Here is a 72,089-nt window from a genome sequence, read left to right as displayed (position 1 = left end):
CTACTAGTAAGTAGATTTCACTCATATTAATGAGCACGACAATATAATTTTCTAATTTGATTGCAATTTTGGCACTCTCCACTTTGGGGCTATACCATAATCAGCACAATGTATCCGGGAAGGCAAAACCAAAGAAGAAAAAAAACTCTATGTTCACTAGGCCCACAGACTGTTATAGAGGCAATAGCACTAGATTACTTACATAAATGTTCTAGAAATACTACAATGTGGCAATGCATGTGTGCACCTATGGCGTATGGATATGTGAATCAGTAATGTCAGTTTGATGTCTGATCCGTGAATTACATCTGGAATACCAGTATCAGTATTGGTGTATCCCTGGTTGGTACAAATTGATGAGTCAAGAAAGAAGCCCTTGCTCTTTGACCCTTAGGGACCTACACCACATTTTAATTCAATTGTATATATGCTGGAAATATCTTAGCATGATGTCACATTATCTACTTTGGTCAGGTATTCACAGTAACAAGAAACATACACCAACAAACAACTAAATAGGGTCAGAAATGCAATGTACATCGCCAGTAGCTGTTTTTATTAATGGTGTTTAAGTTATTTTGAATAGATTTTTCCTAAATGTTGGTGGTGTTTTTTTTTTTCCAACAGCTACAGATGGTTGCATGAAGACATTAAAAACACAATTCATCACTCCCTCAACAGGTCCCATCTAGCTCTACTTGGTGCACCAGTTCCCTGTTTAAGCCGCTGCTGCAGCCTCACAGAGGGAGACCCTTGTGTTGGCAGTGTTAAATACCTGTCCAACCTCTCTTCACTTCTTCATCTTCCACCACGCTAGGCTACACCTAGTTAATCTGGGCCCTGTGCTCTATCTGTTCCTGTCCCCATCTCGCAGCACTCCAGTTAATTCCCAAAAGACCAGCAGCCCACCCTTGCACTACTGTTCACCCCTCCCGACTTCTCAGATAGGGCGAAGCCAGTCCAAGCGGCCTCTGGTCTACCCCCTAATCCACCTATATAATTACAAATACCTCTCCCTTCAGACGCCTAAGCAATCTCCTAGCAATGCAGGAAAGGCTGGGGGTTGGAGGTGGTGGGGGCTGAAATCAGATTAGAAGGCCTCTCAGCTTCATCAAGTGTTTCCCTATCAGTGAGTAAAGACAGTTAAACAGTGCGTGGGCACATACACTTGCCCAGAAGCATTCACACACATACACATCTACCCTGCACTCACTGTGTTCTTTGACATACAGAGCACCACCAGTGGCTGGACAAAAGATAACAGGAAGGAGTTAAAATAAATGAATAACACTGTTCAGCGGCGCCCCAATGGTTTGATGATGATTGCTTGCAGTGCTGATTGACCGATAAATGGATGCAAATCAAAACCTTTTCCTGACTACCATTTAGATTACTGTTTATCTCTCCCACTGGGATGGAGAGATGGAAGGAGGTTTAGAGGGAGGAAAGGAGGGTTCCCAATCACCCACCCATCCATGCTTGAAGCCTCTGGAGGAAAGAGAAAAAAGAGGGGGAGGCTTAAGTAAACAGAAGAGAACAAATGAGCTCTGTGACGGCTCAGCAAGCACTGCCTCCCTCCTTGCCTGTCTGAATGCCCGTCTTTTGTTGATGCTTGAATAGGAGGCTAAATATCCCTTGAAATCAGAGCCAGAGCCACCTCTCTGGATGCTATATTCTGAGGCTAAAGCCTTTCATATGCAAATAGTAACTGGGTTAGGATTGGTTCTACCTCAGTGGTTGGTGTGCTATAATGGACATCACATTTGGGGTCAGGGGATGAGTAATGGGGGGATATTTGGGCTTCTCATCTTTGGTTAGCTTTTGGAGTCTTTGATTGTCCTTGGGGTTTTCAACATTGTGAGTTTTATTCACGCTGGTTTGACCAGATCTCATTTTTGAGGGTGGGAGACCAGATGGTATCCCGTGAACTGGTGTTTAGCATGGCAGGAAGAAGGGTGAGAGTAATGCTTAGTTACAATTCACTGAAGGATGTGTGTGTGTGTGTGTGTGTGTGTGTGTGTGTGTGTGTGTGTGTGTTGCTTGCCAACCCATTCTTCAGAACCTAAACCGCCAATTAATACCCTCTGTACTCCCTAAATGAGGTGGCTCCTAAAAACACAAGCACGCAATCTGTGGTGACTTTGCTCTGATTCTGTCAAAAGCCAGCATTTATACACATACACACACACACACAGACACGCACACATGCCTGCACGCACGCATGCGCGTGCACACACACACACACACACACACAATGAAACATGTGACACACAATGAAGCACAAAAATACAAAGACTTGGAATGACACATACTGTACCACCCTCTACTAAATCTACACTCCAAATATACAAAATACACACCTCCACTGTCACCCGGAAGACACAACAATTCCCCTGCTTTCTACAGAAGCAGAGGAGAGACAGACTGCCACAGAAACTCCTTGTGAACTTTTACCGGTGCACAGAGGAGAGTATTCTGATATACTGCATCACAGCTTTCTGTGCCAGCTGCACATAACTGAACTCTCTACCATGCAGCGTGCCCTTCTGCCATATTTGTGTAGTTGTTTATACTCTATTGTATTGCTGCTGAATGTATGATACTAATTGTTTATTGTTAATATATTTTTATTATTTGAACACTTGACTACACTTTGAGTATTGCTCTTCATTTTCATTTTCTCAATTGTTGTAACTGTTTTAATATTGTTTTAAAATCAGGTAGTGTTTGCAGACAACAGTTATTGCTGGCAATGTGAATATACACCAACTGAGCTACCGTAATAATGCTTAAAAAAAAAAAAAAAACATCAGTCACATAGACAAATGGGAACAGACTGGACAAACTTGCAACAAAAGTAATAAATACAGCCAGATTGACCATCTGGAAGTTCTGTGAAAATCCAGAATGGCCGCTCATTCAGAACGGATAGCGACTGCTGACTTTAACATCCAGTCACCAAGCAGTTATCATCATTAGAAATCCCAAAGGACAGAGTCAGATTTCTTAGAGGAAAAAAAAACATAGAAGGAAGACAAAAAAAAAAAAAAAAAAAAAAAAAAAAAAAAAAACAGAAGAATACGAGACCAGCACAGCTTTCTGAGCCAGAGTAATAAGTAGGTAGTCTGCATCCTACGGAAATCTATAGTTTGGTAGTCGCCTTGTCTGTCTCGGCTCACTGAGCTACTGAGGAAGGACACTAAGCCTAAAGAGTGGATTTGGTGTGTGTGAGCTGATTTCTACTTTAAACAACCAGCATGAGTGGAGGGAGAAAAAACAAAAGACCTGTAGCGACGGGAACGAGGAGAAAACAGCAGGTGCAAGATGGCATTGGAAGCTGCGGCCTGGATCCTGCATGCAGGTGGCTCAGGAACAGGGGTTGTTTGATTATTGACCCGAGGCAACTACACCACTCGGCAGAGCCCTGAGCGTCCAAGCAGCCCGGTACAGGGATTGCTTTGCTTGTTCCACATGGAGGAGGGCCCAGAAAAGGTGGCTTAAACCCAACTTGTCTCACCCAAACCCGCTCAGCTAGCTGCTGGCAACGGGCATCAAAATACGGTCTGAAAAGCTGCTGAGGACAAGAGAAAAAGATGGAAGGAGCGTGCTGCCCTTCAGACATCACCAGCCCAGGGCTACCCTTATCCCAAGTGTGGAAAGGTTTGTGACGCACGGATTGGGCTCTACAGCCACCTTCAAACCTTCAGAGGGTAGACAGACTATCCTCTCCTGATCCTCACAAACAAGGAACAAGCCAACAATATACATGAAAAACCCCCAAAACTCAAAATTGTGGGACCGAAAAGGTAAGACATAAGACATGCGAATCACGGAGGAGTGATTCCTCAAAATCTGAAACAGCAGTGGCTCCAGTAGCATTAGCAGCATGATTTATACATTGCATTGTGTGTTTCAGGCTCCTGTATTCTGTTTTCCAGCCAAAAAGACCTCTAGGGTGTGTCCTCAGGGGCCACATTACCCCTTAGTGATTAAGGGCCACACATAAAGCTTAAGAGCAAATCAGTTTAGTTTTGAAAAAGAAAAGCACAGTAATCTACAATGCTTTAACATTTTTATGTAGCTTTTAAACATTTTTCAATTTTATTTATTTATTTATTAAATTGTATTCTTACTTTCAGGGCATTGTGATAACACTAGGAGTTGTGATATGCCGGCTCATACAGCATTGCAAGTTAAGATCAATGTTTCGTGACGCCCCTGCCAGGGGATGTGGAGTGTCTGTGCACCTCTTGTCGTGGGCTACTCTGGGTCAGAGTCCAGGGCTAGACTCTGGAAGACAAAGGAAGACAAAGAAAAAAAATGAAAGAACCACACCATTTCTTTCAGGCTGTATTCTATTAAACTTGCTGCAGTCTACCGATACAAGGATTTTTAAATGGAGAAACTCATAATATCCTCAGATTGGTAGTTGTCACAGAAAAAAGGTTCTATACAATTCACAGCAGCCATAAGACTCCTTGACTGCCACTCAACAGTTTCCTTAAGAGCAGCCAGAACATTGGATTTTTTCTGTGGCAGACATGAGGGCAATTACCTCTGCCTCCTGTAATGCTCGTTCGCTTCTGTAATCTTGCCTATGGTGGGGCTGAGAGGAAAATATAGACGGTTATACTAAAGCACAACCTCGCTCACTGAAAATGTGAATAATGGAGTTTTTTGTTTGTTTGGCCAAGGCAAAGTATTAAGGTCATGGTTTGAAGGTGAACTTTCCCTAAGGGTTTACACAAAAACACTGTCATCTCTCTATAATGTAATTTCTAAGGATTTGTGTGGAGGCTTTTCTGTTGCTGTCAAAATCTTGACCTGCAAAACCCTTTGTTATAGAAATTGCTAGAGGACCTTGGTGATTCACTAGGAGTACAGTGCATCAGAAAAGTCAATCCAGGAGTTGTTTCCTACTGTTGAGAGTGAGCAAGACTTTCAGCGTCTATTGGAACTGCAATTGCTGCAATCTGTGAGTTCAGAGAAGCGAATGAAATGTCACTCACTCACCGCTGTTGTCAGGTGCGTGCTGCAATACTGAAAAGAAGCATCTCGACCTTGATGCTCTTCAACGTCTGTAAGCAAAAGCTCAGTATTCAGTGTAGTAAGTCGGACAATGGCATTAGATTTATATGCTCTGATGGTTTGCTAAATAACAGAAAACCATGTTCCTCAAAAACATTTTAGCACTGCAAAGTGACAAAAGTTCATTCAAAATGTCAAAGTATTAATGTCCATATGAGAATCATTCATAACAACCATTGTAATACCAGAAACATAAAACCATTAAAATATTTCATTTTGCTGCCATTTTTGATGATCAGAACTGAGTGGCAGATTTTAACTCATTTGCATTTTGAGTCTGCGGAAGAGACTGGGAGATAAGTACACACTGTCAATAGATGGCATTCAGCAGATAGTCTCCAAACAACCACACACAATTCATTATCAAATGTAAAATTCAAATCGCATTCAGATTTTTCACATGAATGCCTGTATACATGTGCCACATATGCATTTGTAGAGAAACACAGAAACACCTTGACATATCAGTCAGCTGAGTGAAATAGTCACAGAGGAAGATACAACTGCATTCTTGGTATAAAAATATTATTCCTTTGTCTGGGATAGATATGAGTCACTATTCACCACAGAAAAAGTAAAATTCAACTGAGTTGTACTATACATATCTTATACCATGGCAGGTTGAATACTTTTTTTTTTTTTTTTTTTTGGAATTTATGCAGTTTAGCTGATTTGTCCATGAAACTGGACTACTAAGACCTGGCATACACCATACGGTATCACAGCTGATTTCGGCATCCTAGACAGTCACAGATAAATTGTCTAGGCTGCAGTGCCAACGCCATGTCGTTGCACACACAGTGTGAGAAGGTCAGCATTTCATGTCCCCATCCCCTGATGCTGTCTGGGACCACCTGGGATGTCCATATCATTTTCAAACATGTTTGATGTTTTTTGTTGTTGCTGTTGTAGCCCAAGAGGGTACAACGAACAGATTTGTCACATCGGCCAATTAAATTGCAGCAGGATATGTCATCACTGTTTACTGCAAAGCAGAGGAGCAGACAAATAGAGTGGGCATGACTGCGACTTGTGTTATGGAAACTTTCTCACCTCGACCTCTCTTTGTAAGTCCAATCAGCACAAACATGTACGTGCCCAAACCCCAGGTGTTGTCTTCTTTTTTCCTGTTACCACTGATAAGAGGACACATTTGTGGAAAAAAAAACAAAAAAACAATATCACATTGGCTCAATGGAGTAACGAGTCAGAGTGTTCACACACCAGTCCCAATTGCATGATCATCTACATTTGGTCTAAGACAGGGGTGTCCAGTCATGTGCCATGGAGGGCCGAGAGGCTGCAGGTTTTCATTCCAACCAAAAACTCCACCAGGTGATTTCACTGATTGGTTCCTCCTCTCTGCTTGAAGATGAGGTGATCAGTGAAATCACCTGGTGGAGTTTCTGGTTGGGATGAAAACCTGCAGCCTCTCAGGCCTCCATGGCACATGTTTGGATGCCCCTGGTCTAATATATCATGACCGGTTGTGTTGCCTTTCTTCAAACTTTCTCCTCTCCCTTTCTTGTTCATTGCCTCTGTTTGCATCTCAGTGCCTACGATCTTCTGACCAAATTTTTTGAAACTGAAACTTGGCTTGTTATGACCAATCAAACAGCCACTCAGTCCTCATATTTCCTTCATTGCTCTGTTTTGTCACCACTATTTCTGGTTCCCACTGGTGTGAAGTGCAAATAAATGAGCAGTAAGACGGAGCAGCGAGTTAATATACATTTGGGTGCAGTACCTCGTCACTGTTTTTCGACTTCATTCTAATTGTTCCAACTGCTTTACTCAATAACAGTGGCTCTGTAAGGCTATGTAAGTGCTTTTGTGTAGGGCATGGTCAATACCAAACACTGTTAACACAATCATTCAGAGCGATCACACAGAATGAGCACTTTATCTTTGCAGCAGCTTTTAGAATAGCAGAAAAATGCCCTGACTGAAGCCACTGCACCATCTGCCAAAAATGTTGAACTAGCATCTGAACAGCATTTGATTATTGATATTAATATGATTGTGAAGTGCTGCCATGACGTGTTTGGTTTCCTACAGGCGTGGTTTAGGTGATGCACAGAGCACTGAACAGTAAAACACTCAACACAGGACATCAATGCAGATTTTCCTTACAAAAACAGGTTAAGAATTGTGTACTTATAAGCTGGCTGTACGCTTACCAAAATGCTTTCTCGCTTTCACTTTTAGGGCCCTATCTTGCGCCAGACTCCCTAAACCCGTTATTTGTGGATTTAGGATTTAGGAAGAGGCGTTCCCCCGTAAAAGTTGCTATCTTGTGCACCTCCTGCTATCCGCAAAACACCTGCGCTACCCGCTATATTATGCATAGGCGTGTTTTGGGCGTTACGCCAGTTAAACCAATCAGTGTGCCAGGTGCCATTGCCTTTAAGGGCAGGCTGCGCTATCCTAAATCCTAAATCCTAAACCCGCGATGGAGAGAGGGAGGTAGATTTTCTCAGGGCTTCTACTGAGGCTAAAGCAAGTTGGCTTAATATACATATTATATATTATATTATAGGCGAGTTAATTCGGGAGGTGGAGCCACATGTGTCCAAGTGGACGTGTCACAAGGTTGTACTGATTGAGTAAAATCCCCGGGTCACACCACACACACACAAGAGGCAGAGGTGGAACTATGTGTAAACTAATTTATTGACAAGGTAGATTGGGCAAATAAAATATTAAAAATAAAAATATAGCACAGCTGCTGGCTTATGATAAAACAATAAAACGTGCTGGCGTAAGTGTCCAATTAAAACAGTCTTAAAACAGTCTATATGAGTAATATACTCAGTCCATTCCAGCGGCGTCCCGGTATCAGTCCGACCGTGTGCGTGGTGAGGCTCCGTCGGGGCGCGCATTGAAGCCGCCTGGACGCGCTCTCGTAACAGCCCAAACTTTAGGGATAGCGGATAGCGGGTAGTCAGGACCACCCGCTATCCGCTTTCCCTAAAGTGTGTGCGCAAGATAGCAAATTTAGGGATAGCGCATGAAACACGCCCACGGACACACCTCCAGGCGCAAATGATGGAGTCGGCATAACGGATAGCGGGTAGCGGGTGGCGCAAAATACCGTTTAAGGATAGCGGAAGTTCCTAAATCCGCAATTTGCGGGTAGCGGGTAGTGGCAGGGGATAGCGGGTGGCACAAGATAGGGCCCTAAATGTTGCTGCCCTTTGTTTAGCTCCCGTGTTCTGCCATATGAGGTTTGTTTCATTGGAATTGATTGACAGATGATTCATCCAATCGCCTGCTATGTTTTTTTCTTTTTTTTTTTTTTTTGTCGAAGCCCATTTGCTACCACTCCTTTTCCAAATGGTTTAAATCCGACAGCACCCACACTGCAGTGAACTGTAGTGATTCATGTCAGGCTGGCATTTCTCACCACTGGGTGCACCACTCACTCTGTTTTTGACCAGTCAAACCTAAAGGACAAAGTGCTGGCCTGAGGAGAGAACTGTGTCATCGGATAAAAGCAGGTCATCAAAATTCTTATGACTGGGATGATTAAGCTACTTCTTGGCATCCCAGGAACAACTGGACCTCAGGCTTTGTTCCTCCTCAGGCTGCGAACACCGACAAACTTTCACGCCAAGTCTAGCCACATTTTGGCCATCGAAAACTGATTTTCAAGAATGGACATTTGGTACACATGATCTTATGGTGTGTAAAGGTCAACAAATTTGTTCTCTTGACTACTGAACCAGTCAGTAACATCACAATTATTCAAAAAATCTTAAAATTTTACAGCCTGAGTCTGGACTTGTCTTGGCATTCTCCACTAGTGTGGGCCAGCCTGTCACTGAAATGTGAACACATACTCCACCTCCAAGTTTAGTTTTGTTTTTCATAATTTGTTCTGTGTTATAGTGGTGGAAGAGCTCATGTGTTTGTGAGGGTTATGTGCCAGAAGTTGTGAGGTGTGATCCTTGTCTTTCCCTCTTCACCAAGTGTGTGAAGCTCTATGATGCAAGATGAAGAAAATCTGTGTGGAAGAGTTATGGAGGATGTGATTTCCCCAGTCTCACCTGCTGTATTTACACCACCGCTTAATTTTTTTTTATGTGAGTTTTACTATAAAATCCACAGTACGTATATGATTATTGTAGCATGGGCTCAGCTTCGTCTCACTGTGTGTTGATTGTACATTTATTTTAACGTCTCTTTGTAGTCTTTTTTTAATGACATACATGCTTAAAGAGTAGGTTGTAAATGTTGAGCACTTACACTACTCACAAAAAGTTAGGGATATTTGGCTTTTGGGTGAAATTTATGGAAAATATAAAAAGTTCACGCTACAGTGATATTATATCATGAAAGTAGGGCATTTAAGTAGAAGCATACACTGGTGATTTCCTCATCTCAAACAATTTCTTGAAACAAAAGCCAACAACAGTGGTGGGTATACCACAACAAAAAATGTCAGTGTCAATAACTTGTCATGTGCCCTTGAGCATCAATTACAGCTTGACAACGACGTCTCATGCTGTTCACCAGTCGAGTTATTGTCTGCTGAGGCATGGCATCCCACTCTTCTTGAAGGGCGGCCCTCAGGACATTGAGGTTCTGGGGTACAGAGCTCCGAGCCTCTACACGGCGACTCAGCTGATCCCATAGGTTTTCTATGGGATGCAGGTCTGGAGAAAGTGCAGGCCACTCCATTTGAGGTACCCCAGTCTCCAGCAGCCATTCCCTAATGATACGACCTCGATGAGCTGGAGCATCAAACACCTGATGTGAATTTTGCCGTTAAACTCCTTGTTAGAGAACAGCAACTTGTGCAAAAGGTACTGAAACACTGAACAGCTGGACATGTGCATTCAAAAGTTTACAGAAGGTCACATTAAGTTCACCTGTAAAGGTTATAATGCATTTTAGGTTCATCCTGAAATTTCTCCCGAAAGCCGAATATCCCTAACTTTTTGTGAGTAGTGTATATGTGTGCCATGAAACATGTTATATTATAAACTCCCTAAACACTGGCGGTGTTAGTGCCTCACAAAAGCCACTGCCAAACAAATTATAACTACAACTGGTGGAGATATAGTTAAAGGACCATACCAGTGATTTTGAATGTTCAGCATGTGCTACCATGTTTTCTTACCTTTTATCCAGCCACTGGATTCCATTCATAGCACCACATTATGAAATGTAACTTTCCAAGCCTTCAAACTTTCCTCACACCAGAATTCCATCACTGTAATAACAACATTATCATTCATTTCCCTAAAAACAGTAGCACTGTTGTGTTTTGATGACTTGGATTGCTTGAAATTGGGCGGAGTGAAACGGTCTTACCACCTGAAAAGATCCCTGGGGAAACATTTGCTTTACACAGAGGATTATTTGTTCCGTGGTTTATGAGTGTTGGTGGTATTGTTTGCCACAGAAGCAGAGCAGTATAAAGATAGGTGTGTCAACCACCAACTCAAATTTTAAAATGGAGGGATTTTAATTATATTTTGTGAAATCTTTTGCACCCTTGCATGATTTGTGGATAATTTGTAGTAAATGGGCCAAATATTCAAAATCCCTGGTATGGTTTCCCTTTTAAATTATAGATGAAACAATACTATATTCATGTTTAATAACTTCAGTATGTTACACTGTAAAGCTGAATGTGTAATATTTAATCATTATTCTTACTGAATTCTTACCTCAGAGCTTTTGGAGAAGTTTGGTCTCTCTGTAATATAGCCTGTTGTCATCACCCAGTCAGTAATTAAATTGTGCTGGTTGTAGCGTCCAGGGTTACAGACACTCCTATGAGCAGATCTAATCCCTCATCCTGTCTCATCCTCGCTCTTCCACTCTAAAATTAAGCTGTTCTCCATTTTCTCTGATCCTCAATCAGCCTTAGATCAGCAGCATGGTAATCCAGCACTGTTTGCCCTTACTGACACTGTGTTAGCTAGAATGGCTCTGTATGCACACACACACACACACACACACACACACACAGAGAGAGAGAGAGAGAGAGAGAGAGAGAGCAACTGGGCTTTGTGTATTGTCAACACATGTGCATGTCATAGCACAGTCATGTAGCACATTAGCTTTTCAGGCATGATGATTTGGCCTCCATGGGGTGAATATTACATGTTTAAATGGGGAATTACTGGGGGGGAAAAAAGCACTTTACCTGGTAGTGATGTGTGAAATGTCTCATGTTGTTATGGCTGCACTGGGAAGCGGTTGGACATAAGAAAAGCTTTGAAAATGGTCTGAGATCGCCTAATTACAAGCCCATCATTAGATTCATCGTTGTGGAGTTCAGCGGGGAACGGAGAGGTGTGGATCGGTGTTGCGAGGGTGATCAAGTGGCAGTGCACTCGCACACACGCACACACACACACACATACACGACCACTCTGTTCTTTCTCTTCCCTGACACACACACACACACACACACACACACACACACAAATACACAACCCTTTTGCACTCTTCCCGAGGACAATAGCTGGGCAGTGAGGTGAGACCGCGAGAGGAAAAGCATTTATCCTGGTGGACTGCTGCTGATGACCCTCTCTGCTGACAATTTCTCTCTCTCTCCCTCTCTCTCTCGCTCTCTATCTTTCTCTCACTCGCTCCCTCTCCCTCTCCCTCAGGGTTAACAGTGGAAGCTTTTGTGGCTGGCTGGGCGGGGGAAGTGGCGGTGGTGGTGGTGGTTGGGGGTGGGGGGGTACGGCAGTGGCAGGCGGACCGCTGTCACACCACACACAGCTTTTTCAGGACACAGGCTGTACTTTTGACATGTGTCTACTGACATTACCCATGATGCTGCCCCTCCTCCCCCTCCCTTGGCTAGGGTTGTCTCCTCGCCTCACAGGGGTAATGGTGTGTGAGACAGGTCGAGAGAGGGAGAGGGAATATGCTGTGTGTGCTCGTGTGTGTGTTTGCGAGAGTGGGAGAGAAAGACACAGACTGAGAAGGAAGGTAGATGCCAGGCAGGAAAGAGCAAGTCCGTTTTAGAAATAGCCAATCATGTTTGGGGCTTTTTGTTTGTTTGTTTGTTTGTTTGTTTGTTTGTTTGTTTGTTTGTTTGTTTTTGGATGTAATGTGTGCTGCTGTGGCTTTGTCCTCGTGCCTCTTAAGCAGAGTTAACTACAGTGTGTGAGAGTGTTTGCTGTGTGTTTACACTCAGCAATGCTTTTTTATGCACAGCAATATGTCTCTATCTGTTTTTTTTTTTTTTTCATATTGTCCTAAAGGTTTTGTCTTTGTATGCAACAGATACAAGCCTTGATTTTTTTTTACTGTGGCTTCAGAGAAGACACCAACTCAACTCAATATTTGGCTTCTTAACTTCATAACACAACTCTTTTAAACTCTTAAATTCACAAATACTAGTTAATAAACTCTAGAGTTTACAGAAAAACAAAGCTATAAATTTCAGCATTAAATATTTTCGAAATGTCTTCCATTCGTGGATTGTAGCATCGGGTCAAAGGTGCCACAAGCAGGACCTGTCGTGACTGTTGATTGATATTATTCGTTTGTTCTTGAGCTAGAAAGGCAAATATCAAAACAATATTATTATTGCAGTACTTTGAATTGTGATACCGCTACACAGACATTTCTGCTGGATCTCTGCTTTATTTACTGAGCTTAGTCATCTCCTTTGTGAAAATTTGACTTGTCAACTTGTCAATCACAGGCCACCGTACACCATCAGACACCTGTCCATGTTTCTGCACTCCCTTTGTTGCCAATAGAGGGTGATGAAAGTCATCGATGACTAAATGCCCCCTTCGTTTCCTGAAAAACGAAAGACGGGTCGTTGATAATGATGCCATTCAGAAGAAGTGGGATGTGTTATACAAAAATATTTCCGGTGATGACTGGTCTGAAGTGTAGGCCATAACTGAGAAATCAACCAAACCTGCTCCCTCCGTCTGTTCACAGAATTCACTCTGAAAACAACTGAACACACAGAAGATTGGAAATGGCATCGTTTAAAAACAGTCATGTTTTGGCTCAAGCGTGCGTGTCTGGGCTCATACGTGTTAGTGAGGATGTGTGTGTGTGTGTGTGTGTGATCACAACTTCCAGTCTGGAGAAAGAAAACACTACCTCCACTTGTGTCACTCTTGACTAATGGAAAACAGGCCTGTGAGTAATACAGTAGCTGCAGTGTGTGTGTGTGTGTGTGTGTGTGTGTGTGTGTGTGTGTGTGTGTGTGTGTGCAGACGCATGCACATGGGGCACATATATTTACTCATGGTTGAACTCAAATTGGTATGTGCATGTGTGTGTGTGTGTAAGTGCCATTGGTGTAAACATGTCAAAGCATATATGAACAGTTGAATCATATAGCTGCTGGCACATATGACTGATGAATTTTCTCTAAATAAATAACCTAGTAAACAAACACGCACCGGGGCACTGACACAAAGATATTTGCCGTTACACATGCTGTGCACTCTCAGACAGTTCTCATGCACAGCTGTTTGCAGCGCTGACAGGGAAAAGGTATATTTCTTGGCTAAATGAATACACATACATGTACATATGCACACCAGGCCATGCATTCCTCCATCCGTCCATCATGTTGAATGAATGAAAAAAGCATAAAGTAGTCAGGTTAATGTATTTGTTTTTTCTCTTCACGACTAAATCTAAAACAGTTTTTTTTTTGTTTGTTTTTTTTTTTTTTTTTTTGCAGTCCACTGTGCTGACCGCTGCTTTGAATTGCTGCTGGCGTCAGGAGGTCTCCCCCTACCCCCCCCCACAGTGACAGCTACACTGAATGGGCAGTGTCCCCCTTTGCCTCTTTCTTTGCATACGGCCCATAGAAATCCCAGGAACAGGCTCACACTCATTTGCCTGTCACATTAACTTGGCACCTCGCTTTTCCCGGGCCCTTTTACCACCGTGACCCACCCAAACAAATGACCTGTTCATACACACAAAGGCCCCTCTTCCTCTTTAAGCCTTCCAGCCTCCGTTTCACCTCTCCCTCTCTCCGGTCACCTCTCCCAACCTCACTCTCTCTCTCTCTCTCTCTCTTTCTCTCCTCACCCCTCCTCTCCTGTTTCTGCATCCTCGGGGACTTTTCTTGCTTTGTTTTTCTCCATTTCCCGGAGACTGGCTGATCATGTGAGCTAATTATAAATCTCACACCACCAGAGATGAAAAACGTTACTAAAGTCAGTAAATTGGTTACTTCACAGTAACGCCAGAGCTTTTTAGTCTCATTCTCAACCGCACTACACTTTTGCTCCCACAAAAATTATGTTGATGGTGAATTTGCACCTCTTTGTACTCCCACCTTACCTCATTGCATTAGTATATATTCTGTTATCCAATGTGATACTGTAAATTTACTATATTTATTATATTCAGTGTGTATGCTAGTATTTTATTATCAAAGAAAGACAAGACAGCATATTTGTATGAGTCTTTATAGGGTTTTTTGGCATGAAATTGGTCAAATCTAAAGATGCTGAATGTTGGAACAAAATATTGGCTAATGGCAGCTTTAATCCAAAAGCAGAGGTATCAGTCATCAAAAAACACATCAGCTGAGCCCTATTTGTAGTGGATGAAGTGTCTCGTATCAAGTGAATGTTGTTGCTCAGTTATAGTTGAGCTGGAAACTGTCAAGACTCTGCCACAGCATCCTATGCAATAAAAAAATGATTATGCAGTTTTTCAGATAAAGTCATCATACTGTGATTTACTGTGCTGAATAGCCCCCCTTTGAGTTTCTCTTAAGTAGCGCTTTTGCCCAGTGATCCTAATTATCACTGAGGACTTCTCGTTACAGCTCCAATTGATAGAGGGGAAAGGAAAGAAGTTTATAATCATGTTCAATTAGCGCTCCTTCACATTTTATCTGAGCCCTTCCACTCTCTTAATGACTTATTTGTACCAATTATTTGCTTTGCTGAGCTTGTTAACCCCCCGTTCACCTTGGCAGTTAAAGTGATTGCTGTGCAGAGCGCCTCGCACTTTCCCTTTCAGAGAGGGAAGTTGGATTTTGTGCACGAAATGGACAAGTTAGAGAATATTGTGCTGGCTCCTTTTGGGCTGCATGTGTTTGTTTCAAGGCAAAGAAGTTTCAATACAATTATGGATATCATAAATTTTGAATATCTATGATGTTGTGTGGTCTTTCAAAAAGAATCAGAAAGTTTTAGAGAATATGCCTTCATGAAGTAAATAACATAGATGGTAACTGTTGCTAACTGCAAGGTTCATATAGTCATAAAACAGGTGGAAAACTTGAAATTTGAATTTGCAATTTCCAGGCCTTGGAAAAATTATGGAAAGTTATAATTTAATAAATGTTTTGGAAAAGTCACTGAAACCTGACTAAAGCAGCATCAGCTATGTCAAATATTTATTTACCATTTCAGGATAAGTTTAGAGTGGAACCATTGTGATGGACATTTAGGATTTCTGCCATATGTGTTTATGCATCAGTTTGTCTCATGGTGGAAAAAAGCTTAAAACAGCTTATTTTACCTCTGTGAGAGAATACTGTCCACATTTGTCATCAAAACCATCTGCAAATTGTTTTTTTTTTTTTTTTTTTTTTTTTTTCTGCCAGGAGATGAATTTAAAAAATGAAAACACTTACCTAGCTGTGTCTGTCACTCATTTGTTCTAAAGAGGCTCATATACAGTACTTGAAATATAGACTGATGTACACGTCATCAAGTGTTAAAACACCTTTTCAGTGGCAAATCTAAACTGGAAAGCACTCAGCACAGCACATACCTCCACCAGCACTATGCAATTATCAAAATATGGCAATTCTACATGTTGGACACTCAGCAAAAGGTAATCATGCTCACCCCTCTCTGGCCAATCAGTGTGAAAAGGTGATCATTTCTTCCTTCTTCTATAACCAACCTATTAGTTGCAACATCAGTTCAAAAAGTTACGTTAAGTTAAAGTTACGTGCCTTTTAATGTGAAAACCACGACCACGTCCCTTTGGCCAACTGGTGTGAAAAGGTCATCTTTCCTTCATTTCTCCATGGCCTGTCTTTCCACCAGGTTTCATGCAAATCAATCCATAATGTTATGAGATATAGTGCTAAAAACAAACACACATAACAGGACAAAAACATAACCCCCATCCAGCTGTGTTGGTGGAGGTAAAAATAGTTTCTTTTGGTTATGGAAATTAAGCAGCAACCTATGGAGAAGTGGTGGAAAAGTCACTGAAAACCATGATAAAAAAAAAAACAAAAAACAAAAAAAAAAACATATGAGCCCTTAAAATGTTTGAGCCAATACATTACTCCATGTTAAATGAACTGAACTATAAATACAAATCGCTATAACCTGAACCACCCACACTGTCAGTTTTTAATGAGCTGTGATGTATTGGGTTAAAACACCAATTCATATATTTATTTTAGGTATGCTTAATTAAGATTATTCACTCCCAGTCTAGAAAAAAATCTAGCTTAGTATACTGACATATAGAGTACATGTGTTGTGTAGTATACTGTACACTATATACAGTATTCAGTATATAGTGGCAGTCATACAATCAGCCTACAGCAGTATAATCCACAAAAATTGAAATCCTTTCAAATTCATCCCAGACAAATAATTTTGAAAATCCACATAAAGTGTTGTCACCAGCCATGTGTCTATCCGTGTGTGTGTATGTGTGTGTGTGTGTGTGTGTGACAGAGAGAAGGAAATCAAAGATGAAGGGAAAGAAATCAACAGTAAAAGGACTGAATGATACATAATACATATCCCCAGCCCCCCTCCTCAACTCACACTCACTCTCTCTCTCTCTCTCTCTCTCACACACACACACACACACACACACGTACACAAACCCCTCCTCTAATTTGAGCCCCTGATCTTAAGTGGGCTCTTGTGTCCAGCAGAGACTGATGAAAGCCTCTCATCTTAAGGACAGGTCAGAAGATGTAGTGCGGCCTGGATGCTATCAAAGGGACCTAAATGACCTCTGGGAGCTGAAGCACCGGTGCCACACTCTCTCTCCACAAGCTCCCTTTAATCTCCCACTGCACTTCACCAGCACTTGCTTATCCAGTGAGGGAGGGAGAGAGTGGAGAGGTTCCCATATTGTATGTGCTCATCTGAAAAAAAAAAAAAAAAGGCAATAACAAAAAAAGGAAAAAAAAAAAAAAAAACCTTGAACCCACACACGTACACGCACATTTCCCTCGTCTCCATCTTCCTCCCAGCTACTTGGTTCTCCCCAATCGGTGTGCTTACAAGCTGCCACTTCAGAGGAACAGAAATTAAGAGGGGACACAGAGAAAAGAAAGATTGGGAGTGGGGATGTGGGGGGCAGAACAGGGTGGAGGGAAAGAGTGTTATTGCTGAAAAGATGGGATGATGAGAATGGGAGGCGGTGGAGGGGGGAGACGATAACACAAAAGGCCCATTTTTTGCTGAGGAAAAAGAGATGGAAGATGGAGAGAGAAAGAAAAAAGGCTCACGTTTTGCTTTCTGTCTTGTCGCACGGTGCTATAAAGACAAATGAAACTGGAAGGCTGTCAGGAGAGAGAGAGAGAAAAAAAAAAGTAAAACCTATGCCTCTCTGCAGAAAAAAGGACCAAAGAGAGAAATGGAGAGAGAGAGAGAGAGAGAGAGAGCAACAAGAGGAGAGAGGCAGCGCGCCCTTCCTCCCTTCTCTTCTTTCACACAAGAGCACAACAAAAACGCTTGACAGTCGAGAGGAGAGCGAAAACATCTTGCCTCAATATTTTAGGGAGCGAGGTTTTTCAAAGTGGATGCGAGCCTTTTGCTGGAGCACAAAGACAGCTTTTAGCAGAAAAATACAGGAGATATCTATAGCGCGCCAGCAGGATCCCTCACATCCAATTTGCTTGGCAAACAGCAGATGTTTGTTTTCAATCAAGAGCTAATTGTAATCAAATGGCAGCCGATGATTAGTATTTGCTTTGTATTTATAGGAAGTGCATGTTGCGTCATTAGTGTGCTATTGTATGGATTCTGGCAAGGAAATATGGCATATACAGACATGCACATATGTATACATGTACACCAGTGATCTCTATGTATGTAATTATGCATTGCAGTATTATTTATTATTGGAAGATGGCACTCATTTCTTGGCCCATTTCTTGCTTCTCACTGATTTTTGCCTAATTTTAGTCAGGCATGCTCAAACCATGTAGCGTTCACTAGTCACTTGTTCAACCCTGGGCTCAATCCTGTGTGGTGTGTCCAGTCATATTAAGGGTTTGTTTATTTCCCCTTAATTCAGTGAGTCAGAGCACTGTAACTGTGGCATAGATCAGGCTCTGGTAAACCGACCTTCCTTTCCCATGGCATTGGCTTCTTCCATCAGTTAACTGGCACTCCCCAGGTACAGTCTTTGTCTGGAAAAGCTTTATACTTGCCCTAACTGCACATCAGGTCTGACTGAAATTGTCACAGTGTACCTTTTCATCTCCGCAATGGAGGAACGTATTTGTTGCCTCTGGCATTCACTTTCTGTGGACTGCCTGCACTTTGCAAAGTTGAAAGGATTCTCCAGCCAGATGGCAGCATGCTGAAGTAATTCAAATAAACAGATTTGTGTCACCTTTAAGAAAAAAATGTTACATACTTTGCCAGGGCGCCGGCCATTAGCTACTTAGCGTATAAGTTTGCTGGCTGGCATCCACCTGGCCAGTTGTCCAGCGTACTAGCCAGCAGTGCTAAGGGGACCCGGTTGGACCATGTTGTTAGCAAACAATGATGAATGATGGAGGAAATATGCCCCGGCCTTTTTGCCAGTCAGGAGGTTGGCAGAGTAGATGGGTAGGCTATGGATCAGGTGAGAGTGACAGTTTTTCAGTCCTTATGAAAATAGATTTGATAGACTGAAAGAGTTTTACCCTCTTAGTAACCATTTCACATCAGTCCCTTGATGTGATTATGATCTTACGGCTATCATCAATTACAGCCATCAATCACCTAATGATGAGCTTCTGATCAGCATGAGGCAGTGAGGGAGTTTTATGGCTACATCTACAAGCTAGTTGCATGGGCGCTACAGATGATTGATCTCTCAAGGAGCAGCGAGCAATGACAAAGTGCTTTTGAAACAAGTCAACGCAGCTCTGAGGCTTTGTGTCGACACTGCTTTCTACGTTTGTTACATTTGAAGACGCAGCCATTGCCGAGCTGACAGGTCCCTTTCAACTGTGGTTTTATTATCCATTGTGTGTTCACTATTGATTTGAATCCCAAACATGATTGTGAGAGTTAGTCTGCCTCATAAATTTGTTTTAGAGGAGCACTTGATGCTGTCTCCAAGAGCATATCCTCAGGCATATCTACTGCCCTTTTTTTTAAAGGCTTCAGTCTCAGTGAAAATGTGGCTAAAAGGAGAACTGTAGCTGCTAAAGCTCGTACACATATAAGCATGAAGGCATTTTAACAAAATAAGTTCTGTATGTATGCATAATTCAGCCATATGCATGAAGGCACGAACCCAGACAGTTGGGTGGAATGCATGTCGAAGAATAGTCACCCCATATTGCATCCTCACTCCCATGTCTCTCTCTCTCTCTCTCTCTCTCTCTCTCTCTCTCTCTCTCTGTCTCTCTCTCTCATACACTCACACACATACACTCAGAAATCACAGCTTTACAGCCAGCACCCCCACAAAAGTGAAAATGAATGCACTTGCCACCTGTGGTGGGAGCAGAACAAGAGAGTGGGAAAGGACGTGGGAGAGGAAAAAAAAAAAAAAAGAGAGAGAAGGAAACGCAAAGGGGAGAGATGGCAAATGTTCCAGAGTGGTGAATCACTCGAACAGAAAAATAGGATTTACTGACAGTGACAGTAACAGTATATATTGGGATTCATCGTATGGGGCTCTATCTTTGACAAACTATAGAACACCAAATGCCCAATATAATTAATTTTGTAAGTTTATGATGTCCATTGGCCCAACTTATTGACCTGGAATAATTTGTGAAACATCTAATCCTCAAATCCTATTTCACAGTCACCTTGCAGATCATGACTATATATACCATCAACACAAAGTCACAAATTCCCTGAAGCATTCCTTTTGTGTATATGGGAGTGTGTGAAATGTGTGTATAACTGAATGTGTCTCTGCTGCCTCTGAAATCAAAGTGTTAAGCTGAGGCAACAGAGTAGTCACATGGTATCTGTGTGTGTGTGTGTGTGTGTGTGTGTGTGTGTCTGTAGAGTGGTTTGGCAAGCCACACTGATCCTCAGCTATGTGTCTCATCCCTCCCACCATTAATCTTTTCAGCAGGCCTGAAACCACAAACCATCCCGTCTGGAAACAAACTCATTAACTCACACCAGCAGTCTGTCTCTCTCGGTCTCTTACACCTTTTGCCTCAATTTAGGCCTGCTTACTCTCCCTCTCTCTCTCTCTCTCTCTCTCTCACTCTCTCTCCCACACACACACACACACACGCAGACACATTTCTCCTGTATCATGTCAGCATGTGGTGACAATACTAGCCGGGATTTCAAAGTCATGACAAGTAATTGTTTCCATTACTAAGAGTGACATCTGCTGTGACTGATTAATCTCTGTACGAACAGTGGAGTAGGTGAATTCGGTTCCTGGTTTCATGACGTTATTTTTTTCATAAGTGGCCTTTGGTGCATTTAGTTCCTGGCATTGGGTGTGTTTTTGATGTTTGCTCGCTGAATACTAGAGCTCCCTGTGGCACCAGGCTGGACTGTTTTTGAGGGGAAAAAAAAAAACAAAACAAAAAACAAAAACAGAACATTTCCAGAACTCAGATCGGGATTTTGACTGGCAGTCGAATAATTATATTGGTTACACAAATAGTATCAAACTAACTGGCTGAGTTGGATGCCATTGCATTGAGAAATAACTTCCTCTCTGCACATGAGAATTATAAAATAAAAACTCGATTGTCAGTTTGCCATACCTGCCATCTTAACCCAATCACAAACCGCAATCTCTCTAGCTGTGTGCTTTTCTCTTTAAAGAGATAAACATGGGATTTAGGAACACACCCAAGAAGATTTGACCTCAAATGCTGCATTGTGCACATGGCACTGTGAGACAAGCCAGGACTGAGTCCACAGTCACATTGAAGGCAGGCATAATGAGGTGAGCCAATGCTCATGATTCATCTCGATGCAAGCCAAAGGCTTTGAGCTTTCAGTCCTCACACATCAGCCTTCCTTTCATTCCCCTGCTTTTGTGGTAAAGGAGATCGGTGACATTTTACTGAGGATTATGTGGACTATTTTACATAAAATTAACTGTTCAGCTTTGGATAAACACTCAATTCATAGCACTATTTTTTTTTTCCTTTTCTGTTGTTTACTCTGTTTGTGAACTGTTTTGCCATTGTAAACCGATAATGGATGCAAGGCCTGTCGCTCCTTGGAGGCCCTTGAAACGCTACAGTGTGCAATCAGCAAGCAGCGAATAGTTCCCCTGCACATGATCCATTCTGTCATTGACCAAAATATTTGGGTAAAACATGACCTGACTTAGTGTCTATAGCTCAATCACAAGGAAATGGGCCATTCTACAAAAACAGTTTTATTGATTTATTAACAACTGTACATTTCTATTCAGTGCTGACAGTATTTGCTACATACTTTGGTGTGAGTCAGAGAAAGTAGCGCATTTTGCCCTCTTGTTTTCAGCGGGAAATGCTGACAGGATAAGGATCAATGTAGAATCTGATCATTCGTTGAAGCCTTGTACTCAGCATGGGCGGTAATTCACACTGGTAATTCTTCCTCTGTTTAATAATTTTTGCATTTCCATATTTCTGTTTTGTTTACATTTAATAAGTACCATTCCCTCCTGCCTCGATAGCAATTAGAGGCAGTGAACATCATTAAAGAGACAGACTGGGCAACTGACATCCCATCCCAGCCACCCAAATCCTTTCCAGAAATATTGACATACAAAGGGCACAAGAATTTCAATAGAGCAGACTGGCACCACTGTGGCAATAGCCCAAATGATCATGAGGTTAATCTCTAGCCATGAATCAATGGTACATTTCAAAAGTCATAGCTGGCAAGAACACTTTGTCATTCAGTTTGTGCCTGCTGCAGTGCTACCGCTGCCAACCGAGGTCCATGGGTTCATCAAACTTCCCTATCTCCCACAGTCTAAAAAGGTACAAGAAACAGGGAGAAAGAGAGCACAGACAAAGAGGTACACTTAGTACACTTTAAAAATGTTTTTTTTTTTTTAATAGTTAAATTTACATCCACCTCCTTTCTTGGATCACAGCGTCCAGAGAGGTCCCACAGGCGTCCTGTGGCGATTCCAAACCAGCCGCGGCTCTGCCTGAGCCGGTGGGCTCCACAAAACGGATCACACCAGATATTCATAGTTCCATAAGAGCACTGTCACAAAAGGCCATTTTTTTTTTAAATCTCCACAAAATGTCCAGCTCACAGGTTTTGTGCTCTTCTCTTCGTTTTGAGACACTGAATTGATTTCTGAAAAGGTCAGCCCAGAGAATGTGCTTCGAGAAAATCAAGCAGGAATAAAATTGTTAAAAAGTTCTAATCTACTTTCTGCTCTCTCGCTGAAATATCTGGCATGAGTGGGAGAGGCAAAACAAAATCATCACAAGTACACCCAGGACATGAAAATATAGATATATATATATTTATAATATATATATAAAATGTCTTTTATTTCATCTGATATGTACACTTTTCACAAGAAGTCTGGGGAAAGAGGCTCTCAGAAATGAAGCGCCGCTTCATTGGATTACAACACCGAAATATTCTCATCATATATATAAAAAAGGGAAAAACAAAAATCAAAAGCCACAAAAAAAGCGCAACCCAAAAATAGACCCTCCAAGACAAAAAGGACAAAATTTTAAAATCAGCTTCCATCCAGTACAAGCGTACACAGGACAGTGGCTCCACTGATTTCCATTGGCTAGTTTGTCCCAGCCCATTGTAATCCAATCCATGGACGGTCTGAGGGTGGGGTGGAGGGGTGAACGGGACAGGAAATCAGAGGGCATCCCAGCAGAAGTGCTGAAGCCAGGGAGGAGCCTCCTGCGCTCTCTAGTAGATGACCTCGTAGACGGTGGCCTTCTTGTCACCAGAACCTGTCACAATGTATTTGTCATCCGCTGAAATGTCACAACTCAGGACAGAGGACGACTCCTTGGACTGTGGAATGAGAAAAAAGGAAAAAGTCATCATTAACTTTTCTCCATCAAAGACTCTGAGGAGCTTCTTCCTGTATTTTTTATTTTTTTTTTAATTAATTTTCTCACTTATGTTACCTATATTTTTAGACAAGTAGCCCATGGGTTATGATGAGCAGAATGTTTTTTTTTCTTTTTCAGCTATTACACAGCTTAAGTGGTTTGTATTTTCTTTCATTCTGAGAACTTTTTCACAATTAGTCAGCGATCTTAAATCACCTCATGAACTTCCAGGAGTTACTCTCAGTGTGAATAGTGGTATTTACACCAGCAACTTTCTAGATACACACAAAGACTTACTAGGTCTTGATTCTGTTTAAAGACTTGTGGAAGTGATGGAAGTGACTACCTATATGATTAGTGTGAAAGTATGACTACTCGTATGGTGGTATTTCTGAACCACATTTGCAGAGAAGGTGCACTCGATATTTCCATTTATTTCACAATCTGACTATAAATTAAGCTGATGCAACACATTGGTTCTATCAAATATCAAGTCCTGGTCTTCACATGAACTAGGCTTCTGGGAAAAGACAGTGATTGAGCACAGGTCGCTATGCAAGCCATGCTCTTGCTGTATATCTTTGCTTGTTGAGTGGTGTGTTGGTGTGGACGCTGAATGAATTTACCTGGAATATGCTTGCACCGTAAGGAGTCCTCCATGCATTCAGCAGATTGTCCTTCCCTGTGCTCACAAACCATTTACCTGGGAAGACAAATGGATGTTTTGAGTTTATATATATATATACACACACACACACATACACATGGTCAAGATTGTCTCCACACACCACCATACCAAAGTCTTGCAGCCATACAATAGGGTGTGATACAGCGACCACATTGCTGTTATAATCTTATCCATCAATAACCATAAAAAAAAACAAAGAGGGACAAATACCATTACATAAACAAGCATAAAAATACCACATAATGACAGAGAGCCCAAACCATTTCCACCCTGGTAATTATTCAAATCATCCTCTGATTAATTAGCCAACTGACTAGTTGGCTAATGATTTAATTAGTGACGGCAAGGGCTCTGAAGCAGTGAGAATTATTTGAATTAACCAACTCTGTAGTCTCTGAGATATGGGACTGTGCTGTGGGGGGTCCTGGAGAGAGGAAATGAATACTGATATTTCTGGCAAGAAAATGTTAGGCTGTACTAAAACCTCATTTGTTTGAGTCTCAGACTTAATGCCAGCTGGTCTGCCCGACAGGCAGAATCAGCTAAAGAGAAATATAGCAGTGACAAAAATTACTTTAATGTGCATAATTGTCAGAGCTTCCTTGTTAATACATACAGCTGGAAGCCTTTTGTCTGTGCAGTTTAGACTATAAAGAGTGATGTGTGAATAGATAGTTCATATATTGAGCTTTGGTCTTGCTACCAGAGTGAAAAGATAGCACTTTCATTGTTGTGTGCCTGCAAGGCAATCAGAGGAGGATGTCTGACTTTGCCAAGGGGCGAAAAAAAAAAAAAAGAAAAGAAAATCGGTGAGATGCACATTCTTCAGTTTCTACAGTCATTCAGCCACTTTCATGAATGTATAAGTTATGAACTAAAATGGCACTTTTGGCTGAATCCAAGCCCAGTCTCATCTCCGAAGATTCACAGGGACAGAAGCAACAACGGGTGCACGAAAACAAAGCAAAGTCATTTCCTTATCCAACTGTAGGAGGATTTGTGAAAAATTAGAGCATTTATGACTGAATTTCTACAAGCAATGATAAACGGTTCGATTGTTTTAAATTAAAGGCATTGTTCACTCAAACTGCGCCCACAAATTAATGGTTCAAAGTCTGTCACACATCTCTTCATTGTGTCTGGTACAAATATACAGACTTGTCAGCTATTTGCTAGTGTCTGATTTTGAGAAGTCTTACGATACAAAATATTTAAAACTGCAGTACAGGCCTGTGGTATTTTAGTCAAATTAAAACACAGAACAAGGCAAAAAAAAAAAAAAAAAAAAAAAAGCATGTCATATATTGGCACACTCGGCAAATGGGCCGATAAGTTGTTTGTTTTCTTTTTATTTATTTTTTTCTTTTTTTTTATTTCCACCTACCAATACATTTTTTCCGTATTTTTTGGAGATTTCTGGGATTCATTGGACAGGAAAGACAGGGGACAAATAATAACATGCAGCAAAGGGCCCAGGCTACAAATGAGCCGGGGCTGCTGCGATAACAACAGGCCATGTGGCACGCCCTCTACAGATAAACCATCCCTAAAATGTTTTTAATCAAGAGTGTGGAGCTGTGATTTTGTGATACACAGGCTAGTGTGATGTAGCCCCTCCTGCTTTCGCGCTGCCCAACTAAACACACAAAATGAGCTACATGCGAGACACTGTTGGCATCCACTGGTGCTTCAGATGGTCCAAAATAGATGGCGAGCGACGGTACCTGTCTGATCTACTAATCACTTCCCATCTAACGTAGCGAGCCTATCCTGGTTTATATCTGCAAATCACTGAGGCAGGGGGCGACACTCTGCCAGGAGTCACCTCCAGCAAAACCTAATAAGAGACATACTCTATATTCTCAGATTCGTTTTAAAGATGGGTGCTGACTCCTTTCCAGCTGGAGCCTTTTGAGTGGTATTTTTGCTTTTAACGAGGAGCCTTGTAGTTACCATCACTCACACTTCTCTCCACATTTGGTTTGAGTGGTGTGAGTGCAAGAGAAAAAGGCGCTTCCACCATAAAAACAAAGTGACAACTAAAAATTCTATAATCTGTTCCAAACGCACATTTGTTTGTAACAGCGTTCGTAAACAGCAAAGTGATAGTTTCTCTTGTTATCGAGATGCGTAAAATTGTCCAACACTCGCTCTCCAACTGTCCAAGCCACTGTTCACTGTATGTAAGGACAATTACTGTATAAGGAATCACATTTAATGTTCATTTCATTTCAAACTGCATTTCAACTAATTAACATAGTTTACCATTTGTATCTCTTGCTGCTTAATGCAACTTATTACACTGAAAAGCAAACCATAAAACTCCAACTTTCTCCATTGCCATTACCATTTACGATCTACCAGTGACAACAACTTTATTCCATGCATTTATTATCTGTGTATAGACTAGGATCTGTGCATGTTGCTTACCACAGTAGGCGAACTTGAGTGAGAGGACGCAGCTTTCGTGCAGGTGCAGCTGGTACTTGTCAGGCTTGGTGTGGTGGAGCACCTCCACGTTGCTGCTCTCCATGCCCACTGCCAGCCATTCCCCGGTGGGGCAGTAACCCAACGAGAAGATCTGCAGCAATGGGGAGATGACGACAGAGATGGATCAGGGATAGCCAACATATTCAACACGATTCAATGTTTTGCATTCAAAGTTTGCATAAAGAAAAACAAGATTATGAATACATTAACCTGTGGGACACACTATCTTCAAGGCCATGTTTGAGTACATTTGAAGCGTGCATTTGTTTGGATATGCATGTCAGCAATGCTCACATTGGTCCACTTTGCATGTGAGCTGTATGCATGCCTGTACCTGTGAGGTGAAGTCGTGTTGCTGGAGCTGCCGTCCCTCTCTCAGATCCCAGGAGCGAACTGTGTTGTCCAACCCTCCAGTCCACAGTTTGGTCCCATCGTGGGAGATGTCAATGCAGCTGGCCCCATCTGTGTGGCCCTGGAACTGCCTGGAATCCCACAGATACCAAAACGCTCAGTCAGAAATGGAGTTAGGCGGGCACCATTGCAACCAAAATTGCTCAGCAGGTTGAACACTAAGGTGCTAAAGCCCCTAACAAATGAAGCTAATGGTCAGTCATCAGCCCTCATTGGGCATTCTGTGGCTAACAATTGCCTGTAGTCAGTACAGTGTGTCCCTTATTGGCCCTTGTCAGCAGCTTACTGGCTGATTCAGCATGTTGAATCAGCCATGGAGGCCGCAAGGGAGAGCTCTCTGATTGGTTGTTCGGAATCATGGTATGACAAGAAGAAATCGAGTTTGCTCTGAGTCGTCAAAATTGTGAGTCGGGCACAGCCCAAAACTAGTGTGCCATAATGATGTCACATTGTTTTGTGAATCAAGCTTTCAGATTTGGGATTTTATTTCTTTAATTTAATTTTCAGATAGATTCTCAACACATGATGTGACCATGATTATTACCATATAGGATCAAACACGAGTTTAACATGTCGACAATTTGTCAACAAACAAATTCAAATTTTTTTGGCCACTAAATTTAACTGAGACTCATTCAGATGACCACCTGTGGGTCCCGGGGACTCACTACATTGAAAACCCTTCAACATACTGCCATTTACAAACACTGGGCAGGCTCATGTTGGTGTAAACAGGAAGCAGACTGTCGGGTACAGGGGATGCAGAGGTGGCACTAAGCTGAAGACTGGGCTAATGGAGAAACGCAGGAGATATAAGCCATCTATTCCCTCGGTGGTGATGAGGAATGTGAACTTGCGGGCCCAACAAGACCGATGAGCCTACCTGTATGCTTTGTCAATACTTGTCAGCGCTTTGTCTGTGCCATCGTATTAAAACGCCTCCCAATCAATCCTTCCAGTCTACCATGCAACCCCAGAGTATTTACACTAATAAATCATCAGCGTCTTAACCAAAAGTCGCTGTTCTAAGGTTGTGAATACGCCAGAGTAGCATGGACACTAGGTGCAAATGTGCAAAAGCAAAAGCACTCCAGAAACCAAACGTTCAATATGAGTCAATAAAGACTCTTACTTAAAATTGTCTGATGTGATCAAGTTACTGCCCCCTATAAACAGCTAATATCCTTTTCTGACTGCGCCAAACTACTGACCTGACAAGGGTCTGGTTGTGGAGATCCCACACAGCGATGTTCCCGTCTGAGCAGCAGGAGAAGCAGACCTTGGCATCAGGGCTGATGGCCAGGGCATAGCAGGCCGGAGCAGAGGAGGTGAGCTCTGCCTTTATGCGGGGTGTCTGTGAGGCCAGGTCCCAGATGGTCAGCGTGCTGGCCTCGCCACCCACGATCAGGGTGCGGCCGTCAGGCAACAGCTTGCAGGAGCGAATGTAATTGTCCCGGTTCTAGAGTGGACATATAATAGGAACATCACGGTCATCTTGTTGCATGGGTGTAATTTAGTAGGAATAAATATCTTAGTAAACATCTAAAATATCTTAATTGGCAAATTTCTTTCTCAAACTTATAATTCTCTGGAGCAAGAGAGAGAGAGAGAGAGAGAGAGAGAGAGAGAGTTTGTGTGCACGCTTTAGTGAATCCTTGAGTGAACTTAAGGAAGATAAGTCCCATCCCTTCTTATATACTAGAAGAGCTTTTCGTTGACAAGTGAAGTTTTTTAGAGTGCGGCTCCCTCTCTTTCGTGTTAGAGTGAAGATGTGGTTGTCAGCTTTAACAAGAGAGGCAGGGGAGAGAGTAGGGCTGCGGCTGTTGGCCAGGCTCCAGGAGAGCAGGAAGACTGAGAGATCGATAGGACTGTAGAAGCTCTCGGTTGAACTCAAACAGCACCCTGATGGCTTTATAAGACCCAATTGCACTCTGGCCGCACTTTAAGGGGGTTGGAGGGCATATGAGTTGAACGGTGTGGAGTCACAGTATCAAAATGAGGAATGGGAGGCAGTTGGGAGGAACTAATGGGCTGGGAAATGGCAGACAGGGTTGGCCAATCAGAACATCATTACTCAGCAGGCTTTTTTCCCTCAGCAAGGATTATTTCAGAACAGCAGTGAGACGCTTCGCTGAATTATTCACATCTCCTTTGTCTGTTGGGAGATGGGTGGGGAAATGAGTGTGGTAGGGAGTGTGGATTCAGACTACATTTGATGTTCAAGAAATGCAAAGGAAGAGACTCATCGAAGGGACCACATCCAACTTGAGTGTATTACATTACATTTTTTTCCCTGTTATTAAGCTTTGGTATCAATGTGAAGCATCCACAAAACTATACAATTTCCTTGATTTACATTGGACTTTATATGACATGCTGGCTTTTGCCATGCCAAAAACAACAAACAAGTAGTTACCAGACAGTCAAGTTGAGAAACCGGACTCTTGCTTCCTGGCTGGCTGATGTCCCAGATCTTGACGCAGCCCTTGCCACCAGTGTAGACGTGGCGCGTGGGGTTGCTGATGGTGACGGCGCACACCACCTCACCATGGCTCAGTGTGTTGATCTGGCGGGCATGGCGTGGAATGCCTGGACCTATCAATGCATCTGGAGGGAAGGGCACGGGCTGCATCTGGCCATCAGCACTCACATGAAAGGAGTAAGCCCTGCAAACGCCAAGGGGCAAGGGTGTATACATTGACTGCAAAATTTCAGCAAAAGTCATAGCCAAATGTTGGCTGGGCTGACCGATGGTTTTACAATGTTACAAATGATATTCAGTCAAATTGACATTATCATAATGATCATTGCAGGTGACCTGTATATAATCTAAACTGCTTTAAATACAAAAGGAAAATAAATACTTACGGTTTTCCACCAGAGATGGAGGTGAGGCTGGCTGGCAGGCCGGGAGCTCTCATGTGAGGGTGAGGATCAAACCCTGCCTGCACAATCAAGACAAGCTAAAAGTTAGCAAACAACTAATAGCCTGCTCAGCTAAATTAGGCTAAGCTAACATTCAAATTGCAGACTAGGGCTTCGCCTTATCTGCATTATGCCCAGAGGAACCCTCATACCATCGTCTCTAGGCAAATCCCTTGAAAGGCACAGATTCTGTCTCATCGCATAAAGAGAAGCTTTACACAGGACTACAACATCCCACTTTCTAATGCTAATGAAAGCCTGAGAGATTTTAAACGTGGAGATGCATTTTGGGGGCAAGGATTTTTTTTTCAACCCTTCAGAATACTAACTACTTAACATCAAAGTAAAGGAGCTGGCCCTTCTTTGTATTTTCTCATTATGTACATACAACAAGCTGAAGCAAGCAAAGCAGAAATATTCACATTGAGTTATGGAAATAGGGTATAAATGCTTAAGTGTCTCCAAGTCATTTTGCAAAAGGGTTTACAACTTATAGCCATGGTGGGTAAGGGCTTGTTGTAGAAAACTGATGGGGAGGAATATATGAGTTTATGTCTGTGAGGAAGAGGGCCTTAGTTTATTCAGTTGTGTGCCAGCTTTGCTGTATGTGATAAACACAATTTGTTCTGCATCTAAAACTTCTACCCTATATGGAGGCTATAAAACACTTGAGGTATGGCCTTACCATTGGTGAGCGTCCATAAGCAGCTGCAGCTGCAGCACTCATCTGTGGTGAGATGAGACCAGGATAAACCCCTGGGCTGGTTAGGGATCCGTTCATCTCATGATGACCCATCATGGCGAACGGAGTGGCGTAGGAACCTGCGATGGACAGCGGTGTTCGCAGAGCAGGGGCAGCTAGGAGAGAGAGAAAGTCATTTGTATCCTAGCCAGTCTGGAAGATGGAGGCCCAATGCTTCTCCTGAAGAGACACTGATTTACAGCACAATGCTACAGCACATATGCAGGTTTATATGTACCCAGTGCCTCCATGCCAGGCGGTTTTCCCATCGTTAGGGGCCGTAGTCCTGGAGTGGTGCTGGTGCCGGGCGTGGGGGCCTCGTTCCTGGGGGTGGGTGTCGTGGACTTCAGGCCAGGCGTGGATGACTTGTCATTCTTAAAAAGGGATATTATAACTTTTAGTGAAACTTTGCGGTGTATCTTCTTAGTGAAAGTTGTAAGCTTTCTCACTCTCTCTCTTTCTCACACACATACACACAGACACACAGACACGCACACACACAGAGGGAATATGAAATAGTGTCCTTAAATAGTGCACGCTAGAGTAAAGAAAAAAATCTCCAGGGAGTAAAAATACCACCACTGGCAGGGAAATCCAGAGTGACAATCTGAGTGGACGGCTCAAGGTAATCCAATCTAACAGTGACACTTCATTACAGCCATGGTGAGAGTGAGTGTGTGTGGCGAGGGTGGAGACATAAACCTTTACTTAGAAGTCAAGCTTGTTAAGAGTGGCTAGACAACCAAGATGGTGGCCCAAACACTTCTCTCATTTTTAATCTCTCTCCTAGAACCTGGGAAGAGGAAACTGGTTTTAGCCCATTGACACACACTAATGAGGAATAGAGTGAAGTAGGATGTCGCACTGAGGAACAGGATAAACCTACCCTATTCCTCAGTGACACAGTATTATGTAAAACTGACACATTACCACCAGTAAATGACTGTTTTAGCCTAGTTAGTCGAGCTGGAGTGAGAGTGGTAGTGAGTGGTAGAGACTACAGTTCTTGCGAATGTGTCTCTGTTATTTACATCATAGGACCAAGGAATAAATGGCCATTTATTGGCTAAGCCATGAAGGAGATTGAGAGAAGTGAGCCACAGGAGTTGATTTCCTCAGAGTGCACCCACCCTCTACCCTTACAAGCCCCTCATAGCAGCCGACTGCTAAGCCTCCTGTGTATTAGTCCTTCACACACAGACACCCACTTCACTTGACAAATACCCCTTTAGCCTGCCACTTCATCCTTCTCTGCTTCTCACCACCATTACTACCTCCTCATTTCATCTTCTCTCCAGTTTGTCTTCACCCTTCCATCAACGTATCCCTCGTCTTGCTCTCACTAACGCATTGATGCTGCATGAGCTTACTCACACTCACATGGGCGTGGTCCTTGGCTTTGGAGGAGGGTGTGCTGCCTGATGAGGCAACGGAGGCGGGGCTATTGGGGGCAGCATCCTTCTTCAGTACCCGTGACTTATCCAAGCCGTTCTCCGGAGGGGAGTGAGCGGGGCTCACCCGAGGGGTGGCTGGATCCTACAGACGTAGAAGAGTGAGTGGGAGAGGGAGGGAGGGAGAGAGAGAGAGAGAGAGAGAGAGACACTGAGCAAACAGACTACAGGAAAGCCACTGGCATGTACATGTAGGTCAAACAAACTGGGGCCACATGTGCAAACACAGATAAATATACTCATGCGCACACACACACACACACACACACACACACACGCACACTTTCCATTCACCTGTCTCTCTCCACCTTCCCCTCTTGGGATCTTTTGTGTTAGTTTCAGAGCGAATTGCATGAGAAAAACAGTAGGTAAACACACGTACACACATACGCAATATTTTTACAGACTTTTTGGCAAGGGTGTGACAGGTATTGAGGCTTGCAGAGAAGACTGACAAAGAGCACTGTGTTTAGTCGCTATGCAGGTTCACACTGAGGAATGTGGCTGAGCCACTCACATCAAATGCAGCCTTACCTCATTGGAGACGTCCACTACCAAATCATCACTCTTGTCTCCGTCACTGTCCTGTAAAAAAAGACATGGCAGGCTTAGATTACATGGTGAACACTGGGGGGGAAATAAAACACAATGAGCAAAGGAAGTGACTGCCACATTTTACTTTCCCCATAATTATCACCTTCTGATGTTAAAAATTCAAAATGACAGAGCACTACGGTAATTTTATACATGTGTTTTGTTTGGGTGCTCTCAAATGTATTCTTTCGTTTCAAGGCAAGAACAAGAAACATTAAGGCAAAAAACAGCACTTACATATCTACTCATGCTGTCTTTGTCGTCCACTTTGCGTTTCTTGGAGTCGAGGCCGTAATCCGAAGAGCCGCGGTGCTTCTCGCTAGCGGCGCGCAGGCTGTCCGACGGTGACACAGAGTTATTCTGTCAACAGCGTGCAAACAGATGACATCAATCAACAGGATCAGTTCAGACTTGGTCACCATCTTTGTCACATGCATTGCCTTCTTAAACACATCAATAAATTGTCTGAAACCAAACCACTACTTAATTTATGCGTTAGTTATGGAGCCTGAGCACGCATCATGTGAGGATGTCAACTCTGCCAGCATTCTGAATGCTATTCAGCTCCATCTTGACTTCATTGGACTTTGGAAGTAACTAACTGTATGAGAACCGCACATAAATAAACTCAACATCTTGTGCATTCTTTTAACCACAGAGAATGAGCGAGTGAAAAAAAAGAGTAAACACTGCACTGCCAACATATGCCCTTCAGGCAAGTGGATGTTCTGGGGCTTTAAAGCAGTCAAGTGACAACCCCTCCGAACCCAGACAAGCCAGGGAGGCTACCAAATGGTGGGCTTAGGTCTAGGCATGGCTTTAGATCCTGTTCCTTGGTCAAAGCAGTGACAATATTGACTGTAATGCTAAACGCCCAATGCTCTTGGACTGAATTGGGCTGGATGGTAGGAGGGGTGGAGGGAGGGGGAGCAGAGAGGATTCTGGGAAGGCTTAGCCCCGCTGCCGCCAAGGCAATGGAGCAAGGAGGAAACAGACGGGGCAGCTGAGTAAACCCTTGCTTGAACAGAGACACACACATGCAGCAACACAAATACACATACACACAAAACACAGCCACTGCGGGGAGATCTAAATCACCCCTGAAGCTCACAGAGGCACACACACAGACGTGGATCCGTGCACACAAACGCACACATGGCATTGGATGACAACGCCATTACCTCATCAAACAAGGTGAGGCGTAGGGCAAAGCTAGAGTAGAGGCAGAGAGAGACAGAGGTAGAGTATGTGGTAGGAGCAACACACACACACACACACACACAACCTGACATCTAATCCTCTTGCAGAGCCTCAGAATGACTGGCTCAGAGACACGCATGAGGCAACAGCAGCAATGAAAACCAAACAACATGCATGTAAGTTAACACAACCTGCTTCCTGGTCTGCTCTTGTGTCTGTCCATGGACATGCAAGCGCATGCAAACCCAAACAAAGAAAAGCCAAGTGAGCAGCGTCAGTCCCTCTGCAACTGTCAGGCCTCAGCTAATGAACACCGGACACCGAGTGCTTCAGCTTGCGTGTGTGTGTTTGGCTGTGTGTGTGTGTGTGTGTGTGTGTGATGGGGCAGGGTGGTGAGTGAACAGCAGAAAATGACTGACAAGAGAGTCTATGAAAATCAGACGGAAGAAAAGAGAGGAAGGGGGAGAAAGAAAGGGAGGCCGTAGAGGGAACTTGGACAAGAGCACCATGTGAAAAGACACAAAGAGGGGGCATGAAATGGTGCCAGCGGAGGAGAGGGGCATGAAAGAGGCAGAGTGAGAGAAAGAGGAAAAAGAGGAAGAAAGACGAGAGAGCAAAACAGGAAAGGGACTTGGCACGCAATGAGAGCGTAGCAGTGTGGCACTGAGTTCTCCCCACTAGTGGGCATGCCTGGACAGGCTGGCACCCTCTCAGAAGCTGCAAACAGGGTTTTTATAGTCTGGGCACTGGTGTGGTGGGGTGGCACTGCCAAACAGGCAGACAGGCAGGGGGGAAGGAGAGAATGGAGGGTGGTGGGTAGAGGGACGTGGAGCCTTAAGGCCAGTGAAGGGTTTTTGAGCCAAGCCCACACTGTCAGCCAGCCCAACAAATCCCTGCCTTCATCAGAGGACAGAGATATGGTGAGAGTGGGAGAGAGACGCCAGTCTTCTTGCCTGCTGATAAACTCCAAATTCTGGAAAGAGAGAGAGAAGGGCAGCACAAAAAGTGCAGCTTGAAAATGGAGGTAAGAAAAGAAAAAAAGACCTCAGCAGAGGGAAAGAAAGTGGAGAGCAGGAGCAGAAAGAAAGACTGGCTGGGCAATGCCTTCGTCAACCCCCGTCTATCACCATCCCAACACCACCCCCCTTCCATTCAGAGGGCAGGGTGCCCTTGCCTTGGCTACCATACAAAGAGTCAGACTTTTCCTGACTCTTTCAGACAGCCCTGCTGCTTTCCACCATTCCCTCATCCCCGAATTTCAGGTCAAAATATGGAAATCAGTGTTGCCACTGTGGCTCATTAAAGCCCGGCTACTTGTGGAGAAAATACGATATAAAAAGAGTTTGGCTGGCCTTGGTGTGAAGCAAAAGGGGAGAGATGCTGTCTGACTGAGACAAAAATCTCCTGAAGCATTACAATCTGACCGTCTTCTGTCTGTATATGTGAGCCTGTGACCTTTTGAGGCATGCTTACACTCAATATCTCTGTGCTCGCCTCCGACTCTCATATCAGATGACCTGAGACAACAGGACAGGAAGACTATGCGTGTGAGTGTGTGTGTGTGCACTGGGAGAGGGGGGCGGTGGTTAGAGGTAGTACTGGCAGGCGCTAATCACTATGCGAGATGGGGGAGAGTTTGGGTTCCCTTCAGACATGAGTGGGCCCATTCAGGATAGCCAGTCAATGGGAACTCAATCTGGCCGAGCAGATCCAACAGAGCGTTGAGCCCCGGCTAGCTGAGAGATTTAAGCCAGTCCAATAAACAGGGACTTTAACATGAGAAGGGAGAAGAGGAGAGAGAGGGATGCAGGGAGGAGGAAGAGGAGGAAGGGGTAAAAGAGAGGGAACCAGGGAAGGAAACGAGAAGGAAAAGAAAAAGGATGTACAAAGGAAAGAAAAAAGTGGAAAAGGTGTATGAGATGAAAGGAATCAAGTATTGGACATAGGCAACAGTAAATCCTCGGAGGTGGCGAGGGGAGAAGAGAGGAGAGAGTCAAAGTCGCTTTTAATTGTGCTGAAACTGAAGGAGGTAGCTGACTACTAATCCCTGCCCAGTGATTGGAGTCATTTTCCACCTGGATTAGATGGCACTGGCTTATTTGGCCAGACTTCATTATTTGATTTCAGTCAGCTTATACCCCCGAATACAAAAATGTGTGTGTTCTTACACAGAGAGCATGGATTTCTATCGAGCAGTAGACTTAAGTCTATGTAAAGTACACCTAATCACCAAACAGAGTGAGCCAGAGAGAGGCAAAGTCAAGAGACAGAGGAGACGGGAGAGCAGAGCATCAACATACCGTGCTCGACTCGCGTTCTTTCACCAGAGGAATCGCCAGGGGGGAGTGAAAAGATGACGGGCCAGGAGAGAGAAAAGCAAAACACAAATTAGTATGGATGTTAGCACCAGTCAAGCAATCTAATCAGATAAGACAGATAAAATTGTTCTTCAGTGAAAAATGTGCTCATATACATAAAACTCTGCATAATTAGCTTATAACAAGAGTGTCACAATGTCATAATATACTGCCTGCCGCTGAAATTTCAGGCTATTTTTCTTTGGTGGATAAATCGTTAAAGGTTGTGTGCCACAATGGCCAGCAATGTCTTGACACTGAAACATTTGAATGGCTTCCTTAAACCCAGTCTTGGGTCTTCGTCTGGTCTCACACTTGGTCTTTGTTGACCAGCACACACTCTCTCTGACATGAACCAATCAAATTACAACAAAACAGAGATTCTGATTGACTGTCTGACTGAATATTAGGTTACCTGACTAATGTTAATAGAAACTTGATATTATTCATATGTGGACAAATAGTAGGGGTAAGGTCAAAAAGCAAGAAGACCACATGAAAAGCTGTCAAATCTTCTATGAGAAATGTGTATTTGGGCCACAATAGGGTTGGGCGATAGGAAGAATATATCGGTAGTCAGCAGTGAGCTGAATTAAATTTTTTTTAATAGCTTTGGGGTTTCCCATGTGATGGCGCAAAAGAAGCTGTTGTGTGATTCAATGGCTGTACACAACAGATCTTGCATGGTGTGCATCATTTCCCACAACAGAAACAAAGGCGCTGTCGACTGTGGAAATGAAAGCAAAACTTGTGAAATTTCCACCACGCTCAGGTGTTGGTGACAGTGCCTGTAAACACTGATGGGGCACTTGAATTAATGTGTGTAAGACGTGTAAAACTGCCAAACACACTAACCATGAGCACAGTGCAAATACCAAGATATTGACCTGCTCACCAGTGGTTTCTACTGGACACACTGCTGTCACTGAAGGTGAGCACCATTAATTAATTCATAACCCACGACAGGCCATGATACATTGAAAATAGGCCCTTCTCTCTGAGTACATTGGCAGTCAACAATTGATGGAGTGACTGTGGTCAATAGGAAAATTTTGAAATATCGCCCAACCTTAGACCATAACAATTCTTCTTGGCAGGCAATTTAGTTTTTAGATTACAGCTAATCTCAGACCCTGCCTCCACCTACTGCCAGACATTCAACCTCTCAGTGCCAAAACGCTGAGCGCAGTGTGTGTGGCAGGCTATGCTCCTCACCTCTGTGCTCCAGGTCGTGGTGGTTCTTCTCGTCTTTGACAGGCAGGTGGGCCTGGCTGCCCAGGGCACCCAGCGCCAACAGGCCTGAGCCGGCACCCGTCACAGGGGGGATACCAGGGGGCTGAAGGCCTGATGGGTGGGGGGGCAGCTGGACAGGGGGTCCGTGGGCTGCATGAGAGAGGTGCTGGGCTTGGAGCTGCTGCTGCTATAAAGGAATAGAGAGACAGGGGACAGGGCATAGGACAAGTGGGTCGGCTGTGAGGTGAGACCATGAATGCCCAGGCTCTTGCATTAGCGCCTGCTCAGGACGCATTTAGCTCAAGGCCAAACCGTTTATGCATAAAAAGCAAGCTGGCACTGGCTGCCAGATAGTTGAGCAAGCTCACTGTCAGGCCGGGAAAAAGATTCTGTTCATTTGGTATTTAAATACATGCACATTATCTGGTAGAAAGTGATGGATAACAAATAGTTGAGTAAATGTGTGTGATTCATTAACAAAATGAACATATACTCAGTGAGAACTTTATTATCGTTACTTTTTCCCCCAAACTCTAACCACTTGGTTATGTGCTGTTGTCCTGAGAAATTTGCTGTGCAATTTTTATTTATTAACATTTTTATGAAGAGAAATAAATTATGTATGACGAGGCAACATATCACATCACAATATAATGAATTACAACATTGACTAGTTATCCAGTTATTTCAAATTTGAGTAAAATTAGAGTGCATGGCAGAGCTGACTCTGAATATTGCAGCTTACAGAAAAGTGACAACCCCAAGCTACACAATATTAGCTATACATTTTAAATCTTTTTTTTTTTTTTCATGTAATGGTGGAAGTAAAAAAAAGGTCCATACATGTGCTAATCACTGCCTCAGAGCTTCATTCAACTCTAATTATTATGTTACAGTATTGCTGTGTTACAGCAGAGACACCACACTTGTCACATAAAGGTCACATACCATGGACATGAAACAATTATTAATTAGTAAGGCAACTGGGATAACTAGACTGCTATAGTTGACAGTCACTCAACAACATGCCCACTCTGGCTATCAGAGCATTTTTTGCTCACTCCCACTCTCAAACAACTGGGCTTCAATTGTACCCGGGATAGGCATAGAGTTAAAAATCGATACACTAGAAAACATAAAACCTTTCAACACCTTTCAACACTCCACAAAGCCAAGCAGGCATGCCCACTCCTCCAGCAAAATGCTGTTTAGCACACACAGCAGAGAGCACGCGCGCACACACACATACACACACACACACACACCTACACACACCTACACACCCACACACACACACTTCCCAAGAGGCTGTGGACGCCTGTATGAGACAGGCAGGGAGGAGACCGAGTAGATGGACAGGAGTTAAATAGCCACTCAGGCAAGAGGGAAGCAAGTGCTTTAAAACAAGGTTAAATAACACTTAGCACATCCATCAACTGCCTCTCCAAAAAAAAAAAAAAAAAAAAAAATCCTATTGCTATTCTGCCTGCTAGCTAGAACTTCAATAACCTCACCCATGCATTCATTATATAAAATGGAGAAAGCAGACGAGGGTATATCTAGGGGCTGGCCATCTTTAAGGGTTTATTTAGCTTTGTGCTTAAAAGAAAAGAACAACTAGCCATTATTCAGTCAGCTCATTATGTTGAGCTGGACTTGGAACCGTACAATGGATATAAGCAACCGAGGGGCGGTATTGTTAATCGATTTTATACTGGTGTGCTGAGCGGCCTATTTGTTGTGAAAAAGGCAAAGTGAACAAAAGGAAAAAAAAGAGGCAGCCAGAACAAAAAAAAAAAAAAAAAAGAGGGAGAGCGAGAGAATCAGAAAATAACAAGAGTATGAAAGAGAGAGTGAGCGAGGGATGGAGGCAGGAACATCCCTATTGAGTGTGGCTAATGAGGAAAAGCGTGCAGGGATCATTATCAAGAAGCCTCATTAGCGAACCATGGCTGAGGAGAGGAGCAAGGAAAGATGAGGGAAGGGAGGGCTGTGGCGAGCGGGGAGGGGAGCGGAAAAAAATTCGGAAAATAAATTGCTTCCAATTCAATATTCATGGATAAAGAGCTGGCTTCGTTTCACACTTATCTTTTTTCATTATGTGTAAATGCCGCCCCGGCTCAGCCAACTTCCACAGGAAACAGCCAATTAAAGTTAACTAGGCGAAGCTGGCTCCCCGCAGAACAGCACTGTCAGGTGGAACAAGCATCAACACCAACAGCACAAACTGGCTGGCAGACTAGCTAACAAGTCTGGCAATGATCGCCACGTCACCTACGTATCCAGTTCTTCACAGCCGCTTCTATAGCTTATCATATTTCCTGCAGTGTTCGCCACGGAGAGCAGACTGAACTCTGAGCGGGTAATAGTCTTGATCGATTCAAGTATTGGGACTGGGGGCCGGGACACAATAAAAAGGGTTTGGGGTGAGGTTCTCTGATGGTGTCAGATAAAGATATATAGTACTGTCAAATTGCTATCTAGGTTCGATCGATACTGCCTGCTCTTTCATCAAATCTGAAACGATTCACACAAGGCTGACAAAGAAGACGATGCCAAAAATCCAGCTGCACCCAGTCCATGCTTCGTCCCTGACAGGCGTCATCTCCCTTCACAAAAACACATGTAATGGCGGCGGCAAAGCAATTCAAACACACACAGACAACAGACTGTCTGTATTTTTTAACCCCCCCCCCTGAACACTGACCATGAAGCCTGGGTAGAGTGCATGTGGCTGCTGCTGTGGGGTCAAACAGATAGGAGAGGGAGACATTAAGCCAGAGGTTAGTGCAATTCATTTGCTCGCGAGCTGCTGGTTATGGCGAAGACAAAACAAAAACAAAAACAAAAGAATGGGAATGCTAGGCCAGATGTATTAGCCAGTGCTTGCTAAAGGTAAGGCTGACGACATTAGTGCATTTTTGTTTTGAAAGTCTTATTCAATATTGTCATATTAAAACAGCTCCGCATCCGCCTGTCCACACTATACTACGAAGCCCCGGGGTTTTCAAACCAATACGCAGCCAGCTGCGTATCCAAAAGTCTTTTAGGTGATCGAATACACCGGAGCAGTGTGGATGCTGGGGGTGAACATAGCAAATAACAATACAGACACAGCTTTTTTCCTAATTAAAACCAGAATAAGTGCATGTACGTAGCATCTTGCAGCATTAACTGAAACATCAGTAGGTAAATATTTACTGTTTGTAGTTGGATGAGTAGATGTTATAAAGCCAAGCTATGTGTCACTGTGGACAAGCCTAGACTATTCTGAAAGGGGTACACATTCAAACTACATGCAAATTTGACCCACTAAAGTAAATGAACAAATGCAAACCCAAATAAAATATGCAAAGCTGGCAGGGAGGAGATTGTTGTTAGCAAATGAACAGGGGCGACAGCAAAAACAAAACCAGGCATTGTAATGTTTTACACGTTGTGTCCCGCAGATTAGCATTTACATTTACTGTGAGAGATAAGCAACACACCAGCTGTAACTGACGTGTTAACCATTATCAACGTACAATCTTGTGCTACGCTGAAACTATGGAAATGAGTGCAGCTATGGAAATGAGACAACACCAGTGACACTTGCCAAATTAAAGTCAATCTTGCACGCCCTCTGGCTGAAACATATTCCTGAAATTGTAGTTCAGAGCACTTTCAGTCATTTTAGAGAGAATTTTAGAAAGAATTTAGGAAAGTTTTATATTGTCTTACATTAGGCTGACATCTACTGCCCCCGGTGCCTTGTGTGTATGTGTGTGTGTGTGTGTGTCTATGTGTGCAATCAATCTATTTTCTAATCTATCTGCTGCAGCAAGCTGCTAGAGCCTGTTGGTCTCTAAATATCATTGGGACTTTAATGACAAGACACCCCCCCCCCCCACACACACCCGCCAACCACCACTCCCTCACTCACACAAGGGAAACATGGAGATTGATCACCTGCCATATCTTCATCCAACTAATTAAAGACTGTTTTCCTGTATGTGCATGTGTGTGTGTGTGTGTGTGCATGTGTGCATGTGGTGTGTGTAAAGCTGTCGAGCTGGTGGCCCTGCCCTCTCATAATGGAAGGAACGGGTCAGTCCTGCGGTGGACGGTCTCATGAGCTGGTCGGCTGGTTGAAAGCAGAGGACAGAGGAAGTAATTACCTTGAAAACAGGGGGTTGTGCTCCTGACTCATTTACCTTAATCGAATTTCGATATCTGCCTCTCATTAGACTCGACCCTTCTACTGGGACTAGCTAACCGCTGACTAACCTCTGCTACAGGGGTCACTTATCCATCTGGGTCCAAGCTATTAAAAACCAGCTAGCCTTCTAGCTTTTAAATAACAGCAGATGGTGATGTTCTCAGAGAGAGGGAAACCAAATCTCTAAAAACTCTATTTGGTGATCGAGTGGATTGTGAGAGGAAAGGTGACTGTGCCTTCGGGGTGGTGCCTGTAATTAAAGGTCAATAACTGTTGGGGTTTTCAAGTGCCCTCTTCCTCCATGGCAGTTTGCACTGCTTCAACGGCTCTCAATCTGTTCTAATTTTATCAATCAGAAGAGAATACACTTTCTGTGCACTGAAAGGATAAAATAGCAGACCAGACCTAAATCCTTCAGCCGCTGCACCTTACAAATGTTAAGGATCCGCTAAGTCTGTGCTGGTCTAATCTCAGCTGCAATCATGATGCGTGTCCTGTCCGATCTAATTCCTGCTGCTATTGGGTCAGAGGTAGGGGCAAGCCTGTTGGCTGGAACTTCTTATCCAATTAAAGTCCAGCCAAAGTGAAATCTGAGACAAACACCATGATGTGATCATAGCCTTGCCAACATTATATCAGATGTTCCCAGACTGGCTGCTCGCCTGTGAGGAGAAAAATCACATAGTGGGGGCCGAGCTGCTGTGAGGAACTGTACACTGAGTGCTGACAAGTCATCGTGACCAAGATAATCAGAGAAATTAAAGTGGTGAACATGATATTGACAGTGCATTTGCAAACACTGTGAATAAAACACTCACACACACGCGCGCGCACGCACGCACACACATAATAAACAACTGCAGACAGGGGCAAGCCTGCACAAGGGAAGGGGTGGTGCCGCTGCCAGTGCATACATAGGTTAGAATACTCAAATACCACACAAAGGAGGAAGAGTATGGAGATTAATTAACCAAGTAATTCTCAGACATTTTTTTTTTTTAATCCCTATTCCGCCTCCCTTCCCCAGGCAAATATCAGCATGCAACAGTCAAACTAAATGACTGAGCCAAGCCTTTGCTGAACAATTCAGCGGAGGCACATTAAGGTAAAATAGATCGATAGGCATAATGCAGCTTGTCTGAACGGCCCATAATGTCTGTACTGGAGTGCCAGTCCCCGTCTGTGTGTGCAGGTTTGCCCCTGGCCTGAGGTCAAATGAAGGAAGAAGAGGGGTATACACACGGTGAGAGGCAGATTGGGAAGTCCACGTACCCCGATGATGGCATTCAGCTCGGTCATAGTCACCTGCTTAGCCCGCTCAACAGCCTGGGCCACCTGCTGTTGATGCTGCAACACAAAAACACAAAGGTTAACTTTCTTTTCCACAGGTAATCTAACAATTTCAAAAGATTAAAAAAAAAAAAAAAAACAGCTCACATCCTGCCTTGAGCTGTAGGTTGATCTACATATGTGTGGCATTTCAGCCTAATGAAAAATGCCTATGCTCTGTAAATCTCACCACTTGGACCGGAACAATCTGGTCCAATATGCTGTACATTCCTCACTACATCTTGCATGAAGGCACATAGCATGAATGCTGGGAGTGTATTTGTAGAGTGATAGGCTATGTACAGTATGCATGTACCGTTTGCCTTGCACTATATGTAGACCCTGTCATCTCCGTATGCCCTTGTGTGTCAGTGTGTACTTGGGTTTCTATTTAGCTGTTGATATTCCTCTGCACCGCCGCCACCAAGACAATTTCCTGTACATTTATTGTGCTCTTTGAATAAAATGATTCTCACTCTTACTCCCATGCCCAATTCAGCTTCAAAACCACTGCCAGCTTGGGTCACACTCACCTCTTGTGACAAGAACGGCATGATCTGAGCCAGGATTGCATTGAGGCGTTTGGCAATCTCAGTCTGCATGAGAAGAGAGAAAATATTAGAATGATATTCTCTGGGTATGCTCCACACCAAGGGCACCTCTAGAATTAAGTAGCTGGACCACTTGGACACAGATAAAAACAAAACGGGGCATCTGCACGCACGCACACACACACACATACACACACTCAAGTCCATCTGGAAAGACCATGTATTTTTTAACTTAATGGGGACCGCCTTAGAACAAATTTGGTTCTCCCTCTCTCCTGCCTCCATTAGACCGGGCCCTTATTTCATTATGAGGCTGAAATATGCTAATACCATCTGGCTGGAGAGACTGTAACGAGGGCCATACTTCATAATTACGGCTCGGAGAGAGGGGGGTGGGGCAGGCTGGAGATATAAAGCAGACAGGTTAACTCACTGGCCCTATCTATCAGAGGCATCACTGGTATCGACCAAGGAATATTAGCTGGGAGAGTAAGATGATACTGTGGGGCTAGACTTGCAGAGAGCACTTTACAGTGCTGCGTTTGGACAAATGGATATGCTGCTGCGCCGCCCGCCCACAGCACTTGAATATCCCAAGACATCCCGCCCAAACCCATTTCCTTTTTAAAATCTCTAGTTTCCGCAGAGAGACAGGAGGAGGAAGAGGAGGAGGAGGAGGAGGAGGAGAGGGACACAAATGTAGCAAGACTATAAAGGAGAGATGGCAATGGGAGGGAAACAGGGGCCCAAATGGTGAAGTGAAAACCTCTGATTTGACACAAAGGTAATGCAGTTTGACTGAGCAGGAGGAGGTGAACTAATTGATTCAGAGGGATTAGGGGTGGATGGCTCAGCAGGTGTGTATGGGGTGAAGGGCTCTTTCCCGCCATTTTTTTTTTTTTTTTTTTAATACGGGAACATTCCACTCATTTTCTCCCTTAACCTTGTTTGACTGTGAACAAGGGGAGGAAAGAGCAGGAGGAGGAAGGTGGAAAGGAGGAGGTGCCACTGGCCTTTACCACAACTATGGTGTCACTCTTGTCATTTTGGCGGGTAGAGACAGGCAAAGGGGGAGAGAGGAGGCGAGGGGAGAGACCTTTGTTGGCCTATCAGGAATTATCTCCCAACCCCCTGTCTGACCTTAGGCCCATTGTGCTCTCTCTTTCTCTCCATCCAGCCTCTCTCTCTCTCTCTCTCCTGCACCCCTCCCTACTAATCTCTCCAACTCTCCCCTGCGCCCTGCCTCCCTGCTACATCTCTCATCTTCCCCCTCTTCTGTTGCTGGGGCAACGCTATCTGGTGTGGTTGATCGTTATGTAAATTGGGCCGGGGCCCCTGACCAGAACAGCCTGTAAAATCATATTAGGCGCACAGAGGCAGGTCATTAAATTGAATTTTCGGCCTGTCGATCTGATCGGCACGGGAAATTAATGAGGGATAACAGGGAGTGGGGCGGTGGGGGGAGGGGGCCGCGGAGACACAGAGACAGACAGACAGCACTGGGGGGGTCAGAAAGAGAGAGAGAGACAGGGGAGGCAGCTCTTTGGAGACTCATAAGCCATGATCATTAGCGGGGGCTAGATACAATGACACACAGAAGGATTAGAGTGTTTCAATATCACACCACTCCTCTAGAAATGACTGCAAGGGGAGCAACATGAGCCTTCTAGGAAAACAGCAGTGCATCTATACACTCACCTATTACAGCACCAGAAACACCTACACCATAAACTAATTCACAATGACAGGCACCGACGTTTCTGCACGTACTCATCACTCCAGAGCAATTATTTGAAACAAACAACATGGAAGTTAGATGCAATCAACAGTTTGTATTGAATTGTTAAGCCTGCTGTGCTGACACGCGCACACACACACACACACACACACACACACACACACACACACACACAGTGACATTGATTCCTTTCTGAGATTCATTCCGCAGCAAACTGGAGCACCAGGTGCTTGGCTAGCAGAAATGTCTTTGGGTTGTGTTCAGGGTTTTTTAAGGTTAAACGTTCCCAAATCCTTGGCTTCCATTAAAATTTACCCCAGAGTTAAAAGATTGATTGAGAGCCAGGAAATCAAACAATGGAGCAGACTTCCCTCCGCATCCTTTTTGTTTTGCTTCTGCGGCCTAATTATTGGTAACGCTGATTCGTAACGTCGTATATTTTGCCTGTCATGTCTCAGCGAGAATTAAAGGGAATGTTAAGCCAAACATCATGACTCATATGTCAAGCCGGGGAACATAAATCCCCTATACCAAAGTAACCAGCTTGAGTTTTATCAGCTACATCTCATCCTTCCCTTTCAAATGGAGTCATTCCACGCTGTTCTGACAGATCCAAGTTCAGACTTGTTGAGGAGGGTGAAAAGAAGTTCAGTAAATGGACCTCTGCCTTATTTACACGATATTTTGACAGCTATTTTGAAGGCAGAAAAAAAACCCAAAATACATCACATCCAATGACTCACAGCACTCTTAAATGACTTCCACTTTCCTTTGGAGGCACTATTTTCCCAGAGTGCTTTTAGCAGCAGAGACAGGCGCTGGAAATAAGAGTTTATTGTCACTTAAAGCTACTGAAAACAGAAGCCCTTGAGCTGGTAGAGGCTTTTCACTGCAGCTCCACAATTACAGGTACTCAGGGTTGTCTAGCAGCGCCAGTGCTTGGAGAGGCTCTCTCTCCATTGCGTTCCTCTGTCAATGGTGCGTTGAAAGCCATTTGGCTGTTTGTCGCTCCAGGCATTAGCCCCTGAGTGGAGAGGAGAAGTCTCTGACGAGGATTCAATTGGCGAGGAAAACAAGTGGCATATGATGGGGAGAGAAAGAGATGGCTGTTTGGGAATTATCTCCTCGGCTACGCAGAGGAAGGAAAAGACACTAAGAGATGTCTTGTTCATTAAAAATGTATCAAGAATATGTTGCACATACACCAAACTCCATTTCGACCCAGTTCACACAGAACTAAATACACCTTTATCTGGAGCCACGCTCATGGAAATGGGCTATTATCTCCGAAATTACATCCAGTTTCATTAAGCTCAGAAGCAACATGTAGACAACATTCTTTATTCTTCTCTTAAGACATAAATACATATTAAAATCCATTTTGCCACTTCAGCACTACATCCAGCAAAACCGTCATCAGCTGGTTGAGTAAACACTCACCCAAGCGCTAATTGTACAGCACTGTTGTACCAGCATTTTTGCCTGGATATCATAATGAAGCATGTCTCAAAGCCTCCTGTGACCTCGTCAACCCTCCCCAACGTCAAGTGTGTATGTGTGTGTCTGTGTGTGTGTGTTCTCCTAGTCAGTTTGTTTTGGCTTACAGACAAGTCGGCCATCATCACCTTGGCAAACAATTCCTGGAATCCTGTATAAATTATTCATTTGCACAAGCCTTCCCTCTGCTCCTCCCTTTTCTTCCATCCAGGAAACAGGCATGAGTCTCCTTGATAAACCACTTTCTATCTTTTTTTTGCTCACTCTGGACAGTACAAAGCCTTGTTATCAACAAGTGGGGGGAGTAAATGGATATACACACATAAAATGGCTGCATAAGGTGCAAAAACTGTACAAGGTGCAATTATCCCGCCTGGCTGTACAAATGCAAAAAAAAAAATGGCAGTGAGATAGAAACCGGTAATGGTTAAGCACGCGAGGGTCAAATTGTTATCTATTTATGCACCACTGGTCACTGACTTCTTCTGAGTACACTGTGTAAATAAATAACATTTTTTGCCAGCCATCCTATCCATTAAGTTTTTTTTCTCAATTTACCAAAGGAGAGAGGAAATCAAAATATAGACAGGATGTGAAGAGAAGAACTAAGATTACAAGAGAGACAAATAGAGATGGAGTTAGAACAGAGGTTGTTCCAAACAGAGTAACCTCTATTTACACACACACACACACACACTCACACTCACACACTCTCCACGAGTCAGCGGGGCACGTTGCTGAGGCAGCCTAATGAGCTGCGCTAATTAAAATCACTTATTGACAGCAAGCGAGGGTGATTACCTCCGCCCTGCACTCTTTGCCATCATAAGAGACGCTGTCAAAACAAATCACCCCCCTGGCAGCCACACAGATCCCCTCGCTAGCAACCACTCAGCTCATCAGTAGGGTAGGGGAAGCTGTGTATCTATTAGACCTTGAATTACTGTGTGTGTGTGTGTGTGTGTGTGTGTGTGTGTGTGTGAGGGTGGGTGTGTGGGTGGGTGTGTGTGTGTATAAAGACAACGGGTGTTACAATGTAAAAGATACGTGTCTTTATATGTGCATGTGCGTGCTCATCCTCCTGCTTTTCAACCGTGCTTTGTAGCTCTCCAGAGACAACAGCACAAAGTGAGTTTACCATGTTTTCTCCACTACACAATAAATCTTCAACACAAGGGAAGTAATATGCCTGCCTGCATCCAATAATCCAGCACTCCCTCCCTCCCCTCCTTCCAATAACGGCGACAGCCAAAGGCTGTCTGTTTACCTCTCGCTGATGTCATCACAAACACACGTTCACCGGGGATGGGAGAACAGAGAGAGAAAGGGAGATGGAGGTAATCATGCATTATTCACTGCCCTCCGTCGACTCCATCGAGCTTATTGATAAACAAAGGAGAAGCACAGCAGAAGACCAGTCGATTAACCCATTTACCCCCTGGCCCCGCCCTCCCCTCCAGTCTCCTTTCCACTCGTTCTTCCATGTTTCGTCCACTCCCCCACAACTACCACCACCCACCCCCACCCGGCATCGCTTCAGCCTCCCTTTAGTGATAAGTGCCTGACAGCCAGCTCTTTGATAAACAGACGCACACCTAGTTAGCACACAGATTCAGCATCCACGCACACACATACGTACACACACAGTGAGAGAGAGGGGAAAAATGCAACGTGCCTACACAAAATGTCTACGCCTGATGAATTGTGCAGTATGCGGCTGTTCCAACTGGGCCACCCTCCCACTGATGCCATTAACCTTCTAGATCTGAGGGCCATGAAGCCTCCACCCCACCTCTCTACATCGCTCTCTCCTCCTCCCTGACACACACCCATTCTCATACATCATATCACACAGCTAATGACACAAGGGCCATCATTCACAGCAGACAGTTGGGGGGTGGCGGGTGGAGGGGGGGCAGGGATGGGGGAAGCAATAAAGAGACATAAGGGCACAGGGGAGGAGGCAGAAAAGGAGAATGGAAAAGGCAAAAGAGGCTGAGGGAAATACAGGAAGCCGAGATAAAAGAAAAGCAAGAAAAATAGAAATCTATGGGAAGAGAAATAAAAGACAGGTTTTTCCAAAAGTATTTTGAGGATAAGCTCGTCTTTTTCTTTTGAAGGTCAATAGGATAAAAGATTATTCTGAGTCCTGAAAATATGTCTTTTACATCTAGCTTTGATGAGATCTGAATGGAGAAGTTCTGCAGTGTAAACAGGTGCAACCTGATATCTGCCCTCCAAAGAGAAAAGACTTTTGTTCACTTGCTCTCGTAGTCAGTTTCAGAAGAGAGTCACTGGAGCTTGGAGAGATTCGGTATCTTGCTCAAAGGTACATCGCCACTTCCTGATCCTTTCAGTTAAATGTCCAAACACTACATGGCCCTGCTGCCCAAACTCTTGGACTGGCAGGCCCAAGCTGAAGTGTAAGCCAAGTTCTACCGGTTTACAGGCAGAGAAAAAAAAAAAAAAAAAAACACACACAGACAACCACATCCGCTGGAGCTCTGTTGGAGACCTGATGTGAAAACCCACCAGTGTATATGGGGGTAAAGACGCTTTTAGCATAACCGGTGCTCTATCATCCATGCATCCAGTCTATTGAAACGGCTCCTTGGGCAGTGTGGACGAGACTGCTGATATTTCAAGCCTATTCATCCCTCGTCAAGTCCCTCCACTGCAGCTTGATGCCCAGTGCTGGGTGGCAGCTGAACTAATGAGCTTTTAGCCTGGCTGGCACTGGGGAGGCAGACTGAGCGGGACTCTGCTGTAGTTGCTTGCACGCGCGCGCACACACACACACACACACACACACAGTAGTGCACACATATACACACACTCTTCACACATATAGAAGGACAAACTACACAAAAACATCCTCTCAGACTGTCTGCCAAATACTTCACTTTAATCTTATCAAACCATCCCCATCAAGCAGCGTGCCCTTCGTGTTGTTTAGCCTGTCAGCATTTTCGCTGCAGGAAGTCAGTGTGTGTGTGCCTCCTAACGACATTTACGGATGCGGGTATAAACTAAGGTCAGTTGTGTGTGTGTGTGTGTGTGCAAAAATGTGTTTGTGTGAATGTGTGTGTATGCATTCCTCACTCAAACAAAAGAACACTGTTTTGACTTTAGACAGATCATCTCTGATATGGCTACATACCTGTTTGTGCATCTCAATGTTGAGCCCATAGGACATCTCATAGTACTGCAAAACAAAAGAAAAGGGAAAAAAACAATACATCAGAAATCTGATTGCACACATTAATGATGTAAAACACAATATTCTTGGGTTCTATGCCTCGGTAATAACACATCTTCACTTGTGCACCGAAACAAGGACAGTACACTGAACTGAGGCGAGACATTCTTCTTTTTCTCCCTCTCTTATGAATTTCACTATATGGAGATACTTCACAATTTAGTAATAAACATTTCTTTCTTGAAAGGTTGACAACTCTCTCGAAGATTCAAGGTGGTTTGACATCATTACTAACACTGTAAAGCATGTACACATTCAATACCGCCCACCATTTTGAAAACCTGCTGCAAAGGTTGAATATATGGTACAGCATAGAAGTGGCTATGGAAACAGACTGCAGCTCAACAGGTCGACAAATTTATGCACTTGCCCCTTTGTGACCATAGCACACAGGCCATTCCACTGATTTCAAGTGATGATTTCTAATCTCTGGACACCACACTGTCTGGAAAGATATGGCTCTGACCAGTAACGACACAGCTATTAGTTTATTAAAAAAAAAAAAAAGAAGACATTATCTATTTTGGACCGCCAGTGTGCAAACCCACCAACAGCTACAAACTAAAGCCTTGTAGTTTGCCCGTCTTGTTTATCAAACACACAGCTTCCATTTATTACAGCTACTCCCACCACCTTCTGGTTCCTCGAAGAGAAAATAATATTTAACAAACGTACTGCTGCGTTTGGTTAAAGTCAATCCTTCCATGTGCAAACAAGATAAGCACGCACACACACAAACTAAGAGCGTGCTCTTAGTTACATCACTTGTCAGATAAAGATTGACTTGCCCACGCTACACACAAACACTCACATACACACACACACTCACTCACAGTGGCTTTTCTTGCATTAACAAGAACCTTTGAGTTGGATTGATGTTGCAGTAAAACAGTAAGCACAGAGGCACTGATTCCTTTGTTTCCATGTGATCAGTGGGGAGCTTTGAACTGAATGTAAGATGTTTTAATTGCAGTGTTGGGGCAGTTTTACATTTAACCCCTCCACAACTCAGCAGCAGACAAAAAAAAATTCAAGCCACTTGGAGGAGGTTTCAGCCCTAAGGTTGGGTTTACATATAAAGGTAAAACTGTAATTACAGCTAATACACATCAAGCAACAAAACAAACATTTCAATAAGTTGTCTATTATCTGCTCAGGTGAATGAAGAGACATAAATCCTGCCCAACTCAAAGAAGGCAATGGGTGTACATCAGAAGTCTGTGGAGGGCCATATGGCTCACCTTGGGCGAGTTTTTTTTTTAAAGAAACAAAAACTCTGAAACAATCCCCTTCATGCACAAAGCTAGCAGACTACTCATTAACCCCTCTAGGGTCACGGCGGAGGGGTGGGTGTGTGAAGAAGAAGAAGGGGGAGTCATAAAGAGGAACCCCAGAGGCACAGGGAAGAGGGGAGGGAGCGGGCGGTCACACCCCACAATCAACTGTTGAACATTTGACCCCTGCTGGAGTTTCAACCCCCAAGCCTGCCCTTTCTTATCCAATCAAAACACAGGGGGGAGTCAACAATATTGAGCAGGGACAAATGCTAACATGGCCTTTGCAAAACGACAGGGCCGCACCACCTGTGGTTGTTCACCTCAGGCTTTCTGAGAGGAAGGAGATGGCCTCAGATCAAATTCACAGCTGCAGGATGACTCCACTTACCATGACATAGTGACGCTGCATCTCCGTCTTTTCGTTGGCCAGTTTATCGTACTCCACTTTGAGACTTTAACAGGAGAGAAAGAGGAAAATCTGATTAGACTTAACTGATCGCGTTAAACGAGTTGATGAAAAGGCTTGACAGATATTAACCCAAACAGGTTTATTGTAGGTCACAACTTCAAACTTCACAATACACGTTTTTGTACATTTGCCTCAACCAAAACAATTTAGAAGTCTCTCTGTATAAATAATGCATGAAGCTACAAAATGGAACAAAACAGATGTAGCTTCCTCTTCCTATTCTTTTCAGGAAGCCAGCTCGATGTAGTCATTACCTGTGGTACTGCGCCTGCAGGAACTGAAATTCGTCTTTGATCCTGTCGCACGACTCCGCCACGGTGAACTTGAAGCCAGGCTGCCCTGGCTGGTGAGGTGCCTGAAAATGCAAGGTTGGAAATAACATCAGTGATACCACATGTGTAAATAAGGCCGTCGCACCATGTACTCTCATCTCATGGCTCCCCCCTCTTTCCGTGTAAACCGGTTTGTTTTTCTAGTGGTTTGTCGGTGGCTCGGATTTCCCCAGAGCCCTGCCTGGCGGTGGGAACAGCCGCTTTCACTCAAACGGCGTGTGTGATGACAGAGGCGGGTCACTGCATCTGTCCGCAAAGTAATGTTACAAGGAAGGAAGGGAGAGGATGAGGATGATGAGGATGGGGGAGGGATAAATAGCCCGCGGTGGAGATTTTGTCTGTGTGCTGCGCAAAAAAGGACAATTAACCCGGTATATAGCACCGCAAGAATACAACTACACTGCCCCACCAAATGTGGCCAGTTTACAGCAGGAGGAGATGATCCGCTCTCATAACTTCTAGCAAACGCTCTGATCTTGTTGCCAATAAACACAGTTCTCCCAGTTTCTTTGCTATCAGAGCGGAGCGCCTCGCCAGCACCGATGCAGACCATAAATAGTAAGGTGGGGATCAGCAGCTCGCCTCTGACGAGCTAATTAGGCTACTTTGAAAGGCGGTGCGTTTGCATCAATTTACAAATAGTGACAAAGAGGGCTACTTACCGGATGCCGGCCTTGTGGATACATGTCGAGTCCTTTTCACAGGGGAATTCGGAGTGTTTTCTCTTTTCCCGTAATCCTTGTGAAGGTGTGGTAAATCACCGCCACCCCCTCCCCCGTGCACGCAGGATGGCGGCGGACAAAGCCCTGTTCTCGCCTATGAGGCGCACACTCCGACCCCGATCACGGGATATATCACCTCGTCCTTGTCGGCCTATCCTTTGTACCTAAACAAACAGAAAACGGGGCAGAGCTGATGAGCCAGATTACTTATGCAGCAAACGACTAAGCACCATTAATCGCTTAAGGAATTGTGAATTAAGGCTTTATAAACTTAATCAGGGCGGCAGTTCCCTGGAAATGAGTAAACATTTGATTGTATTTTTTTTTTCTCTCAAAAATGTTGCCCTTTCTGCCACAAAAGTCCGTTGCCCCAATTAGCACCTGTGAAACAAATAGTGCCTGTCGAGGGCAACACTGTAACAAACGTTGATCCCAAATGTATCAAATAGCCTCGATTCCAAAGTTGATACTTTTGATGGCGCCCGAGACGACGTGGTGTTTTGTTTCTTTTTTTTCGCGCAAATCTAACGAGTAGTCTCTCTAAAACGGAGAGAGAAGCGGACACGGGGGTTGTTTTGGTGGTCCGGAAGATCAGAAATACAAGAAGCTGCTGCTTTCAAAGTCGGCTGCCATAAAGCCACACCACCACCACCACCCGCCTTGTTAGCGGCTCTTCATGTCGCCCTTTTTACCTTTGTCTCGAATGATTCCTCCCCTCTCTTCTGCACAGGTAGTATTTAGTATCCAGTCAGAAAGCTCAATATCCTTGACTTGTAACCGTCACCAGAAAATGACAGGAGGAAAAAAACGCCAGCCGCTGTTTTCATGGACTTCTTGTTGCCCCTTGCGAGTCCTCCGAAGCCCTGGTGAGGCGGAGAGTGTCTCTCCGTCCGGTCGGACGTCAGAAACCCCGAGATCGGGTCGAGTTGTTGACCGCATATAACTTCAAAGAAAACCTTTATTAGATCCAAGGGGAGTACACAAATCTCCTGGCGAGTCCAAAGATTAATTTTTGCGCAAAAAGGGTTAATTTTTGGAAATGTCGGTCGTTGTGAAATATACCGATAGCTTGCGTTGGGTTTACCCAGTTTCTCCGCCGCTCGCTGTACCACACACAGACTGTGCACTGACACGAGGACCCGACTGCCGAAAGAGGGCCCTGCACAAACCAATTGGGTTCTCCGAAGGAGTTTAGCAACACTGGCCAATCACAAGACGACGCACCCACGTGGGGTTTGTGATACTCCAACGCTCCGATTGGATGATGGTATGTGACCTCACCTGTTCGCCATTTTGGATCTGAACTGACATTCAACAATGCATTCAACAACTTGTTCAAAACAAAGGTGATAATTTATATTTCCGTGCATTGCAATTGGTGGTTCACCATTTCAGATTTTGAGTACGGGGCGTGTGTTTTATCTCAACAAGCATATCTTTATAAGGCCGGTTTCAAGTGGGTAGTGTGAACAAGAAAACAGGCTGCAGTAATAGAGCATTTATAGTCTAGTGTGCCTTTGCATCGTGGTAAAAGAACGAGGTAGGCTAGAATATAGCCTAACGTGTGCTTGCTCATATTAACAGATAAGGCTGGTCTATTGAATCTGACCTTGAGATTGTTTAAGTTCTGAAAATGGGAGGTCACACCAAGTGCATCGCTCTCATTTTAAGGGACACGGTAGCGCTGCAAAGGAAAATAAATAAGCGTGGTCTTGTTACTATGCGAAGGGCACGGGGAGTGGAGACTGGTTCAAGAAGAGAAGAGCACCGAAAATGTGAATACCACTTAATCTATATAGTAGAATGTCTTTTGAGTGATTTGAATTGATCGACCTATTTCTAACGAGACCTCAAGCATCTACAAGCTTTCATATCAGCGGCACTAGGTAGGCTACAACACGTCTGCGCCCGAGGATATCAGCCTATCACGTGTTGCTCAGGATGCCCAACCCCACGTGGGGTTTCTTCCCCCTTCACTGCGTTTTATCCAATGGTGTCGCAGCTGTCTTGCTCTCCGGCTTGCAATTGGTCCAGCGCTGGAAAAGCTGTCAGTCAGGATCCCAAGTTGTCAATTAAACCCACGTTGGGTACGGCGCTGACAAATGCCTGTGCTACTCTCCCTCCTGCCTGCGAATAGTGCCTGGAATGGCTGCTTAATTAGCTTCGAATGGCTTTTCCTTCCAGCTCAAACAATCTGTCACTACCATGTGGTAAAAAGAGCCTTGCATAAAACAAAAGCAGGAAAAAAAAGCCGGTAGGGGCTAAATATCAGTTTGATTCCCCCCCTCCTCCACGAATACATTTGCTGCAAAACAAAGCTTTTACCTCGCTCAAACATTGGCTTATTGCAGTCATCTGTTACTACCCCCATTTTCTTTTAAATTTTATTTATTTGTTTATTTACGTGTCCATTTAGTCGCCCCCATTTAAATGTAAGATTATGGTCTTTGTATTTCACTCCTGTAGCCCCAGTAGTGTGGTTTTGGATAGCACAGGCATATGGCTTATCAGTTTAATAGCTCATTCCTTAGAATTTCATAGTTGTTGAAAGTAAGCGCCAGTAGCTCACATTTTTTTAAGTACCACGAGAACACAATCTGAAATTTTTTAGTAGTCTTTTAAAGGAAATTTACTTCAGAATAAACAGAATAATCATTTCACTGTCTGTTTGTATATAAATATATAAGGCACAAGTAGTCTTGAGGTCAGCAGGGAAATTCAGGAGAGACTCCACTGCTTCCAGTGTATTTTTATATAATAAACGGCATACGTGCAACAGCAGTTTTCTATGAAATCTCATCAGCTGGACTCCAGTGTCGTCAGTCACCGACCTGTTCGAATATCTCTGAATTTGTCTGTCTTAAACTTTAAAAATCCAGTGGGACGTTTTGAGGAGAGACAAGATCAGCTTTTGTAGGCAAAAGCAAGAAAAAGGAAAAATTAAAGCTATTTAAAATAATTTTCAAAATCATAACTGCAGCCTAAATATGAAGTATGTCTAACATATGATTGGAAAAGTTTAACAAATATTTGCCAGTGATATAGCTGAACCAGACCGGTGAAAAATGTGAATGTTATTTGTGTTGTTTTTGCGGTGCCTCTATCACAGATCCAGCAGAGAGTGAGCTGTTCTAGGATGAAATAGGCCTAAACTCTAACTCCTAGTTTCAGTAGCATCATTAGAAAAATCTGTGTTTATGTTTTTATGTATTTGTAGCTTATTTGTTTTATGGAAGTGACAGCAAGGAATGCATTTATTAAGTTATTATACCCTCTATATTTGTATCATTTTCTTAATTGATTAAATATTTATTAATAATGATTTTATTTTTTTTATTAACTTTGTACCATTACACATGTTTATAAAATGCTGAGGTATAACTGATAGACTAAAGTGCTTTATGTAGATATGACACCAAAGACCCACAGGTTTTTAATATGATTCTGTAGTATAACAAAATGCATACAAAGTCAAAGGGTAGCTTATACCAAACTTCCCATGACTGTAGCTAGCATGCTGCAAGCAGTAGCTGTTGCTTAGCAACAGATATATCCCTGTGGATGCTATGACATCAGCTGAGACAAAAACCCAGGCAGTTTGGTGTATACACAGTCTCCAAGTTACACACTCACTGGTTGAGCCATTTTGTCCTGGTTGTAAAATAACCCCAATCCACAATTTATTTATTCAAATAAGTTTTTAAATAATTTTGAACATGAACAGAGTGTGAATATAAAAATCAATCTTTTTGTACCTCCAAAAATCTTTCTTTGATAGAAACCTAGCTCATTGCTCTCTCACAGCTCAGCATCTATCCATGATATGCACTTATATCAGCTCTCTGTGAGAACCGCCTTATTGATCCTTAATTGATTCCCAAAGCAAACAATCACTGTTAGTGAGAGAATGCCAAAGTTCGTATGTTGTGTTGTTGATTGTAATAATGCTGTTGTTATTGTTAGTATGCACAGGATGACATTTACTAACAACAATGTATAGAGGCAACATTATCTTCCATGCCTAGTAATGAGGTGCGACTTTTTCTCTTTAATTAGTTTTGAATAGTTCACAAACCCTGAAATGAATTCCCAACACGCATCAGTACTTTGGGTCTGCTTAAGGAAGAACAAAAGTACTGACATCCTTTAAACAGGAACACAGAGACAGAGTGCAAAGAAGACATAACATGTTACGTTCATATCATGAAATGACAGACCAGGGAGTTTCTCTCCAGACAAGTGGCACCACTGATGTTGATGGCAGAGGGAGGAAAACATTCCCCAAGGACTTTGTTGTTGTTGCTTTTTTTTTTTTAATATATCTGCTTTTCTTCCAAAATCAGGTGAGACATTTGTTTGTTCGTGGTTGCTTGTTGTATAGTCTTTGGTTATAATGGAATGCTGCTTGGGTTTTAAAGCAGTGGTGCCAGCAAAACACTCACGTCACTTCAAATCATGGAGTTGCCTATCTCTGAACTGTCATTTTCATCACAAAAAAAGCTGTTATTCAGTTGATGTTTTTGAACCTCTTCTTCTTCTTCTTCGTCTTCTTCTTCTTCTTCTTCTTCTTCTTCTTCTTCTTCTTCTTCTTCTTCTTCTTCTTCATTTATTGTTCTAATTCCACTGAGATTAAATCCCTTCTTAAAAGAACAAATGACTTCTGTTAAACAGAGGATGGAGGAAATTACTCAGATCTAATCTTTTTGGATCAAATGTATTTGATGCAGTAAATCATGCCATTTTAATTGACTACCTTAAGCACTGGGCATCTAAGTCTCAGCAATCTGCCCCAAATCATATGTTTCCAATATGCACTTCATCATCCTCTTCAGCAGGCAACACCTGTGGGATCCCGCAAGGCTCAGTTCACGGTCCCATATTGTTCTCCCTCCTCGTGCTCACACCCACCTGTGACACTGGTGGGTAGCTCTTTCCATTATAATGCAGACAATATTTAGTTATGCCTCCTGTTATATCCTTGTGACTCTAATCATAATCATAATTTCCTCACAGGCAACTCACTGGATGTGTCAAAAATCATCTCAATGAAAATGCAATGAAATCACATCTCAAATAGTATTATTTGGCTTCTGTAAATAAAAAATATATTCTTTATCATCTTTATCATTTGTCCTTCATCTCCAAGCTTGTGAGCAGCCACTGAATAGCAACTTTTTTAAAATAGTGAATTGACCTTTGCTCTACTGGTGGAAAGAGTATTCCAGTTAGCTAAAGATCATCTCATTTTATCCTCTAGAGATTTAGAGGTCACCCATGCCTTTATTTCTTTTCACTTAAGACTCATGTATACTCCCTTTATGTACGAAAATTGATACGCCTATTTAATACATTGTAAGCATCTCTGCCTACATGCTTCCGTGCATGTCCTTTGGAATAACGGACCTGCTACAAAGAAGCAAAAGTGGAGCCAGCATTATAGACAGCGGTGGTCTGGGAGGTCACTGAACACATCACGACAGGAGAACGGAGAATTTTTTTTCTGATATCACCAATGAGAGAGATTGACTTCTTCGCGTCCGATTCAGAGATCATTCTCTCTTGAACTATTGGCTAGACTTAAATAAATAAATGAGCCTTTAGAGTGCAGCGCTCCCTACTTCTGCCTGTGTCGAAAAATATTTTCACATTTCCAGTTGGTTCAGAATACCACAGCAGACATTTTAATTTGTTAAGACATTCCAGTTTAACTCAAAAACCACATTCCCAGTTGCAGCATCTCTACATTGCTCTCCAGTCCTATTTGAAACTGATTTTTTAAAATTTACCGATCATGTTTAAAGCATGAATAGATCTTGCCTCTACATTTCAGACTTACACATCCCTATAAAGACTCATTTATGCTCAACGTTAAATACGGATATGTATACAGATATAGATATACATATGGATGTCTGAAATCTGCGTTCATTTAATCCGTGTTTCTGCATGATTTCAGGAAGCATATGAATAGGGACGAAATGGAGCAGCACCACTGGAAATTGTGGGGGCAGTGTAGCCAATAGTTAAAGCGAGACAAGTCTATGGGCAAGACATGAAGAGGAAATTTTTAAAAAATCGCTAATATTAAAGAAAAAAAATTGTCGATCCACATGTTGTGATGTGTTTAATGGCCTCACAGACCATCGCCATCCACAACACTGCCTTCACTTTTGCCTCTTTGTAGCAAGTACGTTATTACGACCTCCTCCGTCGTCACCATGTCCACTGATGTTGGAAACTTTGGAGTCTGAGCTGGCCTCCAGTGGATTCATTGCCCCATGCTACAAAGGATGCATGGAAACATGTGGGCAGAGACAGTTACATCATTTGAAATGGTCGTATTCATTTTTGTCTGTAAAAGAGCATAAACAAACCTAATGACCATCCCCTCTGACCATCCCCGTAGTCGAGACTCAAAACTAAAAAGGTGACTGTTGATATGCTGCCGCACACATCAGTTCCCGTGACCCTAAATAAGATAAAGTGTATGGGAAATGTGAATGACTGGTTTCAGATTGTCAAATATGGAATGCTGTACAATTGTTTGTGAAGTTTGCCTGACAGTATTGGCAATACTACACACCTCTTCCAAGGAAAACCACGGGCAAATGCTTTCTGCCAAGTATGAGGAACTTATCAAACTAATAAGTGATAGACTGTCACCTTTTGATCATATCACTCCATACTATCCTGAGCTACATTTTTCTTCATGTTGCTATAGTTGATAATTGCAATAAGATGCTTACCATCAGGGCTTCTGGACTGTGAAACATCTTGCTTGAGGATCTTAGGTTAGTTAGTTAGGTTAATTCAGTTTCATCTTTTGAATCTCTGGTCACATCACATTATTTTTGCAAGATGATCCTACAAGTTTTATACAAAATATAAGGGCATTGATAAAGGATAAAACAAACCACTGACCCAATTAATTTCAAAAGTACAAGTCCATTTTTAATTTCCATAATTTCCTGTTATGTTTTTGGTCTAAAAGTTATTTTCCATCTTTCCTGGTTGATCCTAATGCATATCCTGCTGTGTATTTTATCTAGTTTGAAATAATGTTAGAGTGAAATCTGGCCGAAAACACAGTTGTTAGCCTACTATTTAAATGAGGTCCAAGTACGCACCAGCTCAAAATGAATTATATAACCAAGGTTGAACAAAAGTTAATTACATAGCCTAAGCTGGTGCCTGGCAATATATTCAGTCCTCCAAAATATTAATATATATTTTAATGAACAACATGAAAATTAATTATACAGATACTGACGCAATTCTCATCTGTAATGTATTTTTAAAGGGAAAATAATTTGTTTAAGTTATTTCCTCTGTCTCTCCATTGCTTCACCTTTAACCTTGACCCCACCCACTCATGGATTGTGCCAGTTCTAGCTGCCTATGCAAGAAAAATGGAGCAAGATAAAAAAAAAAAAAAAAGATAATTCATTCAGATGCAAGCAACAATTTAGTTCCCAAGAAGGACTGTGTGTCTGCGGTTGCATGGACAAGTTTTAGTTTCAGAGTAGGTGGGCCACAGATACCCCTTTTCCACCAAACCGGTTCCAGGGCTGGTTCGGAGCCTGTGCCTGACTTAGCACCAGTTTTTTGGTTCCACTGCCCAAGCACCAGCCAAACTGGTTCCAAATCGGTTCCAAGCAAGCACCAACGGCGAGCAGGGGCTAAACAGGAGCCAGAGAAAGAACCGATGACACGGCCCACCGCGTCATTGGTGGTCAGCAACTTTGCTGCCTGGCCCATCTTGTCCACAGACTCAAACGGGAACGGCGAACGCTATAAACATAAAGCTAAACATACTCACCGTTCGTTCCGACCACGAATACGACGGGTAGCCGGCAATAATTGCGTTTTTCGCCTCTGGACCGCAATGTAGGCTTGTAAACACATGAGCAGTATTTGCATCGCTATGGTGGGTCGTCCATGTTTGTTATTGTGATTCCGAGCGAGCGTCTTGTACACCCACGTGATCACGTTTTACGATGACCTAACGACGTAGCTCTGACTTGGCTCCGCTTGGCTCTTGGCTGGTGGAAAAGCAAACCGGTTCTTTGTTGGCACCAGTTAAGCACTGGCTCTAGCACCAGCTCCGAACTAGCACCAGGTGTTTTTTGGTGGAAAAGGGGCAACAGTGGCTCAGTAGTTAGCTGTCTCCTACAGGCTTTTTTTTTCGTGGACTTTGTTCTCATTGTGTTTGTGTCCTGCAACTTTCATCCAAATGGTCTGGGTTTCTCCCACATTTCACAGACATGTAAATCAGATGGATTAGAGATCTGATTGCTCAAAGATATACATGATTGTTTTTCTCTGTGTTTACAGTTGATTAGGGTGCTTGCCTGCCTTCCAGCCACTGTATGTTGGGTTAGGCTCCAGTTCCTATGACACTAAAGAAGATAATGTGTATGCAAAACCTGTATGAATGGTTTCAAAGTGTCAAATATGGAATGAAGTACAGTTTGCCTGACAGGAGTGGCAACACTACACACCTCTTCCAAGGAAAACCTCAAGCAAAATCTTGGTGCCAAGTATGAGGAAGGAACCAAACTGGTAAATGCTGGATTGTCACCTTTAAATCATATCACCCTGCACTATTCCAAGCTACATTTTCTCCATGTTGCTGTTATTTGAAATTACAATATGATGTTCCTCGGACAGTCATTTGATCTTTATGAACTATTCCCTTCTATGTTGTGTTTAATACACATTGGATAATGTCCCTTTGCTCTTGTTGTGACTCAAACTATCTAAAGATACAGACACTTTGGTATTTAGGTCTTGATTCTTAGATCTTGCAGCTGACATACATGTGGAGTGAGTTGCTAAACGAGGGGGAAGAGCACTTCTTATTGTCCACAAGATTTGTAACTTTGCTGCCTGGCCCATCTGGGTTAGCTGATGATACAAAATGGGAAAGAAATGAAAGGGTACCCAGTGTTGGTCTACTGTTACTTTAATCATTGTTCTTTAACATCCACTCTGTGATCAACAGTCTCTTGTCTACAGTTGTATTCAAGGTGGACACTGAGAAAAGACACAATTAATTGTTAGCCCATCATTTACATTGGCATTTTGTGGGCTCACACCTTCCATCTAGATTTTTCTTTAAGCTAAATATTCAAATCCTTTTTGCGTAATAACAGGGTTCAAAACACATGACTACCAAAACAAAGGCTGTGTCTTTGCCATTCTAGTGTGAATGTGGTGAATGTGGTGATGACTCAGCATTCAAGACATAAAGCAACGTGCCCTCAGCCACTGGAAAGATCTTAATATGCGATGACTTTGTGTTCACAAGAAGCTAATGGCAGCTAATGTTCTGTCAAGTATGACAGGAAATATTTACCAGAAAAATGTAACCAATATCTCCCCTCTAATTTTACTCCATCCAAAACCAAATGCTAGCATGGACACACTGTCCCACATGATCACTATTTGGCATGTCTATATCCACGCAAGAAGGTATTGTTGATTTATGCAGAACTGTGGGTCAGTAGTGGTGATATTTGTCAGTTTGCTCTGTGCTGAGGTTCCTGGGATTGGTATGTGTAGGTGCAGTGTAAGGATGTGGGTTATCTGGGAACTGGCAAACACAGTGTCAGTCTCCAAAGGCCTGAGACTCAGATTCAAGAACCACATACAAACAGACATTATCATATGGCTTCATCTTGCACTTTGAGGACTGCGGATGTGTCACATACTCACACATACACAGACAGACCCACTTTTCATCCCACTCAATAGAGAGTGGCCTAGATTAAGCAGCAACAAAGGAGTGGGCTTCACCTCTGGAACAAGGAGGGGGGCCTCCACCCTTGTAGACCTCTGCACTGTTTATTTGCACTGGAACCCCAGACGCTGTGAAACTCCCACTCTGAGGCACTACACAAACATTGGGGCTATTTGCAGAGGTGGTTTTAATTCTTTACAGAGCAATGATTGGTTCCTTTCACTCCCATATCTGCCTCAGCTTGGCCATTGGACTCCTGCAGGACCCTGTACCTCCCCCACACCAACACACACTGGCCCCAAAATAAATATAACCGATGTATATTTTCAATGGTTTTAGTGGCCACTAAAGACTCAAATCCCATTTGTTCTGCGTGCGGTATCAAGTTCTCTACTCAAACAAATCTTTGGTACCAAAACCACAGCTTCCAACCAACACTGGTTCCAGATTTTGCAGTACACAAGCATCTTGATACTTCCTGAGATGAGGAAGCATTTTCGCCCTCTTTGTGGAGGTCTGCAGTGTGAAAACAAGGAGGGGCTGCGTGAAGCCATGAAGCTGTTCTAAAGGGATTTGGTGACGTGTGAGAGGGGTATAGATAAAGAGGGGTAGGGCACTGCTTTAAAAGGATAACCTAGAGTACTGCTGTTGCTCTTTTGTAAATAGCGTCATCTTTGTGATGTTCCTCGATGATCAGCATCCATCACGTGTTCATCCATCCAGTGCTCCCCTTTTTCATCCACCCCAGTCAGCTGGGACTTTCCCTCAAAGAAGTGGAAAATAGAGTCTATTTCCACAGCCGTCTGGTTAGTGGGACCGTCGTGGCAGTATTGTGAAGCACCCGCTGTCTTGGGATTATTGACATGCTTTCATAGGCAAGTTCAGACCATGAAAGGAGACACATTCCTGGCCACAATAGGGCCAGTGTGTGGCACAGGGGCTGCAGACCTCAATAGGGCCCCAGAGTGTATCACAGTGACTCATCAGCCGGTAATCAATGCAAACAAGATGAAAGGCCCTTATCAAAAGAGACAAATACAGACATGAGGAGTGTTGCTGGATAAAATAAAAGATAGATAAAGCCCAGGTTTTTGGCTAAAGCATTTGTTTGTTCTTTTGTTCATTTGCTGCTGTGTATACAGTATGTGTGTGTGCACCGTGTATGTGTGGAGAAGGAAAGAGAAGGAAGCCAGACAAGCAAAGCCATCTACCAATCTGCGTTTCTTTGACCTCGCCATCCATTTCCCCGTATCTCCAGGAAGTAGCTTTGTCAAAGTGAGTGGGCCGCCAACCAGACTGTACATGTTTTTGCACAAAGCAGGCTGTACTCCTTTGTGTATTTCATGACATAGCAGCACAGTTTTTGGAGAAAACAGGAAATAAAAACATTCACAAACACACATGACCAAATTTCAAATACAGAGAAGATCCTGAAGAATTTCTTGTGTTAGAATCCCGTCTGGTGTCAATGGATTCACTCTCATCCCTCCTTCCAAAGAAACTTGTGGCAAATGAGGTTTTTGAAAACACAGCTGTCTATCGGGGCAATTTGTCAAGGTGCTAAAGGTACACTCTGTAGTACCTTAACAAATTGCCCTGATGGAGTGGGGGACATAGGAGCAGCTGGTGGATGGTGGAAAGGCACCTCCAGGTTGGCCCCCTCAGCTTGCTACCGCTGTGACCCGATCCTGGATAAGCGGCAGAAAATGGATGGACTAAAGGTAAACAAGTGTGAAGGAAAGAGAGGAGACAAAAGGCTCCTAAAAGTGCCTTGACAAATTTTCCTTTTGTTCTTGTCATTTGAAGCAGTCCATGGTCACGGTAGCCTGCACTTGGTTCTGATGAGGGCCTGGAGCTTGGACAAGACGTTGGTCTAAAGAGTGTCGCATCTCAGCTTGTGCACGGCATGAGATCAATTCATTTTTACGCTCAGGCATGTTTTAAACAACAGTAATCATCCATGCACTGACATTTTTCAGATGGAGTGGCCTTCATTAATGTAGCTTAAACAGTGTTTTGCTTTCAGAATCAGCATATCATGATTGAATGAGTTGTTAATTTTCTAGTTTAAAACATATTTGTAAATGGGGGTTAGAGTCGTGCTATTTTGCATTCTATTGCCCTGAAAAGCAGTATCAATCACTCAAACAGCTTGCGTGTTTGTTGTACAGGCATTGTCAACTTGAATGAGTTATTGATCCCAAAAACAGTAAAGTCATTTTTTCCCCCAGAATACTTTGTTTAATATTAATGAATTCAGAATTGCTCTGCCTCTGTTGTTGCCTGTGATTAATACACTCGTTTAGTCAGCAGTCACTGTGACTGGGTCTACAGGCCAGCCTGGTGTAAGGCTCTTTAGTGGGTTGGTGTTATTTTTGGTGATTACAGTCCAAGTGGCTGCTCTAAAAAGCAGGTCAACAAAGTGACCCTCTCCTGTCCTTCAGCTGGAGAGTGAAAGGGAAGCTAGTGTGCGATGCTGAAGCCCACTGTGCCACTTCCAACTGAATGATATCTCACCCAGGGCAGTGCCAAGTACCGCTTCTGTTATTGCCACTGCTAACAATGAATAAAACTGTATAAGACCTGCCTTGGTTGGAGAGGAAGAGAGTGATAGAAAGGATATATTGTGACTCGGTGGAACATGTGTGACCACTTAAGGAAGTGAGTGTTTTGCATCATCTCCTGCAGGTATTGTTTTATAAAAGTTAATATCAAATCAATAGTGTTCTGTTCTTGTTATCCCAGCACCTAATCAATTCATCACTATCTCTTTTATGGAAGCTTCCTGTTTTTCTCGGTTATGTCATAAACCACAAATAACAAATAACAGATTGTTTCCAGCCCACCATGAATGAATGTATGAATGCGGGCTATTGGCTCATATGTCCCAAGTGCCAAATAGCACACAGTTGATCAGTACTTGCTAAACAGATGCAGTCTTTATTCTTTCCAACAACTTGAGCAAATGTACCAGTGTTTTCTAGGTGCTCAGGTGGTTTTTGGAGCACTAGTAAATATGCACATGCTGTAATCTCAACACCATCTCATAGCATGTCCCTGAGGCAGATCCAATGCATATATCTTCATGGATGCAAAGACACAGACTCTACCAGCAATGACAAACAGAGACCATGCATTCACATGGTGTCAGAATGAATGAATATGCCATAACAGTATACAGTATCCCGGTTTCCCACCAGGAAGTGTCCTGTTATAGCTGTCCAAGTTGGAGAAATTGGGATACCAGATGCAGCATGGATTGTCAAGCCAAGAATTAACCACAATGATGAATCTGATGGACATGCATATTGTTCCCCATGGTATTTACAATGTTGCCTAAAATAGCAGAAGATTGCTTGGTAGCTAGACTGTCGTTAGCTTGACTGATAACTGATTTTCTTACCACACACACAAGAATGTAAACTTCTTACAGATGACTTGTGATGTGCAGGAAACTATACTTAATAAAACTGACTCTACATGAAGAGGGCCCTTGCAGCTCTTGTTGGTACTTTACAAATGATGTCATAGTCTCTGTGCTATGCTGGTGCAAACAGCAGGTGGCTGTCAGGAAGACCAAGCAACTACTAGAGATTGTTAGATGAAATAACGTGGTCTACAGTTGCTAAAACCGATCAAACTGAGAGCAAAATCATAGGTTCTGTCATGTACCAAAAGTGCAAAATCACAAAGGGGATCAATGCCCGAGAATTACAAAACAACACCACAGGAAATGGCTGTCAAATTTGCATCTGTTTTCTGGAGGAGCAGAGTCAAGGCATTTCTGTGTAGGCAGCAGCTGCTTTGTGTAAGGTGTGTGTGTGTCGAGTACGTCCACTTCCTAACCTTTGAGAATTGCTGAAGTGTAAAAATAACAACAAACTGTTTGTGCATTATGCAAAACAAGCCAAACACATTCAACGACCTATCATATAAATGTATCACAGTCAAGCTAGTTAGCCTGACAATAAATGAAATTCGTCCAATGTCTCTAACTCATCTCAGTGAGAGCAAAACCTGTCCTTCAGTACCTTGCTGTCTGCACATGAACGGTTGCAGGCCCCCATATATTTGTTGACTTTCATCTGGAGACAGACAAGGTAGTTTGATATGTCAACAAACTCAGCAGCTAGCAAATCTTTCATTTCTGAAGAAAAATCATTCATTTTTCACTGAGTATGGATTGATTCCCATTTTTCTTAGATGTGCCATTCTCTTTTACATGAACATAAAAAGTCATGACATAATCTTAAAACCTCAGACATAATCTTTGTTTCTCTGCACCTGGGAGAAGAACAAGAGAAGAGCAATAGCTAGGGATGTTGATACTGATTGTAGATAAGGATGGGTCATAAAGTTTTGAATAGTGATTAAATTATTTTTTTAAAAAATAAATAGTTTATGCGACTATCGTCCTGCCTTGTTTTTACTGGTGGTAATGTGTTACTCCTCAAAAGGAGGCAGTTATCCAATAGGAGCAAATATGTCAGAGAATAATCTACAGGCATTACTAAAGACCATACAGCCACTTGTGTTTTAATTAAAGATACATAATCTCTCTTACAGAAATCCTATTATTTTGCTCACCATACAAATTTGAGGCTTTATGTGAATTAGTCTGTGGGTTGGTAGGCCATTAAAACCTGGTCAAAGCTCATCACTTTGCTGTGCTCGCTTAAAAAATAATATATGAATTGAATGTAAGGCCTCCAACTTCATACTAATTTCAGTATACTCCTCACTGAGACTGAGTTCGACACCCTTGCTGTAAAAAATTCAAAGCAGCCCTGGTCAAATTTTCACCTTAACAGCACAGTGGGACCCTGCGGTCAACAACTTCACACCTGTGGAACAAGACCCATTGTAAACCCTTCATGGCTCATATGTCCCAGTGATTTTCCCTCCCTTTCTGCACATCCATGTTTTGTCCAGTGTGAACAGTTTAAATAATATCATTCTTAGCCATGGAAGTATTACATCATTGGTCCTTACCCACACAATCATCCCCCTAGACTCAAAATTATACAGACCTATGGCAAGCCCATTTCATCATACCAGTCAGCTGCTACTGGAGATGGCCATTCTGACTTGGCAGGTCCAAATCCCCTGAATTGCCTGGCTTAGACGTGCATGAAACATTGACATTCCGCAAATATAAATCCTGGCAGAACCGCTATTGTTATTTTATCAAATTCAGTGGCTCATACTTGTTTTCTATTGACAATGTATTTGGCCATAACTGTAAATTTGGTATAAAAGTATGTGTTATGTCCCACTGAGAACAGGGGCCCCTTTGTACCTGAAAAGATCAAGTGCAGTGACCCATTGGGTGCAAATGGAATTTTTTGCCACCTTTGCTCATTCAGGAATTTCATGGCATTTCAGGGGGAGGGGGCTTTGAAAATAAAATGTTAAAGAATTAGTCTGATAGCCTAGGTTGAAAATGTCCATCTGATGGCACATATTACAGTTAAATTGTGGTGATATTGTCATTTGAGTACCATCACAATGCTTGCAGAAGAACACACATTATTGTCAAGTTTGGCTCTGATGAAATGCCAATAATGATTCATTCACTGTTTGTTTTCACAGCTACAGTTACACAATTTGCGTAATAGCCAGTAGCTACTGCAGCTGCTGCCCACACTTTTAATGGCTTTGCTCCTTCCTGTAGACAGTTTGAGGGGGGCAGAAGGGAGATGCCATCTACCTTGTTAGTGAAATGACCAAAATGCGTCCCCCTTGTAAGCCTGCCATCCCTCCTCTCCATCTCTTCCATCCCCATGAATATGTTAGTCCAGTGTGCTTGACTCACTGACCCTCTATCTATCTGAGGTTTGTGTAAGTTACAGTCTATGGCCCCGACCGTGGCTCTGAAATATCAGCAGCCTGTGCTGTGTATTTATAAATGCATGGAGCTGTCTATGGTGCTGAATTGACAGACGGACCTGTAATTGCGTGTTTCTACCTAAGTCCTGCCCTTCTGTCAGTTTCATCTTGGATATATATTATTCTCTCAACTATATACTATAAATATATTTTATACTGTTTTGTAGCCTATATACACAATAAGTAACAATGTGTAGTCACAGAAGAGCAACAAGGATCATAGACTCATACGCTGCTGCCTGTATCATTCCCATAATATTCCTTCAATATTTCTGTGATCATTCAGTAACGTCTCTACTGTTGAAAATACACGCCAGACCAAGCCAAATCCATAAAACAATATATTAGACGAGACATGACTACCAATATAGTTTTTATAATATATGTTTACCTGGGAGAGGAGCAGGTAATGTGACTGAGGAAATTAACCTGCACTGACCGCACTGTATGACGCTCAGCCACTAGTTACAAGATTCAGAGTTATTTAGGAGGTTTTCAAGGAAGTTGATTTTGATGGTAGAAAAAAAAATTCCAACAGGTCATGTGGGTCATGTAACTTGACCCTGCTTGTACTGTGTTGTGAGAAACATGAGAAAACCCCACCTGAATAAACGCAGTCCACTGCATAAAATTTAAATGAGTATTTACTCATTACTTCAGTACACAGTTATAAAAAAAAAAAAAGACTACTGTAGTAGCAAGAGAAGGAAGGTGACGTGATAAAACGTAATTGTAGAATTAGAAATGTCACTGTTATGGTTCAGGCCTCCTGCAACAGTGTCCTTTGGGAGGTGTAGATGGGTGTGTGTGTGTGTTGGAACCGAGGGGGGGTTACTCCCACTGGGTGATCCACCCTGTTAAAAAAATAACAAATCATCTACTTTTGCTATGAAAGAAGTGGCAAGTTGCCATGTCCAAATGTAGAGTACCTATATCTAACTGTGCTGCCATGAGTGACTGACTTTTATTAGAGCTCATAGAGGTGCTTCACATCAAAAAAATGTGCAGAGGAATAACAAAAAAACTGTGTGACTGTTACTGTGTAAATCTTCTTCTTCCAACATAAAACTGTAATATACATCATAACACACTGAAAATGTGGTGACAGGGATTTCAGTGTCTCCACAAATGTGAGTTTAGCTTAAAAAAGGACATGATCTGTCCTTGGCGGCTTATTTGGGGTGCTGTACATTCACGCCTTGTGATGCTCCCAGACAAGGACATTAGTTTTCTCTTGGGAGAAGCTTTTTTGGTGCAGCCAGTCTAGACTCTCCTCATCCATTATGAAACTGTCATCTCACCATGGCAGGGAGCGCACTGATTTAAAGGGAATGAGAAGAGCTGATTTGATTTGCTATGACTGATGCTTGGTCTTACCACACCTACTGATAATTTATTCCTCCTGCTATTCCTCCTGCTTTTATAACTGTGCTGCAGGTGTATCATCAGAGCGCCAGCGCCTCTGGTCACATATGTGTTGGTCACTCAAATGCACTAGTATCATTTACTGGCTGCAGCACCTGCAGCAGTCTCAGGAGCTTAAAGACCCAATTGTGGCAGTGGTGATTACCTTTTGATAAAATATGTCCAAATACAAGACAGAATTAATCACACTCATTATTTGTGGATAAATGTAAGCTGGAATACAGGTACACACTTGTATGTGTAAGTATAGTTGCAAACTGTAATATATCTAAGTTGTAAGTCAAAATCAATGGGCAAAACAAATTAACATTTTTCATGGTGTTGATTTGCTTGCATTATGTGATAATTTCCCAGTTTTACTACCAGCGCCAACAAATGTTTTCACCTTCCTGTTTGTCTGCTTGTTTGCACAATAGCCTTTGGCCCAAGAATCAGTTGATTAGATCTTGGGGATGATCCAAATCTAGGATTTCCGCCATTGGACAGTTATTGATTTTTAACTATTGTGCTTTGTTCATGTGTTGGTAGGAAGTCTGACATCTGGTACATCCAAGTTGGCTGCTAAACAGCATTAAATTAATGCACTATTTTCTTGGAAAATCAATCCCAGAGGACAAACACAAAACAAACACAAACCATTATAGCAAATTGGAGAAATGTTCAGCATTGGCAGATGTTTGTGCTGTTCTGAGTGCTTTCTAGTTACGACATAAAGTTTCCATTAGATATGAGAAGAGAAAATCTACTAGGTGGGTGAAAGCAACATGATATCTTACTGGAATTTCAAATGTCTTCTCCGTGTTACGATCTTTCCATCAGTCACTCAGCAGGCCACCAGAGAAATGAGTTCATTATGGACCAGAGCAGAATATGGTTTCCAAGGGAACAAGCCCCCACACACAGTGCCTCACTGCTGTAGGCTAGATGAGGTGTTTGCACTTGTGTTTATAAATCAGATGGAACTGTGTAGTATTTGTGCATGCTTATGTAGAGTATGCAATAGTGTACAGTGGTCTTGTGCATGCGGGTGCGTTCAGTCATGTGTGATAAATGGAAGAGGTAAATCACCTTGGAGATTGCAGTCAGACCATCAATTTCATGGGTCATCAGATTACGTCCAGACTTGCTGAGTGCATGCCCTTCAGCACCGGGCAAAGGCTATCATTTAGCCAGATCAATAGTTGTTATTACCCGACTCCACCCAGGGCAATAAATTCGAAACACACTATATTATCTCTAAGGAACTTGAATAAGGAAGACTCTGTGATGTAAGTGTGCAATAATTATATATTATCATGTGGAATGTAGGCTCAGAGCACAGCGTACCTCTCTCCACAAAATCATCATTAAAATATAGATAAAGTCAGTGCTGTGTACTTTTGTAAGCTGAAGAAGGCAAGCTAACTTGAGTTTCAGCTAAACACAGCTGATAAGGAGGCACCACAGCAGGGTTTTGAAATCTCATCAGCCCAAAGAAACATCACTCTAAAAGACACTGCAGTGGGTTGCAACTTTGAATAGAAAGTATTCGTGCCATAATAAGAAAATGTAGACTGCCAGTTTTAAAAGGAGTCTGTGTTCTGCCTTGAAACAAAATGCTCACACAGCGGAAATGGAAACACAGGACTTTGCAATGGAGTTTCACTTCCACTCAGTGGCCTGTTAGATTTTTTTCCTTAGCGTCTGTCCTGCATGTCCTGTCACTTCACACGCACACACACACACACACACACACCCAAACAACATCTCATGTTAATATCTCTAAGCTGGCCTCTTAAAAGTAATGCTGTTGTCAGTGTTATGCCCTCCCTCCCCCCTGTCCCTCACCTCTAACATGTTGAGTGCTGCCATCCTGCTATCAGGTTTCTCCCCACTCCTAGCTTTGCAGTGGTCCACTTATCGCCGGGTTGGCATGTTGCCCAGTGCCCATCATTTTCTGTCTTTCTCTCTCTCTTTCTCTCGCGCTACATAGCCTTCGCTCAGCTGAAGGAAACAGCTCTCACTCATGTGGTGGCAGCCCACTTAACACATTCAACAGCTCAGAATAATCAGGCAGTAGATGTGTGTGCGTGTGCATGAGTGTGTGTGTGTGTGTGTGTGTGTGTGTGTGTCCGTGTCCGTGTGTGAGTGTACGTGTGCATGTGCATGTGTGTGTAAAGCCTGGGACCTGAGCAAGGCCAGCCACTCCAAGGTGTCATCACTCAGTAGTCTGTCATGTCATGAAAACCTACATGAGATTAATCAATTTTTAATTAACTCTGGGCTGTCTCTAGCCACAAG

General features: G+C 43.1%; 1 protein-coding gene across 18 annotated transcripts; it reads right to left on the bottom strand.

Annotated features, from left to right (window-relative positions):
- Positions 1-21,620: 21,620 nt before the first annotated feature.
- On the bottom strand, positions 21,621-53,879 carry tle3b (TLE family member 3, transcriptional corepressor b). 18 transcript variants are annotated; one of them, XM_030080363.1, is made up of 21 exons: positions 53,446-53,879; positions 52,694-52,917; positions 51,954-52,054; positions 51,619-51,682; positions 49,855-49,899; positions 43,442-43,504; positions 42,822-42,926; positions 37,364-37,568; positions 36,092-36,153; positions 32,829-32,951; positions 32,532-32,582; positions 31,921-32,082; positions 30,785-30,920; positions 30,490-30,662; positions 29,748-29,824; positions 29,296-29,545; positions 28,091-28,338; positions 26,803-26,950; positions 26,409-26,559; positions 23,917-23,993; positions 21,621-23,249 (listed from the first exon to the last, which is right to left on the bottom strand). In XM_030080363.1, the coding sequence occupies exons 2-21, from the start codon at positions 52,715-52,717 to the stop codon at positions 23,142-23,144; spliced, it is 2,373 nt and encodes a 790-aa protein (XP_029936223.1). In that variant the 5' UTR covers positions 52,718-52,917; positions 53,446-53,879; the 3' UTR covers positions 21,621-23,141. The 18 variants fall into 18 exon arrangements, with proteins under 18 accessions (XP_029936223.1, XP_029936345.1, XP_029936311.1 ...); XM_030080485.1 differs by having other exon boundaries at positions 31,927-32,082; XM_030080451.1 differs by having other exon boundaries at positions 31,927-32,082; positions 36,092-36,108.
- Positions 53,880-72,089: the final 18,210 nt, after the last annotated feature.

The sequence above is a fragment of the Myripristis murdjan genome, chromosome 3, assembly GCF_902150065.1.
Source record: "Myripristis murdjan chromosome 3, fMyrMur1.1, whole genome shotgun sequence".
In the NCBI taxonomy this organism is placed as follows: Eukaryota; Metazoa; Chordata; class Actinopteri; order Holocentriformes; family Holocentridae; genus Myripristis; species Myripristis murdjan.
The sequence above is the reverse complement of the archived record's forward strand: the minus strand, read 5'-3'. Positions and strand labels throughout refer to the sequence as shown.

What these genes read in the sequence shown, in the direction of transcription:
- tle3b (XM_030080355.1), bottom strand. Translation starts at nt 52,081, where the DNA reads ATGTTATTTCCAACCTTGCATTTTCAGGCACCTCACCAGCCAGGGCAG. An exon ending in CACAACCAGACCCTTGTCAG is followed by an intron (nt 26,951 to 28,090) that starts GTCAGTAGTTTG and finishes GTGGGATTCCAG; the next exon opens with GCAGTTCCAGGGCCACACAG. An exon ending in AACACGACTTCACCTCACAG is followed by an intron (nt 26,560 to 26,802) that starts GTACAGGCATGC and finishes CCATTGCTGCAG; the next exon opens with ATCTTCTCGTTGGGTTACTG.